At 45.6% G+C, this 66,052-nt stretch overlaps 1 protein-coding gene across 2 annotated transcripts; it reads left to right on the plus strand.

Moving 5' to 3' along the window:
• Window positions 1-19,981: 19,981 nt before the first annotated feature.
• On the plus strand, window positions 19,982-60,574 carry ZHX2 (zinc fingers and homeoboxes 2). 2 transcript variants are annotated; one of them, XM_077271164.1, is made up of 5 exons: window positions 19,982-20,273; window positions 24,532-24,629; window positions 48,854-48,933; window positions 55,871-58,411; window positions 59,513-60,574. In XM_077271164.1, exon 4 carries the CDS (start codon window positions 56,059-56,061, stop codon window positions 58,405-58,407), a length of 2,349 nt encoding a protein of 782 aa, XP_077127279.1. In that variant the 5' UTR covers window positions 19,982-20,273; window positions 24,532-24,629; window positions 48,854-48,933; window positions 55,871-56,058; the 3' UTR covers window positions 58,408-58,411; window positions 59,513-60,574. The 2 variants fall into 2 exon arrangements, with proteins under 2 accessions (XP_077127279.1, XP_077127278.1); XM_077271163.1 differs by lacking the exon at window positions 24,532-24,629.
• Window positions 60,575-66,052: the final 5,478 nt, after the last annotated feature.

Genomic DNA, 66,052 nt, shown 5'->3' on the forward strand with positions numbered 1-66,052 from the left:
ATAAAGACAACCTAGCGGGGGGTGTCCCTTGGGTAATATCACCATCCCACACGATAACTACGGACGCTAGTCCCCACGGGTGGGGCGCACACATGGGAGATAGATTCTGCCAGGGAACCTGGGATAAGAATGAGGATTTATATTCATCAAACCTAAAAGAATTGAATGCGGTAAACTATGCACTGCGTCAATTTCTCCCACAGCTACGAGGAAGCCACGTCCGAATCTGTTCAGACAACACTACGACAGTGGCGTATTTAAACAAACAAGGCGGCACAAGATCAGACGCTCTAATGTCTTCCGCAAACAGTACCTTAATCCTGGCCGAAAAGCATCTGTTGTCCCTCTCGGCAGTCCACATCAAAGGAGAGGACAATCAACAAGCGGACTTCCTAAGTCGACACACTCTTCATCAAGGAGAATGGTGTCTCAATCCTCACATTTTCCACAAGATAACATTGTTATGGGGCAAACCCCAAATAGACCTGTTCGCTACAAAACAAAACAAACAAGTCCACAAATTCGCATCTCGGTCCCGTGCAGATCACCCGGACATTCTAGATGCTCTTCAAACACCCTGGCAATTCAAGCTGGCGTATGCTTTCCCTCCGATAATTCTGCTTCCACAAGTAATACGGAAAATCAGGGAAGAGCAGGCCAGGATAATACTAATAGCGCCATTCTGGCCCAAGAGACCATGGTTCTCGTGCCTGCGGTCGATGTCGGTGACGGATCCTTGGGTCCTTCCCTCAATCCCAAACCTTCTCTCCCAGGGACCTTTCTTCCACCCTCAGGTGGACAGCCTCCACCTGACGGCCTGGAATTTGAAAGGCAGATATTAAATTCCAGGGGGTTTTCAAAAGGCCTAATTGATACACTCCTGCTTAGCAGGAAACCATCTACAACAAAAATTTACACCAAAGTATGGAAGAAGTTTCTTCAGTTCCATACTAGTTCAAACCCCTCTGAAGTCCCAATAAAATCTATACTAGAATTTCTACAGAAAGGGAAAGAGTTAGGTCTGTCAGTTAACACACTAAAGGTCCAGGTGTCCGCTCTGGGTGCCCTCTATGGCCATAATATTGCTGGTAATAAATGGGTATCCCGCTTCATCACGGCCTGTGAACGAGTTACTCCTGTCCACATACCTAGAGTAGCTCCGTGGGATCTAAATCTAGTCTTAGACTCTCTAACAGAATCTCCGTTTGAGCCTATAGACACAGCATCGTTAAAACACTTGTCGTTAAAAACAGCCTTCTTAGTAGCCTTAACATCGGCTAGAAGAGTCAGCGACATTCAGGCCTTGTCGATAGATCAACCTTACCTTCTCACATTTCATGACAGACTAATCTTAAAACCGGACCCCCTATACCTTCCTAAGGTAGCAGGGAAGTTCCACAGGTCACAGGAGATACATCTTCCTACTTTCTTTAAAGACCCCTCTACTCCTGAAGAACAAAAATTCCATACTTTAGACGTCAGGAGAGTAGTTTTGCAATATATTGAGAAAACTAGTAGTTGGAGGCAGAGTAGGGCTCTGTTCATATCCTTCCAGGGCAAAAAGAAAGGATATGGAGTCACAAGAGCAACATTATCCAGGTGGATAAGAGACGCTATCCGGTTGGCCTATTCCATGAAAAATGAAGAACCTCCGGAGGGCATCAAAGCACATTCCACCAGAGCCATGGCTTCTTCCTGGGCCGAAAAAGGGAACGTGCCAATCGAAGATATATGTAAGGCTGCAACTTGGTTGGCTCCTTCCACTTTCTATAATCACTACAGGCTTGACCTGTCTTCTGACTCTGACCTACACTTTGGCAGGACTATCCTCAGCACGGTGGTCCCCCCCTAGGTGTTGGTCTCTGGAAATCTCTCCAGTGGGTGCTGTCATGGCGAAGGGTAAATAGCCGGATTACTTACGGTAATGCTCTTTTAATGAGTCCATGACAGCACCCAGTCACATCCCTCCCTAATAAAAGCCAATGTAATTACTTCTATGAAGTTTATATTCTGATGATACATTGTGATGATTGACTAACACTGGCGGTCCTCCGGGTACTCTGAAATTAAACTGAGGAGGAGAGGGGGACCGCCCCCTTTTATGTCTCTGTAGGTTTCCTGTTCCTTGGGGCGGATCCCTATCTCTCCAGTGGGTGCTGTCATGGACTCATTAAAAGAGCATTACCGTAAGTAATCCGGCTATTTGTTGCCATAAAAGGAGGGGGCCCAGACACATTTCTTGCACAGGGGCCCCAAGCTGTCATTGTCTGCCCTTGGTGTGTATTATCCCTGTACTGTGACATTACTGTTATCCCTGTACTGTGACATCACTGTGTGCATTATTCCTGCATTGTGACATCACTGTGCGTATTATCCCTGTACTGTGATATCACTGTGTGCATTATCCCTGTACTGTGACATCACTGTGTGTATTATTAATAGGAAACAATGGTGGACACTCCAGCTCCGAAAAATGGTAAAAGGTCTTTATTTCTCCAAAGTTAAAAGGATATTCCAACACTCATCATGGACATGTAGATGAAGAGAAATTATGGCTACGCGTTTCGATCCATACGGATCTTACTCATGCCTATACCAGTGTGTATTATTCCTGCATTGTGACATCACTGCGTATATTATCCCTGTACTGTGACATCACTGTGTGTATTATCCCTGTACTGTGACATCACTGTGTGTATTATCCCTGTACTTTGACATCACTGTGTGTATTATCCCTGTACTGTGACATCACTGTGTGTATATTGTACCTGTACTGTGACATCACTGTGGGTATTACTTGAACTGTTCTCATATGTTATATGTATATATTTATTACGTATATTTCCATTGGATTGTGCCTTATCAATAAGAGATATTGAGGTTTTTTTACATCCTTCTATTTTGTGCACTCCCGGCCACTTGGCATCTGAAATATTCTACACTCATTTGTACAATTAATATTCCCATACATACGGTCGCTTAGGATCAGGTCCTATGTGAATTTGGATGTATATTAACTGCCAATGTCTATTTTCTCCAGTGAGTGTTGTTTCTCTGCATTTGTTTCCCTTCTTTTTTTTTAAATAGTTTTGATGTATCGTTTTTGCATATTAATAAAGATGTGTTTGATTTTTAGTGGCTTCAGCTTCCTTTCCTTTTAGGTTTACTATAATTTGTGAAAGGACCAATAATATTTGAGCTAGGAATAGGTTTGTGGAATATAACTGTGTTTATTATCCCTGTACCGTGACATCACTGAATTATCCCTGTACCGTGACATCACTGCGTATATTATCTCTGTACTGTGACATCACTGTGTGCATTATCTCTGTACTGTGACATCACTGTGTGCATTATCTCTGTACTGTGACATCACTGTGTGTATTATCCCTGTACCGTGACATCACTGTGTGCATTATCTCTGTACTGTGACATCACTGTGTGTATTATCCCTGTACTGTGACATCACTGTGTATTATCTCTGTACTGTGACATCACTGTATTACCCCTGTACCGTGACATCACTGAATTATCCCTGTACCGTGACATCACTGTGTGTATTATCTCTGTACTGTGACATCACTGTATTATCCCTGTACCGTGACATCACTCTGTGTATTATCCCTGTACTGTGACACCACTGTGTTTATTATCCCTGTACTGTGACACCACTGTGTTTATTATCCCTGTACTGTGACATCACTGTGTATTATCTCTGTACTGTGACCTCACTGTGTGCATTATCCCAGTACTGTTACATCACTGTGTGTATTATCTCTGTACTGTGACATCACTGTGTGTATTATCTCTGTACTGTGACATCACTGTATTATCCCTGTACCGTGACATCACTCTGTGTATTATCCCTGTACTGTGACACCACTGTGTTTATTATCCCTGTACTGTGACACCACTGTGTTTATTATCCCTGTACTGTGACATCACTGTGTATTATCTCTGTACTGTGACCTCACTGTGTGCATTATCCCAGTACTGTTACATCACTGTGTGTATTATCCCTGTACTGTGACATCACTGTGTGTATTATCCCTGTACTGTGACATCACTGTGTGTATTATCCCTGTACTGTGACATCACTGTGTGTATTATCCCTGTACTGTGACATCCCCGTGTTTATTATCTCTGTACTGTGACACCACTGTGTGTATTATCTCTGTACTGTGACATCATTGTGTGTATTATCCCTGTACTGTGACATCACTGTGTGTATTATCCCAGTACTGTGACATCACTGTGTGTATTATCCCTGTACTGTGACATCACTGTGTGTATTATCCCTGTACTGTGACATCACTTTGTTTATTATCCCTGTACTGTGACATCACTGTGTGTATTATCCCTGTACTGTGACATCACTTTGTTTATTATCCCTGTACTATGACATCACTGTGTTTATTATCCCTGTACTATGACATCACTGTGTGTATTATCCCTGTACTATGACATCACTGTGTGTATTATCCCTGTACTATGACATCACTGTGTTTATTATCCCTGTACTGTGACATCACTGTGTTTATTCTTTGTACTGTCAGCCTGTAAGGCTTCTTTCACACTTCCGTCGGTACAGGGCCATCACAAAGCGTCGGCGCGACGTACCGGCGGAAGCGTTTGCTTTCACATTTTCGTCTGCGTTGCCGGGCAGGAAAGATCGTGAGAGCGATATTTCCTGCTGGGCATGCGCAGTGTGAAACACTGGATGAGACGTACGGAAAAACGTTCCCTTGAACGTTTTTCCGAGACGACGGTCCGCCAAAACCCGACGCATCCAGTGCACGACGGACGCGATGTATGGCCATATGTCACGATCCGTCGGCAATACAAGTCTATGGGAAAAAAAGCATCCTGAGTGCAAATTTGCAGGATGCGTTTTTTTACCAAAACGACGCATTGTGACGGATCCAAATAAACAGAAATGTGAAAGTAGCCTTAGTTGGACATTTCCTAATTTTGTCTCGCCCATATACCCCTTCAATGATAATTTACATAGAGCTCAAAGCATTTTAAACAGTGATTTTTGTAGTGTGGCTGCATCAGATTAAGCACAATATTGCCTTGCACAGGCGTGTACTCTGGAGGACAGAGAAGGAACTTCAATCCAATATTGCGGCCAGCATGCAGCCAGCAGGTAAGGAAAGGGTGAATCAAACACCCGAAAACCCCACCCATATGACCCAAAACTGGTCCCGCCAAATTCAGGTGACAGGTTCCCTTTAAGGTCTAAAATTGAATTGACAAATTCCTTTGTTAGGGTATGTTCACACGTGCCAGTTTTGCTGCGTATTTTATGTAGTGTATTTGGTGCAGGATTTTACAGTACCAGCAAAATCCATGAGATTTCTGAAATGTTTATGGGGCAGTCTTCAGCACTGTTCATGGGGAGTAGCCTGCTGGCAATGTTTATGGGGCAGTCTTCTGGCACTGTTCATGGGGAGTAGCCCGTTGGCAATGTTTATGGGGCAGTCTTCTGGCAATGTTCATGGGGAAGTCTTCTGGCACTGTTCATGGGGAGTAGCCTGCTGGCAATGTTTATGGGGCAGTCTTCTGGCACTGTTCATGGGGAGTAGCCCGTTGGCAATGTTTATGGGGCAGTCTTCTGGCAATGTTCATGGGGAAGTCTTCTGGCACTGTTCATGGGGAGTAGCCTGCTGGCAATGTTTATGGGGCAGTCTTCTGGCACTGTTCATGGGGAGTAGCCCGTTGGCAATGTTTATGCGGCAGTCTTCTGGCAATGTTCATGGGGAAGTCTTCTGGCACTGTTCATAGGGAGTAGTAGCCTGCTGGCAATGTTTATGGGGCAGTCTCCTGGCACTGTTCATGGGGAGTAGCCCGTTGGCAATGTTTATGCGGCAGTCTTCTGGCAATGTTCATGGGGAAGTCTTCTGGCACTGTTCATAGGGAGTAGTAGCCTGCTGGCAATGTTTATGGGGCAGTCTTCTGGCACTGTTCATGGGGAGTAGCCCGCTGGCAATGTTTATGGGGCAGTCTTCTGGCACTGTTCATGGGGAGTAGCCTGCTGGCAATGTTTATGGGGCAGTCTTCTGGCACTGTTCATGGGGAGTAGCCCGCTGGCAATGTTTATGGGGCAGTCTTCTGCACTGTTCATGGGGAAGTCTTCTGCCACTGTTCATGGGGAGTAGCCCATTGGCAATGTTTATGCGGCAGTCTTCTGGCAATGTTCATGGGGAAGTCTTCTGGCACTGTTCATAGGGAGTAGTAGCCTGCTGGCAATGTTTATGGGGCAGTCTTCTGGCACTGTTCATGGGGAGTAGCCCGTTGGCAATGTTTATGCGGCAGTCTTCTGGCAATGTTCATGGGGAAGTCTTCTGGCACTGTTCATAGGGAGTAGTAGCCTGCTGGCAATGTTTATGGGGCAGTCTTCTGGCACTGTTCATGGGGAGTAGCCCGCTGGCAATGTTTATGGGGCAGTCTTCTGGCACTGTTCATGGGGAGTAGCCCGCTGGCAATGTTTATGGGGCAGTCTTCTGGCACTGTTCATGGGGAGTAGCCCGCTGGCAATGTTTATGGGGCAGTCTTCTGGCACTGTTCATGGGGAGTAGCCCGCTGGCAATGTTTATGGGGCAGTCTTCTAGCAATGTTTATGGGGAAGTCTTCTGGCACTGTTCATGGGGAGTAGTAGCCTGCTGGCAATGTTTATGGGGCAGTCTTCTGGCACTGTTCATGGGGAGTAGCCCGCTGGCAATGTTTATGGGGCAGTCTTCTGGCACTGTTCATGGGGAGTAGCCCGCTGGCAGTGTTTATGGGGCAGTCTTCTGCACTGATCATGAGGAGTAGCCCGCTGGCAGTGTTTATGGGGCAGTCTTCTGGCACTGTTCATGGGGAGTAGCCTGCTGGCAGTGTTTATGGGGCAGTCTTCTGGCAATGTTTATGGCGGCAGTCTGCTGGAAATAGCTATTTGTAGCAGTCTTCTGGCAGTGTCTATGTGGGATAGTGTTCTGGAAATGCTTCTGGGGACAGTTTGCCAGCAGTGTCTATGTTGGGTAGTGCTCTGGCAATGGCTATAGGGCAGTCTGCTGGCAGTGTCTATGTGGGGCAGTGTACTGGCAATGTTTATGTGCATCAGTCTCCTGGCAGTCTTTATGTTGGCGGTCTTCTCGTACTGTGTATGCAGTTTACAGGAAGAACTCGCAGTACTATTGTATATTAGGGGCTTGATTAGGCTACAGTCTAGCAATGTTTATGGGGTCACTCTGCTAACAACACAAGCAGTTTAGCTGCAGCTATGTCGGTGTGAACAGTATTTATTAAAAGAACTTACATAAAATAAAAAAATCACAGTGATGGGCTCCACATCGCAATTCTCCTCGAAGTTAACCCTTTAGCGTAGGGAGATTGACCTTAGGGAGTTGCCATTTCTGCAGTTCCCTCATGTATTATTTAAAGTGGCAGGGAAGGTAAGATCTTGACTTTAATTAATTGGACAAGTGTAAGTTACTTTGGGACGGAATGATAATCCACCGCGAGGATCACCTGGCTCCTGCCTGCATCTTAATGAGGGACATCCCACGGATTGGTGACTGCGTTGATTAATGAGTTCAGCCATTTTCCAGGTCACTCTGCTACAAGAATATTAAAAATAGTTTCCCCGGCATTTTATTCCAGCCTCTCCATATGTTGCATTTGCTTAGTTCACTGGTTCTCCTTGGACACCTTATATCTGATTCTATCTTATCCAGGGCAGATCACGGAGGAGACATAGTATGCGATTTTGCTAGACTCTAGTATTGACCCAAAAATCGGGGGATCCATTTCCCTTCTTCCACATTCATTTATAAATCGGATGTATCCCCGAAACGGAGTAAAAGTTGTTTAAAGGCTTATGGATCAGTCTGATCGTAGAGCAGAAAATCAACACAGGTACTAAAACAATGTTGCAGTCATATGTCAGCATTATTTTTGCACAGGCGGCAAATTACATCATGTCTTCATCTTCATGACTGGTGGCGCCAGGCCCAGGTGTTTCTGATGGAGCTGTAGATAAGAGGTTGTATCAAAATCATGGGATTACATATATCCACAGGATAGACTATACCTTGCTGATTACTGGGGGGTTCGAGCACAAGAACAGGAATTAAGACCCCCTCCCCTGTTTGAATGAAGCAACAGTCGAGCATGAGCATTGCCACTCTAATCAAAGTCTATAAAACTGACAAAAGTCTCATAGTCTCGACCGAAGGAGCTTAAAGGGGTACTCCACTGCTGAACAATCCATTCTGAATGAAAAAAATTATACCTTCGGAAAAGGTTCTTCTCCTCTGCCCTGGGCGCTTTGTTCGCCGGTGGTCTTAAGACTAGTCCATCTGATGGCCATGTGAAGGCTGCAGCCGTGACATAATGTCACAATGTTTGTGGGGGGACACAGCACTCGCAGTAGAGCCGCACCAGTCCGGGTCGAATTTATGCTTTTTTTCTTATGTCATTCAGCATTCTGGGGGGATTCAGAAAGGGGTTGTCCAGTATGGTTGTCGTAATTGTTAGATGTCCCAGTGATTGAACCCCAAGAGATCACCAAGTTATTTCCTATGTTGTGGATAGATGATAACTTGTCATGATGATATACCCCTTTAAGCTGTCTATACACTTTAGATGGCTCTCGGTCAAACACTATTCCTTCTGCCCCCATCATACACATGCACGCTCGGATCGGCCGAGGAGAGTCACACATTAGATGGCTGACCAATTCCTCCAAAATCAGTGGGTTTGGCCAACATTAATCTAATCACCATTCAGTCAACCAGTGTCTCCGAGGGTTTTATAATACAGTAACCCCCAAGAAGAGTCGGACTGGCCATCTGGCAATTCTGGCAAATACCAGATGGGCCCGTCTAGTCGTGAGCCGCTTTGTCTGCTACGCTGTTAACCATCTTGAGGACGTCGATACTGTTAACAGTTGTGACATACATAAAGCTGCTGGTTCCATCACTTACCCCAGCAAGTCCGTTCTTCCTTTCTGTTTGTGTCCTGCCGGAGGGTGGCACCAAGCAGGAGACATCGGCGGTACGATGACGTCACTGCATCGAGCCGTCAGCCTCAACTACGAGAATAGATAGAAGAGGAGACAAATGCTGCAGAGGATGAGGAGACTGGATTAGGTGAGTATAAGGATTTCTTTATTTTTCGGGGGCTGTGGGGGACCATCATACTATATAGTGTGCTCTTGGGGGGACCATCATACTGCATAGGGGACTGTGGGGTGGACTGTCATACTATATAGAGGACTATGAGGGTGAACATTATACTATATGATGAGTTGTGGGGGGTACCATCATTCTACATTGGTGGCTGTGAGGTGGACTGTCATAACATATAAGAAGTTCTGAGGTGGACCATCATACTTTATAGGTGGCTGTTGGGGTGACTATCCTACTATATAGGGGTCTGTAGCGGGGACCATCATACTATATAGGTGGCTGTGATGTGGACCTTCATGCTATATAGAGGACTGTGGGGGGACCATCTTACAGTATTGTAGTTTTGGGGGATCTTCATAGTGTATGGGGATCTATCATACTGTTTGGGGTGGTTGTGGTGGATATTATACTGCGTGGGGTGGCCGTGGTGGACATTAAAATGTGTGGAGGTCTATGGGGTACATTATACTGTGGTGGGGGCAGTGATGACCATCATAACATGGGGTGGTTATGGGGGAAATCACACTGTATGAAGGCATTATACTGTATGGGGGGCTTTGTTGGACTTGTGGTGGACATCATACTGTCTGGCGCTCTGTTGTGCCCCTCATACTGTATATTGGGGGTTGTGGTGGATACCATACTGTATGGGAGGCTGTGCTGACAATCTTACTGTGTGGGGTGTTATGGAGCATTAGTCTTTGTGCAGGATTTGTGGGATAATCATACTGTGTGGTGTCATCATACTATTAGGGGCAGAATACTCTACAGGGATCATGAAAGTGGTATTATGGTGAGTGAGACCACTTAGGGGCTTCAGTAGGGGCAATTAATATAAGTTGGCACAATGGGGGATCGTTATCATTTTAAGGGAAGCAAGGAGTCACTATTATTAATAATATAAGAAAACACAGTGGATATATTTATTTCTATGAGGAGGTACAGGGTCATTATTATAAGAGGTCACGGGGGAGCAGTATTAAAGTTCACCGCGGAATTATTATAAGGTATCACAAGTTGCGGTTTGTGTAGAATGTGAGGAGGGTGCTGGAAAATCAGTAACGTGAAGATGTCTGTGTGTTACATTTTGCAGGGATGAGTTATGGATGGAACAAGAGGTCATGGAGCTCTGGACCAAGTGCAAAGGAAAAAGGAAAACGAACGACAACAATCAGCGAGACGTCACTGGTGAGAACCGGCACAATGTGCTCATATCTGGTCTGCAGAGCCCTGGTGTAAAACTGATATCACCATTATATGGTCACGGTATGGCGGTAATATCAGTCTTAGTACAAGGGTTTTGGTTACAGTAGTCATCCAAGCTTGAAGTTAAAGTGTGCAGTGACTCTATGTGACTGCGGACTATGAAGATTCTCCGGTGCCGGCGCTGGGAGTTGGTGATCATAAGCAGTGGCGTAACCTGAACATCATGGGCCCCGATACAAAAGTTCTAATGGGGCCCCCAATTATTGCAAGTCTTTAATAGCATTGGTCTTTTCATATAGGCCAAAAGGACTTTGGGCCCCCCTGGGCACCAGGGCCCGGGTGTAACTGTAACCCTTGCTCCCAAAGCCGGCACCAGAGAATCCTCACAGTTCGCTCACTAATGGTGAATCCTCACAGTTCGCTCACTAATGGTGAATCCTCACAGTTCCCTCACTAATGGTGATATTATCAATACTGTATATGCTGGTAATATTTGATTACAGTTTCTTGGTATTTGTCTGTAATATTGCAATATTATTTTATTCAGTATTATTATTTAATCTTATATAGCAAAATTATTGCAATAATTAGTTAGACTATTGGTCTTGTAGTAAATCTTGATTTCCTCCAGCCAGGGTAATATTAGTAATATATCCCCATCTTTGGGATGGGGACAGAATTGGCCTGTGCGCTTCCACATGCCAGGGCTAAATTTTAGTCCCAATCTGTCCCTGTCCCCATGGGACAATCCCTGCTTACATGATCTATTAGGTCTCATGATGGTGGTCACCCATGCCAACTTTCACTCCCAAGCCGAGTGGGCTAGTGCAAAAAGTAGCTCTGGCACGGGGTGCATGGCTCAAGAATGTAGGACAAGAATAATAATAATTTTTATTTCTATAGCTCCGACATATTTCCCAGCAATGTGTTTTTAAGGAACGATTGAAACTGTGGACACTGGGAATTAATCAGATTGTCAGGGGTAGTGCATTCAAGAAAACTGATGCAGCACAAGAGAAGTCCTGGAGAAAAGAGAGGTTCGGACTTTAGAGGATGTTAATCTTAGGTCATTAGCGGAACGGAGAGTACAGGTAGGGTGATAGAGACGAGCGAGAAGATGTAGGGTGGTGCAGAACTGTGGAGAGCTTTGTGGGTAACAGTATAGTGGACTCTGTAGCAGAGGGGTAACCAGTGTAATGACTGGCACAGGGTGGGGGCACCGGTGTAATGGCTGGAGAGGAATATGACTCTGGATGCTGCATTCAGGATGGATTGGAGAGGGGAGAGTTTAGTATATTTGCAATAGTCCAGTCGAGAATGAATCAGATGAACAAGTGATCAGACGTAGGGAGTAAAGGAAAGATCTGAGTCAACTATAACCCCAAGACAGAGAGACAGAGGGAGTGCTGCTGGGGAATTATGGCAGAACCACACACTGAAATTGCATTATCGGGTGTAAGTAGGTTTGGAGAAGGAGGAAACACAAGGAGTTCAGTTTTTGACAGATTCAGATTTTAGATAGAAGGAGGACTTGATGTTAGAGACAGCGGAAATACAATCCATAATATTTTGTTTTGAGTTGGGGGTGATGTCAGGAGACAAGATGTATAATTGGGTGTCATCGGCATAGAGATGATACTGGAAACCAAATCTGCTGATGGTCTGTCCAATTGGGGCAGTGTATAAGGGATAGAGGAGGGGGCTTAGGACTGACCCCTGAGGATCCCCGACAATAAAGGGAAGAAGACCAGAATATCTCGGTGGTTGCAGTGCATCAATTTGCATTGCTGGATGGAAAGTGTGGACCGGCTTATGTATTGGGCGCCACAGCAACTTCTGGTCAGGCGATGGATATGATAGAATGGCGGATATTGACATTTCCACAGGTGAAGCAGAAGCTCCTGTGTCACATTTAGGAGGGATCCCTCATTGTGATGGATCTAAAAAGAATCCCCCATAAATCCTTCTTTATCGCTGTGTAAGTTAAACGTCTGACTGCAGCCATTACCAGAGACACAGAGATGTGATTACGCAGTTTCAAGGACATCTTCACCTTTCTTGGCGCTGTGGTCATGGAATAATTCCCCTCCCCCAATGAGCGTCTCTTCCTGGAAACCCCTCAGTGCCATTACATGATGGAAAGTATCAGTGTAGGGTGAGCAGCCCCGAGATGCCCATATTACATACATAATACATGTGCAGCACTCAGCCGGGGAAGTGATGAACAATACGGGTGTATGTGCGTCATCAGTACAGGAACATAAGAATATGAGGGACGGGGCCAGTGCTCCCTACAGTCACCGCTACCCTGACCCCGAATATCACAGTCAGTGCTCAGGGGTCTGTTAGCGAGAGTGTGACTGGCACTGTCATGGGTTTAGGAGGCATGAGGCTGGAAATGTTAGGTTACATGGGGCTGACACTATTAGGGTATACAGTGGGGGAAATAAGTATTTGATCCCTTGCTGATTTTGTAAGTTTTCCCACTGACAGAGACATGAACAGTTTATAATTTTAAGGGTTGGTTAATTTTAACTTTGAGAGATAGAATATCACTTATAAAATCCAGAAAATCACATTGTATAAATTATATTAATTTATTTGCATTTTGCAGTGAGAAATAAGTATTTGATCCCTCTGGCAAACAAGACTTAAAGGGACAATATTGCCTTGCGCAGGCATGTACTCCAGAGGACAGAGAATGAACTTCAATCCAATATTGCGGCCAGCATGCAGCCAGCGGGTAAGGAAAGGGTGAATCCAACACCCGAAAACCCCGCCCATATGACCCAAAACTGGTCCCGCCAAATTCAGGTGACAGGTTCCCTTTAATACTTGGTGGTAAAACCCTTGTTGGCAAGCACAGCAGTCAGACTTTTTTGTAGTTGATGATGACGTTTGCGCACATGTCAGGAGGAATTTTGGTCCGCTCCTCTTTGCAGATCATCTCTAATAAATCATTAAGATTATGAGGCTGTCGCTTGGCAACTCAGAGCTTCAACTCCCTCCATAAGTTTTCTATGGGATTAAGGTCTGGAGACTGTCTAGGCCACTCCATGACCTAAATGTGCTTCTTTATGAGCCACTCCTTTGTTGCCTTGGCTGTATGTTTTGGGTCATTGTCTTGCTTGAAGACCCAGCCATTAGTGATGTGTCATTTGCGAATGAGCCGACACAAAGAGCCGGCTCCCTGCTGTGAACGATGGGAGCCTGCATGCCAGTGAGAGCCACTAAAATTCCTGAATGGCTCTCACTGGGCATAAAATCCCGGGCTTCGGCATGTGTAACTCCGCCCACCTGATCAAAACCCTGCCCACTCTTCAATTTAATTGGCTCTAAGAAGTGGGCAGAGTTTCTGCAGTAGGTGGGCGGAGTTTCGGACGGCTGAATAGATATTTAATAGGGATCCATTTAGGATCCAAAAAGAGCCGTTTTGTGAGCCGAAAGAGCCGGCTCTTTTTGGTGAGCGGAGCCATGAGAGCCGGATCACCAAAAAGAGCTGGACTGCCCATCACTACCAGCCATGACTCATTTTTAATGTCCTGGTGGAGGGAAGGAGGTTGTCACTCAGGATTTTACGGTACATGGCTCCATTCATTCTCCCATTGATGCGGTGAAGTAGTCCTGTGCCCTTAGCAGAGAAACACCCCCAAAACATAATGTTTCCACCTCCATGCTTGACAGTGGGGATGGTGTTCTTTGGGTCATCGAAGCATTTCTCTTCCTCCAAGCACGGCGAGTTGAGTTAATGCCTAAGACCTCAATTTTTGTCTCATCTGACCCCAGCACCTTCTCCCAATCACTCACACAATCATCCAGGGGTTCATTGGCAAAGTTCAGAAGGGCCTGCACATGTGCCTTCTTGAGCAGGGGGACCTTGTGGGCAATGCAGGATTTTAAACCTTTACGGCGTAAGGTGCTACCAATGGTTTTCTTGGTGACTGTGGTCCCAGCTGTCTTGAGATCATTAACAAGTTTTAGGCTGATCTCTCAACTTCCTCAAGGTCAAGGATACCCCACGAGGTGAGATTTTGCATGGTGCCCCAGATTGATGTCGATTGACAGTCATTTTGTGTTTCTTCCATTTTCTTACTATTGCACCAACAGTTGTCTCCTTCTCACCCAGCGTCTTCCTTATGATTTTGTAGCACATTCCAGCTTTGTGCAGGTCTATGATTTTGTCCCTGACATCCTTATAAAGCTCTTTGGTCTTGCCCATGTTGTAGAGGTTAGAGTCTGACTGATTAATTCAGTCTGTGGACAGGAGTCTTTTATAAAGGTGACTATGTAAGACAGCTGTCTTTAATGCAGGTGTTGAGTTGATTAGGAACGTCTAACTGGTCTGTAGGAGCCAGAACTCTTAATGGTTGGTAGGGGATCAAATACTTATTTCTCACTGCAAAATGCAAATAAATTTATATAACTTATACAATGTGATTTTCTGGATTTTACTTTTGATCTTCTATCTCTCAATGTTAAAATTAAGCTACCCTTAAAATTATAGACTGTTCATGCACAAGGGCACTGCGGGCACATGTCGCTATGGGCACATTGTCGCTACGGGCACATTGTCGCTACGGGCACTTTGTCGCTACGGGCACATCGTCGCTGCGGGCACACTGTCGCTACGGGCACATCGTTGCTGTGGGCACAACGTCACTTCGGGAGAAGAATCTTGATATCATTTTTCCATATTTTGCAGGCTGGCGCTGAGTTCTTTGTATTCGCCATGAAGTCGGTGGCATGAACCGTGCCGTTAGCGCTTCTGCGATGTTGTGGCAGGAACGGGCACCGTGACTGAGCACTGACTTATTTATCAAGCGATCCTTTGAAATGCCACCGATGAGTGACAGCTCAGAGCCGCCGTACGTAGTCACCATCCACCTAGGAGGTAAAAAATTGATGCCGCCCTGGCACCTACTTCACAGCGCGGTGTCACTTGGGGGCAGTCGCAGTAATTAACGACGATATTCGCGCTGACATCTGCTGCGTCTAAATTAGTCCATGCGCCTCATCGTCTATACAAAGGGAGTGCCAGGTAGGACTGCATATCCCCAGCAATGCCAGGGGTCAGCATCTCCTCTGTGCCCACCGCCCGCCATGATTCACTCCCCTGAAGTTGTGATGACGTCATCACACCGTACCAGCGGCTGACCCCCTCCTCCGCCTCCGAAGAAAATGATCATGTGATCCCTCTGCATGCCCCAAATCCAGTTAACCCCTTCACCACCAAGTGTGCCAGGCATCCTTTTTTTTTTTAAGCCTTTCTGAATTTTCCATCCTCCCCGCATTGTAACCTAGAAGATTATTTAACCCCCGGCTGACCATGGCACTCTGGCTGCGGCTTGCTCCGTCAGATTGCTTAACCCTGTAACAAGGGAGCGCAAAGCAAAATTGGTCGAGCGGAAACGGAGAGTCGCAAATACGATTAACCTCCTAAGCGCCGAATATTAAAATCCTGACAGTCTCCTAAGGTTACAATTTATACATACGGCGCTTAGGGGGTTAATCGTAATTATGGGTTAAAGTGGACATCGCTTGTGATTACGGGGATCCAATCAACTCCTTAGGGGTTAAATAATCCAAGACGCAGAGAGGGATCATGAATAATAAATGCTGGCGGTGTCCTAAGGTTACGTTTTACACATTCATCATCTTGGATCATTTAACTCCTAAGGAGATTACTGGATCCCCATGATCACAAAATCTGTCTATTTTAACCCCTAAAAGACCAGAAGCCAACCAGAATCTGGATGCTGAACAACCTTTAAGTGAGGATTTTAACCCTCCGATGACCAAGAAGAAGCTGATGATCCGACATCACTGATGCAGCGCACGTGATTAAACAAGCTGGGCCCACGGTCACAATCTGGACGGATGGACCCCGATGTCCAGACCACCCGGGGGTCTCCTGACCCAAACTCAACAGCATAGTATGAGCCAACGAGCCGAGGTTAAGAGATCCCTGGCCAGTCCGGACATCGCGGATTGTGAATGTCAGACGTGTGAAGCTTGGAAAACAACAGTATTATTGTGTGTAAATTATCGCCACAAAGCCCCCAGGTCTGGCCGAATGTAGAAGCCATGAACCCCCAGGTCTGACTGAACGTAGACCCCATGAACCCTCAGGTCTGGCCGAATGTAGGCGCCATGAACCCCCAGGTGTGACCGAACGTAGACGCCATGAACCCCCCGGTGTGGCTGAACGTAGACACCATGAACCCCCAGGTCTGACTGAACGTAGACGCCATGAACCCCCCAGTCTGGCCGAATGTAGACGCCATGAACCCCCAGGTCTGGCCGAACGTAGACGCCATGAACCCCCAGGTCTGACTGAACGTAGACGCCATGAACCCCCCAGTCTGGCCGAATGTAGACGCCATGAACCCCCAGGTCTGGCCGAACGTAGACGCCATGAACCCCCAGGTCTGGCCGAACGTAGATGCCAATAACCCCCAGGTCTGGCTGAACGTAGACGCCATGAACCCCTAGGTTTGTCCTAACGTAGATGCCATGAACCCCCCAGTCTGGCCGAATGTAGACGCCATGAACTCTCAGGTCTGGCCAAACGTAGATGCCATGAACCCCCAGGTCTGGCCGAACGTAGACACCATGAACCCCCAAGGTCTGGCCGAATGTAGACACCATGAACCCCCAGGTGTGACCGAACGTAGACGCCATGAACCTCCCGGTGTGGCCGAACGTAGACACCATGAACCCCCAGGTCTGACTGAACGTAGACGCCATGAACCCCTAGGTTTGGCCGAACGTAGACGCCATGAACCCCCCAGTCTGGCCGAATGTAGACGCCATGAACCCCCAGGTCTGGCCGAACGTAGACGCCTTGAACCCCCTGGTCTGGCCGAACGTAGATGCCATGAACCCCCAGGTCTGGCCGAACGTAGACACCATGAACCCTCAGGTCTGGCCGAACATATACACCATGAACCCCCCCAGGTCTGGCCAAACGTACACACCATGAACCCCCAGGTCTGGCCAAACGTAGCGCCATGAACCCCCAGGTCTGACTGAACGTAGACGCCATGAACCCACAGGCCTGGCCAAATATAGACGCCATGAACCCTCAGGTCTGGCCGAACGTACACACCATGAACCCCCTGGACTGGCCGAACGTAGCGCCATGAACCCCCAGGTCTGACTGAACGTAGACGCCATGAACCCACAGGCCTTGCCGAATATAGACGCCATGAACCCTCAGGTCAGGCCGAACGTACACACCATGAACCCCCAGGTCTGGCCGAATGTAGACGCCATGAATCCCCAGGTCTGACTGAACGTAGACGCCATGAACCCCCAGGTCTGGCCGAACGTAGACGCCTTGAACCCCCTGGTCTGGCCGAACGTAGATGCCATGAACCCCCAGGTCTGGCCGAACGTAGACACCATGAACCCTCAGGTCTGGCCGAACATATACACCATGAACCCCCCCAGGTCTGGCCAAACGTACACACCATGAACCCCCAGGTCTGGCCAAACGTAGCGCCATGAACCCCCAGGTCTGACTGAACGTAGACGCCATGAACCCACAGGCCTGGCCAAATATAGACGCCATGAACCCTCAGGTCTGGCCGAACGTACACACCATGAACCCCCTGGACTGGCCGAACGTAGCGCCATGAACCCCCAGGTCTGACTGAACGTAGACGCCATGAACCCACAGGCCTTGCCGAATATAGACGCCATGAACCCTCAGGTCAGGCCGAACGTACACACCATGAACCCCCAGGTCTGGCCGAATGTAGACGCCATGAATCCCCAGGTCTGACTGAACGTAGACGCCATGAACCCCCAGGTCTGGCCGAACGTAGACGCCTTGAACCCCCTGGTCTGGCCGAACGTAGATGCCATGAACCCCCAGGTCTGGCCGAACGTAGACACCATGAACCCTCAGGTCTGGCCGAACGTAGATGCCATGAACCCCCAGGTCTGGCCGAACGTAGACGCCATGAACCCACAGGCCTGATTGAATATAGACGCCATGAACCCTCAGGTCTGGCCAAACGTACACACCATGAACCCCCAGGTCTGGCCGAATATAGACGCCATGAACCCCCCCGTGATCTGCCATCATACCGTGACTCACTGACCCCCGAGGAGCCTGCAGCCTCAAAATTTAGATTTAACATGGCCGCATCTTTCATTGAAAACTTGTTAACCCCCTGATGGCCACAAAGTCCTATCAATAAAAAAAGACCATGAGATCCAGTCTGGGCCTCAAATTAATTTAACACTTTAGCCACCAGCTGCCTCCAGAAGACAATCCCACATCCTCCCCCCATCTTGAAGACTCCTTGATATTAAGGAAGTCGTAAAGTGGCGTCAATAAACAAGAAGGTGTGAAGTGCAGGAGGGGGATCTGTCCTGACCCCAAGAGCCCAGGAAGCCTCCACAATGCTGAAATAGCCATAGACTCGGTAAAGAGAAGAACCAGAGAATACCGCTGCCGTAATCACTTTATTTTGCAGTTTGATATCATTAAACACTTGGCCCTTTTGCCTTCCGGAGCCGCTGTGTTCTCACACGGTCTAACGCTGGTGCGGAGTGAGCTGACTGGGGATCTGTCAGTGAGCTCCTCCTGACCGCAGAGGTTGTAGCTCTTCTCTGAGCTCCTCCGAGCTGGTTAGGCCGGATTCACAGATTTGTATTTCTGGGGGCAGGAGCCTATTTTCGATCTGAGTGCGATCTGACAAAACATCATCAATGTTACTCTAGGGGGGGCGGTACACAGAGCCGGTCCGAGGAAAAAAAAATCGCTGCATGCCCACGTTTCATGTGATATTTGGATCACACTCGGCCGTGTGTATCAGCGAGTGCGTAGAAATCATCGGACTGCACTTGGATGACAGCTGAGTGCAGTCTGATCTTCGCACACTGACAGAACGGAGAAGACGGAGGCATTTTTTTTTTACTCCTCGTCTCAGAGAATGGGATTCCACTATGTCTGATCACATAATCAGTCTGACGAGAAAATACTCGGTAGAGGACCACCTGCGGGTCTTCTCCCCTAAACCCGCCCTGCGTTATACCTCGCTATAGCGCAATTTTTGCCCCTGTGAGCAATTGGGGTGACATTTTTAACAAAACCCAATGGCAAAACGGATTTTTTGCCCCAAATATACATGAATTTAACTAAAAGGGGGGGAAAAAAGCTCCTCAAAAATGGACAACCCCTTTAAACACCTCCGATTTCAGGCGTTAACCCATTAGCTGCCTCAGAATTCTTTTTTTTTTTTTTAACCCCCTAACAATCGGCTCGGGAGACTTTCGGTAAACACGCCGGGCGGGTCACGTGGTGCCCCGGAGCACGCTGCGCCCCTCGCTGCCATGTGAGTTGCCGTTAACCCCTCGTCCCCCGGGGCTCCGCCGAGCAGATGGGCAGCATTGTGTGCAGTGTGCTGCCCCCACCCTCCCCTGCCGCGCACACGTGCTCGGGATCAACAGTTTGTTGCTCTCCTTCTTGACACCTTGAACTTTGTATCCCATGTTTATTATTATGATTATTATTATGTGTGTCCCCTCCCAGCACAGCGCCGGGCAGCCCCGGGGCCCCGCAGCGCTCCGCCGGCACCGAGCTCCGGGGGGATGCTGCCGCCGGGTGTTCCGCCCCCTCCCCTCCTTTTCCGTCCCCTCCTCACAATGGGAGCTCAATGCAAATCACCAGTGCGCAACTTTGCGCAAGAAGCGAGCGGCGATCCGGGCTGAAGTGCGGAGGCATCGTATGCAAATCCGCTGCTGACGTTACAGATCATGTGGGGTTCGGCGTAGAGTCCCCGCTGATCGCCGATTTCTTTTTTTTTGCTCCGCTCCCGTGCAGTGTCGGGGGGACCCGGAGAACGTTGTGTGTCGCGGCCGGCGCTCCGTCCTCCGCCGCAGGTAAGAAACTTCCGTGTGTGCACGGTGCCCGACACGTGAGCGATCCGATCCGCGGGGCAACTTCTGCCGCTCCCGCGAGTGGGTCCCGGCCGGAGGGGGCAGCGCCGGGTGGGGGAGGGGTGTCGTACCGACAGGCGGGACCCGGGAGCACGCTGCCCCCGGTCCGAGCACTCCTGAGCGGCGGTGAGAGCCGAGCTGCGCTGCTCTGTGCCGCCATAAGCGCCAGAAAATATGGCGTCCGCTTTCGATAGGGCGTTACGTAGAGGCTGCCGAGAGCTCAGCGCCGCCGCCGCCACCGGAAAGTTTACACTTGGCGGCTCGGGAGGGAGGGGGGTGACGGTGGTGAGACCCCCAAATGTCCGGAGTGTGGTGCAGGAGGCATGACGCGGTGCGGGCCCCCTCCTCCACCCCAGCGGCGGCGGCAGGGAGGAGACGAGCACACACCGCCATGGCGGCGGAGGAGACGCACAAGTGCTGGGGGAAACCGCGGCCTCCGAAACTTCACAGCCCGCAACTAGTCCGCAGGGGACCGCGGCCCTGGGCGCAACTCTTATTAACCCCTTCACGGCTTGTTTATCTCTTCTTCCCAGAGCCATAACTTTTTTAAAAAATTTTCCATCAACATAGGGGTTTTTTTTTGGGGGGGGGGGTATTTTCATTTTTATAGCAACCTTAGCTTTTTCATATGATTAACGAAGAAAAAAAAAATGCAAATCTGCCTTGCCCTGAAATAATAATATTTATTTATTTAGCACCAACATATTCTGCAGCGCTGTACCATTCAGCGTCGGGGTTAGATTCTCACACTGCTCGTCGCAATTTTGTAGTAAAGAGACTTTTTTTTGTTTTCTCAGGCCTGAAGGAGTGTAGTGTTTGGGTCAATGGAGCGGTGTGAGGTTAGGAGGCGAGCTGTAGTTCTGATCACTGACATTTAGGGTACACATGACGTCGCGATCCCCTTTTTTTGGGGGGGAGGGGGGTGCAGCAAACAAAAAGATGTCAAGTTTGACTTTTTACTTGTTATTTAACCTATACAATAAAAAAAAGTTAACATTTTTAGAGATCAGACCTTTATGGTTGTGGCAATCCCAAATGTTTTTAATTTTTAATGTGTGGTCGCTTGTTTGCAAATGCCGGCTGTACACACAGCCGGGTCCTGCCCTGTAGGGATCCATCATGGCCCTTCAGCCGGCTCCACACTCCCCGACCTGCCCCATAACGGATTCATAAGTCATGGATTATATAGGTGCATATTACACAGCAGGTGGGGGGGGGTGTAAACTTTAGAAACCCTGCGGCTTCACAGTCCAATTTTGATGCTATGGATGCAGAGGTCTTATGCGTAAAGTCAGTGATCATCAATGGTGCAAACATGTCTCAGTATTATATATATATATATATATATTTATTATAATATAGTTTTTGGCAAAGCCAGCTTACCGCTTTGAAGAAACCGGAATACATCCAACCTGTGTGTGTGTGTGTGTGTGTATATATATATATATTTTATTATTATTTTTTTATTTATGTTGTCAAGTGGCATATCCACCATAAGTCTGAGACCTCTCGGAAACGTTCCATATAAGTTGTAGACTTGCGCCGAATATATGGCGGCCATTTTTTTGCGAAATTGCATGCTCCTTAGTCATGGTCGGTCCCAATAATAACCCACACTACTATAATACCAGTACTTGCTGAAAATTCGGAGCATCTTGTTCTGCCTGAGCCCCTTCCATATTCCTGCCATGGCTATCTCTTCCTCCCTCCGGCCCCCCAGCTCAGTGCCTCCCTATTGTTACCCCTCCTGGCCTGTCTGATCAGCAGTTGGACCCCCGCTGCGAGCACTGGGGGGTGATATATTTTAGTTTACCCTCTCTCCAGTAATGAATGAGATGAGTGTAGGAAGTGCAGGAGTGATTTTCTGTGATGCTGCTCCACCTGATTACATTGCTTCAAAGTTGTTAGGGGGGCACTGTGGTAGTCAAGTGCTTCCTGGGGGCTTTTGTCTGCCGAGTGCTGAGCGGTGGGAATCCGGGGCTTGGATTTGTCACAGTTTTAAATCAGTTAACTGGATATAATAGGATAATGCAAATGTATAATGCGTCGATCCTGTCTCTTTAAATGTATATCCTTGCATCCCGATTAGAATCTAAAGGCCCCCGTCCATCAAAAATGGCGCCATGTCATCAAAGCCTGGCTGTACTCCAATCACGCCTTAGTTAAATGTTGCACCGTAATGGTAAATTTGCAGCAAGTTACACCAGTGCCACTTTATACACTTCCCGATGTCCCATAAAAGCCGGAGGTCGGAGTGTTAAATGTCTCACGTCACCGCCGAATCTTCGCTCGAATTGCCTTTTTATGCCTGTTAATTAGTAAACGTCCCAATATTAGAGAGCGATACCTGTGTGCCAAATGTCACACGTTAATGTAGAATTCTGCACAAATTGCGACTTTTTCTGCATGTAAAATATTAACAACGTCGATGTATTCCTAATGCCGCCGAGACCTCTATAGAATCTGCAACTTTTGTTCGACTTTGTTAGCGATGCATATGTATACGTCACACCAATCCAATATTCTAATTCCCTTGCTATTTTTATGTTATGGCGTAAAATCCTCCTAAATATGGCGCAGGCATTTAGCAGGAAACCGCACATTTTTGTGCGTAAACACAATGATGGTGTATCAGTAAGGTCATTTATTTGCCTACGATTCCTATTCGCATGTCTTGCAAATCTGCGTCCGCAGAAAAAAAAAATTGATAACTCGTTTGCTCACCATCCATAAAACATGCCATGTCCAACTATCATTTTCATAGTCACATTCACTCGCATGAACGGGACTGGGCCAGAGTAGGACAATCCTCTGATTTTTTTCTTTTAATCTTTTTTTTTTTTAAATATTTTTTTTAATTTTGTGAACCATTGGTTCAAGCGAAAAGACTTCTGACTAGGGCTTTAGACTATAAAAGTTACTCAAGCTTTCAACAGAACCGCACATGGAAGTATGAATAAGGTTGTGTTGACACTTTCGAGATGCGCAGTCCGAGTGCGGCCCATTATGTCCTGACCAACATTGGCTCTTTTGACCCGAATTTAACATCTTCATCTACCTATGAGCCTGCTGAGTTGGGGTGACAGGAAAGATCTGCAGCAGGACCGGACGTTGTGGTCTGTACTTGGCTGTGCCTGTCGACAGTATGAAACAGGCCTAAGGCCTAGAAATAATTTGGCCGCCTAGCTATCCCAGACTTGTAAGAGGTAAATCTCTGTAGTTACACCGTGGTCAGGAAAAGAAGGCTGTATTGTAGGTAGACGTAGCACTCAGGGCCCAGAAAAGCTGGGTGACACTTGTGGACACACTAGTTGTCACCTAGTTTCCCTAGAAACACATGGACAAAATGAGGAAACATGTAGGCCGAGACCAGATTTGACAAATATTCTGCTGCGATTTGTGTCCCGGGATGAATTCTCCCATTATATACTGAGGTGAAAATCTGTGACATTTTCAACAGACTTGCTTCTTGAAGAATTAATTTGTGTTCTTCGGATTGTGTTTTTAGTCGTGGTGCCTAATTTGGAATTTACAGTGGATTAATGGGGTTGTCCAGGTTTGAGGAGACAGTTTCTGAATCCTTACAGTGTGCGCTTCGCACTCTGTCGGGGTTCTCTGGTGGCGAGAGCGGACGGTCTAGTGACCGCATTAATGCGATTTTTAATTTTTTATTTTTTTTTAAACTTGCTTCCGGCACATGCTAACTAGATGTGCGCAGCCTTGCCGAGCACATCTAGTCAGTACGTGACCGCATGTATGCAAATCGGAGAATACTGACTGTGCACGCTGTAAAGATTCAGACTTTAATATGGACAACCCCTTTAAGTCTCTATGTAGAAGGCAGAGGTGGGAGAAAAGAACTGAAAAAAATATATACTTCTGTCAAAACTTTAGCCCTTCCTTGTGTTGACCAGGCAGCAGTGCCTGTAATAATATGTATGTATGTATGTATGTATGTATGTATGTATGTATGTATGTATGTATGTATGTATGTATGTATGTATGTATGTATGTATGTATGTATGTATGTATGTATGTATGTATGTATGTATGTATGTATGTATGTATGTATGTATGTCTAACTCCAAGTTGTCTAACTCCAAGTAAATCAAACTTCTGTGGAATCAAACTGTCCACTTAGGAAACATCACAGAACACCAGTATTGGCAAATTTGCCACTGACGCCCTGTTCTCTTCACAGATGATAGCAGGTTCACACTGAGAACATGTGAGACGTGACAGAGTCTGGAGATGTCGTGGAGAGCGATCTGCTGCCTGCAGCATCCTTCAGAATGACAGGTTTGGCAGTGGGTCAGTAATGGTGTGGGGTGGCATTTCTTTGGAGGGCCGCACAGCCCTCCATGTGCTCACCAGAGGTAGCCTGACTGCCATTAGGTACCGAGATGAGATCCTCAGACCTCTTGTAATACCATATGCTGGTGCGATTGGCCCTGGGTTCCTCCTAATGCAGGACAATGCCAGACCTCATGTGGCTGGAGTGTGTCAGCAGTTCCTGCAAGATGAAGGCATTGAAGCTATGGACTGGCCCGCCCGTTCCCCAGACCTGAATCAGATTGAGCACATCTGGGACATCATGTCTCGCTCCATCCACCAACGTCCTGTTGCACCACAGACAGTCCAGGAGTTGGCAGAAGCTTTAGTCCAGGTCTGGGAGGAGAGACCATCCGTTGCCTCATCAGGAGCATGCCCAGGCATTGTATAGTAGAGGGGGTCATACAGGCACGTGGAGGCCACGCACACTACTGAGCATCTTTTTCTGGTCATGAGGCATTTCCACTGAAGTTGGATCAGCCTTGATTTTCCACTTTGATTTTGAGTATCATTCCAAATCCAGACCTCCATGGGATATTCATTTGCCAATCCTGGTGTTCTGTAGCAAATGCCAAGCATCCTGCACGGTGTTGGGCTGTAAACACAACCCCCATCTGTGGACGTCGAGCCATCAGACCATCCTCATGGAGTCGGTTTCTAACCGTTTGTGCAGACACATGCACATTTGTGGCCTGCTGGAGGTCATTTTGCAGTGCTCTGGCAGTTCTCCTGTTCCTCCTTGCACAAAGGCATAGATGGTGGTCCTGCTGCTGGGTTGTTGCCCTCCTACGGCCCCCTCCACGTCTCCTGGTGTACTGGCCTGTCTCCTGGTAGCTCTTCCAGCCTCTGGACACTACGCTGACAGACACTGCAAACCTTGCCGCAGCTCGCAATGATGTGCCATCCTGGATGAGCTGCACTACCTGAGCCACTTGTGTGGGCTGTAGAGTCCGTCTCGTGCTACCACGAGTGTGAAAGCACAACCAACATTCAAGTGACCAAAATATGAACCAGAAACCATTGTACTGAGATTTGGTCTGTGGTCCCCACCTGCAGAACCACTCCTTTATTGAGGGTGTCTTGATAATTGCCAATAATTTCCATCTGTTGTCTATTCCATTTGCACAACAGCATGTGAAATTGATTCTCAAACAGTGTTGCTTCCTAAGTGGACAGTTTGATTTCACAGAGGTTTGATTTATTTGGAGTTATATTCTGCTTAAGTGTTCCCTTTATTGTTTTGATATATAACTTCATAGTAATTTATGGCAGTGAAAAATTGCAAATTGTCTCAAATTTGGGGCTCAGATGCAATGATAAATGGTTTTTCATAAAGTCTGGTGACCAACTTCTCCTATGGAATGTTGAATCACTGCAGAACAGATTTTGTGGAGGAAAAAAAAAGCACACAAAGATGGACGCTAATCATGGATTTCACTGTGAATAGCGAAACAAGTAGGGCTGTTGGCTTTACAATGGCAGCCATAGTGTACACATGGTTAATGGAGGCTCCAGTCTGTCCAGCCTTGGGCCCTACTGTAGATGTCTGATAAAACCACACTCAGACCTTTGTAGAACATCCTGTCCATGATGCAGGATGTGGTCAGTTTATGTATAAACCGTTCGTACCTTCTCGCCGTACAACGATGGACCCTAAATAGACCATATACATAGTGTAGGTCCCGGCCACACAAAGCTGACCGCTATGGAGGTGCTGCTTTACATGCCTGGATCCGTTCTGTTATCGCAGACTCGTAGACCAGGTTAGACTCAAGATATTTGCTGTGATAAGTCAGTCGTTAACTCATCGCAAAACTATTTTTGTGGTTAGTAAAGTTTTAGTTCCCAGTATAGAGAATCTGGCAGACAGATCTAACCTCACGTGAAAGTCTTCCTGCTCGCGTCTTGGCCTGCCTGGCATGGGGTGAAGAAAGAAATAAAGCAAATTTTCACTAGATCGGTGGAAATTATATTGCTGTTGGAACAGTTCAGATTTTGGGTGGTTTGCCGCCTTAGCTTGACTGAGTTATGGAAAGCTATAGTACGAAGGTCCTTTTATAGAGTGGAAAATCTGTACTATGAAGCGGTATCTCAAGGTGGAGTGTCACTACCAGTTTGGTAAAATATTATCGCGAGGGGTTGTAGAATCCAAATGTCCATTAGAAGTAGTTTCTTCATCGAAAGGCTGGAAAAAATAAAAACTCTTCCAAAACGTTGGGAAACAAAAAGCTCCCCAAAGGATGAGCGTTTCCTAAAACCGTTTCTATTAGAAAAATTGTCGTTTTTTTACCACCACAAAACCTATACACAGTTTTATTTTTCTCTCTGGGTTCCAATGACGTGAGTAGGAAATACATGGATTGAAAATGAGGCCTCATTCACACATCGGTGTTTGTATGCCAAAACCAAGATTGAAACTTAGAGAAAAATTATAATTGAATGATTGACACCTGTTCTGTTTCTTGGAGACACTCTTGGTTTTGTCATAGAAATACTGATGTATGAGTAAAGCCTAAGATCCCCTTTGAATGACAGACTTGTATTGGTCCAGCTTCTTCTCAGATGAGCCTGTGCTGTTGGAAGTCCATGGACATGGTTGGCCTTCAACACTTTGGACTTTTTCAGGTTTTATCCAGATAGGCTATTCTTGAACATTAAAGCTGTCCGTGTAGACTAAAGGCCCTCAAACACATCTGACTAATGTTGGCTGAACACGCTGATAGAAGGATTTGGCCTACTGACGGTTGGGGGAGAAAACTATCTTACACTTGTCCAATTTCAGACTGCTGATCACATTGTCTTCCTTAAGATAAGCCATTGGCCGACCTGTCAGTGGTTTTATCATAAAGGAGCACTCAAACGGCCAAAATATAATTCGGCAGTCAGCTATATGATGTGTATGGCCGGCCCAAGAACAGAAAGACCTTTCACTCTCCTAAAAATAAAATCCGAAAATTTTGGTCTTCTATACCTTTTGACTTGTTCTCGTCTGTTTTTATTTATTTTTTTTGTCTTGTGAGCATTGTTTGGAATGCTTAAAAAAAAAAAAAAATCACTTGATTTATACCAAGTCATCCAACCCACAAGGTACAGATGGATGTAGTCAACAAGTCCTTGGCTAGTTGTTGATGAAACGGGTTTTGATTTATGGTGGAAAGTTCAGGAAGTTGTAGAAGGTAGCCCATTTTGGACTAAAGGAGTCTTTTAGGGCCTGGTCAAGAGCTGCCTTTTGTGGAAGCCCTTATGAAAAAGTCATCAGCCACAAAAAGTCCAAGTTGGTGCCAACAATAGCGGGTCAATTTTAATCTTTCACCATCACAAATTTAGATGCTTCCGGTGGTTGACGATCCATTGTGGAGTATTCCTGAAGAAGAGGTCAAGAAGGTTAAAGTATTTTGAACTCAAGGGTCAAATCCTTCTGGTTGGTTTGTGGTAATTTTTGGAAATTGTCCAGTGTTTGTTTTTAATGTCCCTCCCTTTGGATTTCGTGTAGATTCTTTTAAGGGCCTTTAACCAACCAAAGTCTCTATGGATTGTGCTTAACTTCTGTAGTCCTGAGTTTGGGACCAATAATAACTCTCTCAGTTGCGTTCTCCTCAGGCTTTTTCTGACGTTAAATTACGAGGCTCCGGCACTGCAGTGACTTATTAGATTCTGGGCACATAGCACAGTTGGAGCTGTGGGAAGTTGATGCTGCAGTGTTTGTCAGCGAATAGACATGATGGGCAACAGAGAGGCTGGGAGTTTAAAGTGATATTAAAAAGTACGGTAACCTGTTTGAAGCATTTTATGCTCCCTGTAAGACCGATATTATATGATTAAATCAAGATCCTGTTTTAACTACTTTTTGGCCAACCATATGTTTATATCTTGCAAAATTATTGGCTTTTTCTCGTTGGGCATGTCCATACAGATTGACAAGCTGGTTGCCCGTATTGCTGTAATTACTAAAGGCAGAAGAAAGCTTGTCAACGAGATCACTGATCCGGGCACACACCAAAACAATGTATGGACAATGGCATCAGCTATTCATTGACAATACTCTTATGGACTTCAGCTGTCCGCTGAAGGGCTTGCCTGTCGCATGCCGACCCAGCTGCCCTCCAGAAGTTACGGGATCAGGTTCATGTTGGCTTTCGAGGTCCGTCTGGACCGGATCTGACTATTGCATGGTCAGCCATCGTAATTGACTATATTGAACCTTTTAGGATTTGATATTACGGGAACCAACTTCTTAAGATCAAGACGTGTTAGGTCAAACCATAGATTATAGTTTTTAAAAGGGGTTGTGTGATTGGAAAATTTGCAACCATATTTTCTCATCTATCATGGCTGCAATTCTTGGCTTGACTCTTCTTCTCGTGACCCAAACTGACAGCACTGACGCCTATTGATTCGGAGGTGAACCAACAACCGCAATACAGTCTTTGGTATCCAGGAGTAAGGGAAGGTTCACTTCTGAGTCCATTCATGCATTTTAAATATCAGGATGAATACTAGTTTGGTCCACTGTAGGGAAAGTTTACACACATTGTTAATTCTGGAGATTGTATGGGTTTGTGCATGAATTATCCTCAGTGGATTACATTTGGACAAATCTCATCCACGTGCTTCACTCTTCATGGAAAATGTTGTGTTGAATTTTTGGGGACTTGTCGCAAATCAATTTATGATACAGATCTCCACACCCCCCTGCCCCATTTCTGTGTAAAATCTCGACAGATATTCCGTCCTGTGTGAATTTACCTTAACCGTGCTCCAGGCCGAGCATGAGTATAATTTTTCAGTGTGGAAAGAGGAATAGGTTAGACTTTTAATTTCTCGTAGGAAGTGATGGGTCACGTTGAAATCCAATATGTCCGATACTGTCCTCCCAACATCTGCCCTGAAACAGACAAATACACTTCTCCAAAATCGATGAGCTCTGCGTCTACCTTTATCTATCATCTGAGGCTTAGCCAAAGGGAGATGGATCCATAGGCTGAAGGCTTGTGACTCACTGACCATGAAGGGCTCCAAAATGTCCCAACGATGCTTATAAGAGTGCAAACTCCTCACTAAAAAACATTATATACTGTCAAAGTTGAGAGAAGATGAACATTTTGAGTGCGTTTAGTTTTAATATTTGGCACAGAAGCTTTGCGTTAGTCTTGGAGTTTGAAAATAAAAAAAAACGAAAAATTTAAATTTTTCACGTTTTTTTTTTTTAACCCTTATTTATTTTGATTAAAGTGGAATTAAAATGTCTCAGTGCTGAAATGACTTGTGTATTACAGCCAGGATATTCATATAAATGAAATCTCGGAATTCCGCGCTATTGTAGTGAACGCGTCTGGAGTCCCTGACTGCTGAACCCGGTTTCGGCTATTATCTGCGGCCTCTGTTCTGTGGAAGGTGTGAATGGAAAGCAGCAGTTGTTATGATTGTTGATACGATGATTGTATCAGACGTCTCTATTTATTCTTATGTAAACTGGGTATTGCCGGAGACGCGATCCTGTAATCTGTTAAACAATTCCCCCCGTCGCTCGCTGTAAGTGGCTTTATGAAAAGCAATTTGCACCGTAACATTTTAGAGGGGATGCCGCGCGCGATGATGGGTCCTTACAGTGTTTTGTAAGGTGTTTATATCAAAGCGATGATTAGAGGGTAAAGTGGAGGGCCGGGACCACGTATTGTAAAATACACGTTATATTAACCCCTTCTCCGTCAGGGGTGAGGACAGACGCCACGTGCGAATATTCACCTGGAAACCACAAAAGTGACTCTTGTGCTACTGGTAGGATGACCTGCCCAGGTCCTGAAGGTGGTGGAGGTCCTGATAATTACTGGCAAACCAGTTTGTAATGATTAAAAGGCACACACCCCTTAAAGGGGTAAAGAATTAGAAACACTTGGCTGATTTTATTTATTTTTTTTTCTCCCAATTTTTCTCAACCCCCTTTAAATTTCAGTCTGCGGCATCTTGTCTATTTTTGTATTTGGGACCAAAATAAGCTGTAATACCTGGAAAAGCTAATGGCGAAGTGATGCTGTTTTAGGATAAATGCAGATCCTTTTTGGACTTCCCCTTTAAATCGTGACACTTGCCTTTAAAATATGTAGGTTTTTAAAATCTGGTGTTCTCCTGAATCCGGCGATGTTTTTCTTTTGTTCCTGCGCCTCTCCGTTCCTTAGAGACGGCCCACCTCATCCTTTATATAAATGTTACCAAGTGGGTGTGGCTCTCTTCTGTGGGCATTTTTTGGGTGCACGCCCAGTTGGCTAATACAATTAGTTTTATGTACAGGGAAGAGGAGGCCGTATCTTGGGAACGGAGAGGAGCAGGAATAAAAGAAAAACATCGCTGGATTCTGGAGAATAGTGGTGTTTACACCAGGTAAATAAATTATATGGCAAATTACAGGTTTCTGCTTAAATGTTGCAATCTGTGAATCCATTGCCATCTGGGTCCCATATCCACTCCCTCCAGAGTCTGCCGAGCCACAGGTGATTGTGGATCTGTGATGACCGTCTGCTAGGCCTCATCTGCCACTGCACCATTTGGAGAAATAATTTTAATATTCTGTAGCTTAGAAACAAGTCTGAGCAAAATTATACCAATCGGTCTGCCGTGATTGGTACTACAAGGTGCTTCGTTATGAAATATGGCGGACGTTCATGTTTCTGTATGTAGATGCTCAGTCCAGTATGGTGGGCCCTATTATGGGTTAGGTACAGAATGGAGATTGTTGTTTTAAAAGGATTCTGGTGTTACTGATCTGATAATTCAGGATTGAAAAGACTAACGGGACATTCAGACCATTGGATATCGGGTTAATGGAGGAGGTGCACGGTTTATAGGAAATAATTGCAGAAACGCACAGATGTGTAGGAAGCTGCTGGCAATGAGAATACCTATGGAGCGTAGACAACCTTTCCCCTAGGTGGGAGGACTTCCTGTCTTGGAAGAGGCTCGGTTGAGCGCTCCTTCGAGCTCTGCTCAGTCTTGCATGTCTCTGCAGCGCCATTAGGGAAAGGCTGGCCTGGAGCAAGGAAAGGCCTTGGGAGACGTCGCTGTAAAGTAGAGCAGTCGTGATAATTCTGGCCGTCGTGTTTATTCTTCTTACGGCAGAAGAGGAGCGACGGAGAAATGACGATAATGTACATGGGTGCTATATAGAGCCACCATGAGTCCGTATACGGCCACATGTATACATAAAATATACGCATGTGTACAGATATAGAAGTGAATGTTCATCTGCTAACTTTCGTGTCTGTATATATTATGTCGATATCGAATATATTTAATATGCTAGTGTATATAATAATTTTTTTCTGTGTGTGTATATATATATGTATGTGTGTGTGTGTGTGTGTGTGTGTGTATATATATATATATATATATATATATATATATATATATATATATATATATATATATGCTATTGAACCCGTTCTATGCCCAGGTGGTGAGCATTTATATTGGTATATGGTCACCATCCTGGTATGTGCTGCTCCATCCTGCGTCACCATCCTGTCATGTGCTCCCATCCTGCGCCCCCATCCTGTGATATGCTGCTCCATCCTACACCCCCATCCTGTCATGTGTGTGCGCCCCCATTCTGTCATGTGCTGCTCCCATCCTGTGCCCCCATTGTCATGTGCTGCTCCCATCCTGTGCCCCCATTCTGTCAGGTGCTGCTCCCATTGTCATGTGCTCCCATCCTGCACCCCCATCCTGTCATGTGTGCGCCCCCGTTCTGTCATGTGCTGCCATCGTGCGCAATCATTCTGTCATGTGCTGCTCCCATCCTGCGCCCCCATTCTGTCATGTGGTGCTCCCATCCTGTGCCCCCATTCTGTCATGTGCTGCTCCCATCCTGTGCCCCCATTCTGTTGTAATGTGCTGCACCCATTCTGCCTGTTCCTGTTTCCATTCTGCCATATGTTGCTCTCATCTTTCTCTCTCCGGCTCTACTGCCCGAGTGCGGCTGTGCTGAGTGCGGGCGGCTGTGCGTGGCTGTGCTGAGTGCGGGCGGCTGTGCGTGGCTGTGCTGAGTGCGGGCGGCTGTGCGTGGCTGTGCTGAGTGCGGGCGGCTGTGCGTGGCTGTGCTGAGTGCGGGCGGCTGTGCTGAGTGCCGAGTGCTGGGGGCCTGAGCAAGCGGGGACACCGGCGCGCTGTGGGGGTCAGGTGCTGGAGTCGCCGCTAGCTCAGGCCCCCGGCACTTGCTATATTTACCTGTCCCCCGTTCCACTGCTGCGCGCCTCTCTGTCTTCCGGGGTCCTCTGCCTGTGACTATTCAGTCAGAGGGCGGCGCGCATTAAGCGCGTCATCGCGCCCTCTGAACTGAACGTCGCAGGCAGAGGAGGAGGTGGAGGACGGAGTAGCACTCATCGGTGGAACGGAGGACAGGTAAATATTGCATACTCACCCTCCTGGCTCGTCCCTGCTTCTCCGTTGGAGATCGCGGTGTGCGTTCAGTGCTTACGCACACCACGATCTCCTGGGAGCGTCACTCTGTGGGGTCCAGACTGCGCCGGCGCTTGCGCAGTCTATAAAGGCTTCGGACAGAGTGACGCTCCCAGCGTTATATTATAGATTATATATATATATATATATATATATATATATATATATATATATATATATATATATATATATATATATATATATATATATATATATATATATATATATATATATATATATATATTTTAGTACAGACCAAAAGTTTGGACACACCTTCTCATTTAAAGATTTTTCTGTATTTTCATGACTATGAAAATTGTACATTCACACTGAAGGCATCAAAACTATGAATTAACACATGTGGAATTATATACTTAACAAAAAAGTGTGAAACAACTGAAAATATGTCTTATATTCTAGGTTCTTCAAAGTAGCCACCTTTTGCTTTGATGACTGCTTTACACACTCTTGGCATTCTCTTGATGAGCTTCAAGAGGTAGTCACTGGGAATGGTCTTCCAACAATCTTGAAGGAGTTCCCAGAGATGCTTAGCACTTGTTGGCCCTTTTGCCTTCACTCTGCGGTCCAGCTCACCCCAAACCATCTCGATTGGGTTCAGGTCTGGTGACTGTGGAGGCCAGGTCATCTGGCGTAGCACCCCATCACTCTCCTTCTTGGTCAAATAGCCCTTACACAGCCTGGAGGTGTGTTTGGAGTCATTGTCCTGCTGAAAAAATAAATGCTGGTCCAACTAAACGCAAACCGGATGGAATAGCATGCCGCTGCAAGATGCTGTGGTAGCCATGCTGGTTCAGTATGCCTTCAATTTTGAATAAATCCCCAACAGTGTCACCAGCAAAGCACCCCCACACCATCACACCTCCTCCTCCATGCTTCACGGTGGGAACCAGGCATGTAGAGTCCATCCGTTCACCTTTTCTGCGTCGCACAAAGACACAGTGGTGGGAACCAAAGATCTCAAATTTGGACTCATCAGACCAAAGCACAGATTTCCACCGGTATAATGTCCATTCCTTGTGTTCTTTAGCCCAAACAAGTCTCTTCTGCTTGTTGCCTGTCCTTAGCAGTGGTTTCCTAGCAGCTATTTTACCATGAAGGCCTGTTGCACAAAGTCTCCTCTTAAGGGTATGTGCACACGTATTTCTGAGGTCTGCGGATTTTTCCGCAGCCGATTTGTGAAAACCGCAGGTAAAAGGCACTGCTTTTTCCCTGCGGATTTACCGTGGTTTTTGTGCGGATTCCACTGCGGTTTTCTATTATGGAGCAGGTGTAAAACCGATGTGGATTCCGCACAAAGAATTGACATGCTGCGGAATGTAAACCGCTGCGTTTCCGCGCGTTTCTTTTTCTGCAGCATATGCACTGAGGATTGCGTTTCCCATAGTGCGGCCGCACGCTCCGCTCTGGAGTGCCGGTGCCAGAGCTTGGTTTTAACCTGCGAGACTCTGCCGTATCTCGCTGTGTGTGATCCCGGCCTAATACAAATTCTAACAGTCTATCCAGTAGGACTATCAGCTGTGTATCCACCAGACTTCTGCACAACACAACTGATGGTCTCAACCCCATTTAGGGTATGTGTCCATGTTCAGGATTGCATCAGGATTTGGTCAGGATTTTACGCAGGTAAAATCCTGACCAAATCTGCATCTGAGGTCCCTGGCAGGTCACCTGCGTTGTTCTTGCATTGTTTCAGCATTGTAAGGACATGCTGCGTTCTGAAAAGACGCACCGCATGCCCGTTTCCACGGGTTTGCCGCATGCGTCTTTTAATGCATAGTGAAGACGGGATTTCATGAAATCCCTTCCACTATGCTGTAATATCTGGACGCTGCGTGTTTGACGCTGCGTGTTCGACACTGCGGCTCTACGCAGCGTTTCCTGAACGTGGAAACATACCCTTATGAGGAAGAAATTCCACTTACGGTATTAAACCTGACAGGGCACACCTGTGAAGTGAAAACCATTCCCGGTGATTACCTCTTGAAGCTCATCAAGAGAATGCCAAGAGTGTGCAAAGCAGTCATCAAAGCAAAAGGTGGCTACTTTGAAGAAAATAGAATATAAGACATAATGTCAGTTGTTTCACACTTTTTTGTTAAAGGGAACCTATCACCCCGTTTTTTTCGGTATGAGATAAAAATACTGTTAAATAGGGCCTGAGCTGTGCATTACAATAGTGTAGTTTGTGGACCCCGATTCCCCACCTATGCTGCCGAAATACGTTACCAAAGTAGTCATTTTCGCCTGTCAATCAGGCTGGTCAGGTCAGATGGGCGTGGTGTCTTCCCCCAGATCTTGCGTAGTTTTCCGTTGGTGGCGTAGTGGTGTGCGCATGTCCAAGGTCCCCAATCCTGCACGGGGTGTGAAAATAGCAGCGATGTCCGTTATTCCATTGGTGGTCGGTGGGCGCGGCCATCTTCCTTTGGCCGCGCGTGCGCAGAAGCGGCGCTCTGCTGGCCGCGGCTTCAGGAAAATGGCCGCGGGATGCCGCGCGTGCGCAGATGGAGATCGCGGCGGCCATTTTCCTGAAGCCGCGGCCAGCAGAGCGCCGCTTCTGCGCACGCGCGGCCAAAGGAAGATGGCCGCGCCCACCGACCACCAATGGAATAACGGACATCGCTGCTATTTTCACCCCCCCCGTGCAGGATTGGGGACCTTGGACATGCGCACACCACTACGCCACCAACGGAAAACTACGCAATATCTGGGGGAAGAAGCCACGCCCATCCGACCTGACCAGCCTGATTGACAGGCGAAAATGACTACTTTGGTAACGTATTTCGGCAGCATAGGTGGGGAATCGGGGTCCTCAAACTACACTATTGTAATGCACAGCTCAGGCCCTATTTAACAGTATTTTTATCTCATACCGAAAAAAACGGGGTGATAGGTTCCCTTTAAGTATATAATTCCACATGTGTTAACTCATAGTTTTGATGCCTTCAGTGTGAATTTACAATTTTCATAGTCCTGAAAATACAGAATGATCTTTAAATGAGAAGATGTGTCCAAACTTTTGGTCTGTACTGTGTGTGTGTGTATGTGTATATATATATATATATATATATATTCACGCATGCACAATCATTCATTGGCGTTGGGCCCTAAGCACATTCATCAGGCAGTGTTGAATTTTTGTTTTCACTCAATAATGGTGCCGGTGCAGATCATATACTGCAAAATCCTAATCCGCCCGACTGTTTCTAAACCAATATGAACATTCGTTACTCGGTCGCCTTTGTTCAAAATAAATGATCGTTCTTTTCACCAATCCAGGCAACGATCGATCATTATGGTAAAAAGCAGCCATTTTATACGACTTTTGGTATTGGGCTTCTTTTACACTTGCGGTGTTTTTTGTGGGTTGTACTGCCGTAATTTTCACGGTCTGCCGCAAAAATCTTGCGGATCGACGTTTTTCTGGTTTTGAATAGTAGGGGGGGGGGGGAAAAGGCCTTCCGTTAAATACCTTCTTTATGGTGCACCGCAAAGACAAGCTTCCGTTGTTTTTGATTTTCAATGGGGGCCGTGTCCATAAGCCTTGAAAAATATCGATCAAGCTCGATATTTTTTCACGGCCGTAAATACGGCGTAGCAACGAATTTTTGGGGCCCCATAAAAATCTATTGGGGCCACAAAACACGGCAAGTATAAAAGAAGCCTGATATGTATAACCTCCTTATGACTTGGTGCTCACAATTTAAGGCATTCAGTGGGGCCCAGCATGTCGCTGTTATGGGCCGTAGTGCGCCACCCCTGTCATTCCTATATGGGCCCCATATACAGCCATCTGCATGAGGCCTAACATGATGCTTCTAGACAGGCAGACCCTTCGGTAATGTCCCTTTATGATGTGTCCTAAATTGTTCAGAGCCCTTTGTGATCCTATTTCTATGAAGCATGCGGCGGGGCTGGCCGGGCGTTGCGCTGGGAGCGCTGCCGCTGGTTACATGGTACATTTCTTTACTGGAATTCTTGGCCTCATCTGTGCTGAGGATGATTTTTTTTTTTGCTCAATATAGAACAAGCCTGGCTTTGCTCATCTTTGTGGGATGTTGCTTCTCCCCTGCCAGCACTGACGTCACGAGATCTTCATGAGTCATTACCTCATTTTTACATGCTGTCTCCGTTCTATATGTGTCTAAGCTGGAGACCAACAAATATGGCTGCCATCACTGCCTTCTCATGGATTGAAATTCCGCTTTCCCATAATCCAGAATGACACGTTTTTTTCTGCAGAAATACAGGAGAGGATGGGGGGGTCTTAATAATGATGTTGTCTGAGGAGATAGTAGGAGATAAAAACCATTACATAAAAAATATACATCTTGTCTTGACTTGTGCCCACAGGAGACACGCCAAATAATTGCCTGATTTATTTTTTTTGCATTTCCCCACTCAAGTGAATGGGAAACTTGTTGCAGGTGGGTTTGGAGCATTTTTCAACATGGGCCTTCCCTCATATGATGTGGCTGTTCGAGAGCCCATAATCTTGGTCCATTTTCTACATCTCAGATCCATGTAAGATCTGTGTTTAAGGGTCTTAAAATAATCTTTTTTTTTTTTTTTTTTTTTTTTTTTTTAACGTGGTAAAAATGCCGCTGTTCTCCTGAACCTGGCTATGTTTTTCTTTTGTTCCTGCGCCTCTTCGTTCCTTAGCGATGTCCTCCTCTTCCTGGCATATGAATCTAGAGCCGAGTGGGTTTGCTTGATAAACCTTTGTGGGTGTATTAATGAAGACCACACCCGCTTGGCTAGAGACTAAAATTATACACAGAAAAGATGGGGCTGTATCTCAGGACTGAAGAAGCACAGGAACAAAAGAAAAACCACATCGGACTCGGTAGAACAGCGGTTTTACACCAGATTAAACAATTACCTATTTATTGTTATTTATTTATATAGCACCATTAATTCCATGGTGCTGTACATGTGAAAAGGGGTTACATCCAGGGTTATAGATATCGTTATCAGTAAACAAATTTACAATGACAGACTGGTACAGAGGGGAGAGGACCCTCTCCTGGAAGAGACAGGAGGTCGGTGTGCTGCAGCTCTGGCGGTGGCGACGCGGCAGCTCGGGTGGTTGGTGAGGTGGAAGAATGGTTATTGCAGGCTGTAGGCTTTCCTGAAGAGAAAGAGGGTTTTCAGGTTCCGTCTGAAGGATCCGAGGGTGGTGGATAACCGGACGTGTTGAGGCTTGGAATTCCAGAGGATGGGGGGTATTAGGGAGAAATCTTGGAGGCGGTTGTGTGAGGAAGGGTACCGTCACACAGTACCATTTACATCGCTACGACGGCACGATTCGTGACGTCGCAGCGTCGTATGATTATCGCTCCAGCGTCGTAGACTGCGGTCACACATTGCAATCACGGCGCTGGAGCGATGCCGAAGTCCCCAGGTAACCAGGGTAAACATCGGGTTACTAAGCGCAGGGCTGCACTTAGTAACCCGATGTTTACCGTGGTTACCAGCGTAAAAGTAAAAAAAACCAAACAGTACATACTCACCATCTGATGTCCGTCAGGTCCCTTGCCGTCTGCTTCCTGCTCTGACTGAGATCCGGCCGTACAGTGAGAGCAGAGCGCAGCGGCGACGTCACCGCTGTGATCTGCTCTCACTTTCCGGCCGGCAGACAGTCAGAGCGGAAAGCAGACTGCAAGGGACCTGACGGACATCAGATGGTGTGTATGTACTGTTTGTTTTTTTTTACTTTTACGCTGGTAACCACAGTAAACATCGGGTTACTAAGCGCGGCCCTGCGCTTAGTAACCCGATGTTTACCCTGGTTACCAGCGAACGCATCACTGGATCGCTGTCACACACAACGATCCAGCGATGACAGCGGGAGATCCAGCGACGAAAGAAAGTTTCAAACGATGTGCTACGACGTACGATTCTCAGCTGGGTGCCTGATCGCAGTAGCGTGTCAGACACTGCGAGATCGTAACGATATCGCTAGAACGTCACGAATCGTGCCGTCGTAGCGATAAAAATGCCACTGTGTGACGGTACCCGAACTAATAAGTGTGGAGGAGAGTAGGAGGTCTTGGGAGGATCAAAGATTACGTGAGGGAAGATAGTGGGAGATTAGTTCAGAGGTATAGGGAGGGGACAGGTTGTGGATGGCTTTGTAGATCAGTGTAAGGCCTCTTTCACATTTCCGTCTTTTGACATCCGTCGCAATCCGTCGTTATGGGCAAAAAACGGATCCTGCAAATGTGCTCGCAGGATGTGTTTTTTGCCAATAGACTTGTATTAGCGACGGATCACTACACGTCGCGTCCGTCGTGCGACGGACGCGACGCAGAAAAAAAGTTCAATGTAACTTTTTTTGTGCGTCGCGTCCGCCATTTTCGACCGCGCATGCGTGGCCGAAACTCCGCCCCCTCCTTTCCGGACTGCAGAATGGGCAGCGGATGCGTTGAAAAACTGCATCCGCTGCCCACGTCGTGCAGTAATTTCACAACGTCCATCGGTACGTCGGCCCGACGCATTGCGACGGGCCCATACCGACAGAAATGTGAAAGAGGCCTTAGTAGTTTGAACTGGATTCTTTGGGGAATTGGGAGCCAGTGGAGGGATTTGCAGAGGAGAGAGGTGGATTAGCCGAGCAGCAGAGTTGAGGACAGACTGGAGTGGAGCAAGAAAATTAGCGGTGCGTGATGGAGCCTCCTTTTTATATTGAAAAAAAAAAAAAGTTTTCCTGAACTGATAAAATGAGTTGAATCCTGTCCTGAACTTTACTTCTACATATGTAGCTGTGTACAGTGTCTAATTTCACTATATTAGATGGCCGTTGATAACTTCCCCTCCCCCGACTTTGGAAAGGTTGGATGTGACCACTAATGTTGGCGTCTCCATCACACGACCATGCTTTGCATCTGGCTATAGTGTCAGCAGGTGGCGGCACCAGGTCGTCTCCTCGTGCCTTCACTTAATTGACCATTTACGTGATGCTAATGACCAAGAATCGTTCCCCAGCCTCTCAGCCTTCAGTGGCCTCGCTTCCATGTTGGCAAAAAATTGTTAATCTTTAAAAAGGAAATAAAAATACCTTAAATTTTCACTTTATTAAAAGAAATGTCCTATTTGTCAGCAGAGCAAATGGCCAGAGATCCCTGATGGAATAATCTCTTCCGCCGCTGTGACTGACTAATTATAGTCTCTGGGAAATTTTTAGGCAACTGTTGGAAAAACAAAATGGCTGCTGTTTTCGTCGCGCATCGTGGTCAGAGCAGATGCAGCTGAAGTTCTTCTTAACCCCTTCAGACCAGAGCTTGACCCGATGAAAACAAAGCCAGCGTATTAAAATGGTTTATAGTTAGGCCCGAGATGGTGCAGCGATCAGGAGTTAATGAGCGTGCCGTCAATGAGGCCCTAAAAAGAAAAACTAAAAGCGTTTAATCAGTATTTTTCCACATCCTTAAATGAAACTGCAGCATATGGTCATGCTGTATTCTCTGGCAGAGAACGGATTTGTCATGTGGGACCTTGCTGGCATTCACTGCATGAAAGCGCAGTTCAATGGTCAAGTGATTTCCTGTGCAAAGCTCAGTTTCTCTTTGTCAAGTTTAGTGGGCCGGATCCTGTTTGTTAGACTTTCTGCTTGTCTTGTGTTTTTGGTTTTTGTATTTTTTTATCTTTTTTTAATTACTTTTAAAGCCTTTTTTTTTTTTTCTTTTTTTTTAAATTCAGTTGGTTATATTCATAAGCTATAGATTTTTAAAACCTTTTTTTTTTTTCTTTCGTACTATTTTTTTTTTTTTTTTTTGCGGCTAAAAATTTACAAAATTTATAAAACGGTTTAGATGCTTGCTTCTGTACACATTATTTCACAAAAAAAAAAAACTCTTTGGCATTAAAATGGCATCATCACCAAGAAGGAAAAGTGGTTTAGTTATGGAAATCACAGTATGGGCAGACATGATACTGATCTGTAAATAATGGAAATATTTTCAAAACCTCTCGATTTTATTTATTATGGAGTATAAGCACCACATGCAGAAATCTCCACACTTATCCTCACTGATGGCAGCCGAGGCTGTATTAATGGTCATCTGGGGAAGGTTCTGCCTCGCCGAATGCAGTTTGACACGAAAATCATCAAGATCCGTTGCTGGCAGCTCCTAATCACCGACTAATGACGTCCCAGATGTACTCGATGGGAGACAATATCGGAGACTCTGCAAGACCATTGCATCCAAGATAGCGGGAATCATCACTAATGAGGAAAGGCCTCCATTGATCCCAACTAGAGACCATGTGGGCAATGCCACGAATCGGCCTTCATGGGAAATGTCATACTGGTCCTACTTCTGGGATTATGGTGAGGGGTGGCATAATGTACAGCATTCGGACCCTCTAGCCTATATTCCAGGTGCACTAACAGCTTGACTCTACATTGACTTGGAGGTGGAACCAGTGGTGCGGCCATTTCTCCAAAGCATCCCAGGACCCGATCTTCAACACGATGGCTGGTCGCATGTTGCTAGTGCTACCGCTACCTGCAGAGTCTCTGGACTTGTCTCCTATCCTGTCACAAAACTGCATAGAGAGCTGACAGCAGCAGATTTTGATGATTTCCCCCAGTGCATTCAGCGTGGAAGAACCTTCCTCAGATGACCGTTAATAACCTCACTGATAGCAGCCGAGATGTTTTGAAAATGTTGTTTCCGTACTTTTGTGTGTATAGATCAGTAACAGCTCTACAAATCCTGTGATTTCCATAATTCCACAACATTTCGTTGACATTGCATTGTGTGTATAAGATATAATGGAAAAAATGTTAAAAAGTGGAGTTTTTGAGCCCTATCCCCTTATGTGCCATTTTTTTTACCGTAGTGTTTTTTTTCCTTCTTCGTGTATTTTTGGAGCTATGTGCCGTCTCCCAGACTTTTTCTAAGCTGTTTTTTTTGTTTGTTTTTGCATATAAAAATGATCATTTTTTTCAGCCTGCTGGAACAAATTTTTTATTTATTTTATTTTTACCACGTCCATTTTTAACTTAATGCAAGGAAAAAAAAATTGTGACCGGCTCCTACCCATAAAGTTTGAAGAAAAAAAACAACAAACACTCGGGTAACAAAGCGCCACTTGTATTTTGTTTTTTGTGTGGCCAATTGGTCATGTACATAGCAGACTATAATGGGTGCCTGTACTATCTTTGTATGTTTAAAAAAAAAAAAAAAAAAAAAAACCACCTAAAATACTAAAATACACATGGAGCATGGAGTTTAGGAAATATGTCTTGGAGATATGTCAGCCTAAAAAAAATATATATTTTTCACACTGGGTTGTTCTTTTCAGACTTTGTAAAATATCCATGACAAATAGCGCAGTTTTTATTAAAAAAAAAAAAAAAAAGATCCATATATTTTTTGGGGGGGTGAGGGAGGCGATTGGCCAGGGCCACAAATGCCAAAAATTACTGCATTTCAGATCTTCCTATTAAGTAAAGCTCTGGCTGCAACTTTTTTTTTTTTCTTAACTTGCGTAGAAAAAAAAAAATGGTGCAACACAAAACGTAACACAAGACACCGCCCTTACCGTAAGCTCTCATGCAGCATAAATTTTTGCAACTGACTTCTGAAATGGGGTTCTAACAGGAGTCGGATCCATCACAAGAAATGTTTTTAGTTGATAAATTTGCTATTTGTACAGCTTTTTTTTTTTTTTTTCACCCTGTGAATTTACTGGGGTGGGCTAGGGGGTGTCTGGTCTGTAAAATGGAGAGAACTAGTATACTCTTTCTTCCGAATGAGGCCTTAAGCAAATCCCTCTTGCGTTAATTTCACTGGAGAAAAATCTGAATATTTAGAAGTGTTCGATTTTTCTCAGCTGGATCTCGGGGCCACTTGTCAGTTGGGATTTGGTGTCTGTACAGATTGATGTAAGAGGAGATCTGAGGCCTTGTTCCCAGGCGGTGGAAAATGGCTGCTTCAGAGACGGCTTAGAATCCCCATGTGCTACAGACGAGTTTCTGCTTCAGACTTCGAAATCGCGCTGCTGAAGACACAGCAAAGGGCAAGAGAGGTAGAATAAAAAACATAACAAATCTGTAAAACTAGTCATGTTCATTAAGAAAGAAAACCAAGAAAAGCTTGGTTACTTACCGTAAATAAGAGATGACTAATGTGCTTCGGAGCCGGCCACCAGTTTAGGACATTTGGGCCTAGTATTTCTTTTCGAAGGCATTGACTTCTTGATTTGGGATGGGGTCTGTCTGTGAGGGACATTTTTATTAGGGCTTTTTTTTTTTTCTTTAGCTGATCTGAGGGTTTCTGAATGGATGCACACTTGACTTCAATGGGGATTTTCTTTCAGAACATAGGTCCTTCACCAGGCTTTATAGTGCTAAAAAAGTATGGCTAATTAACACATCAGAGACCAGACACATGGCTGAATGTGTTGGAGACGTGGGGGAGGGATGGCGCTGCCCCTATCTAAATCTGAAGCATTCCAATCACCGGAGAAAAGCAAAACAATCTCTGAAAAGTTGTTGCCTGTGTCAAATGGCAGTGCCTTGAAGGTAGATGTGAACAGGGCCTAAACGTTACACTCCATATTAAGTGTAAGGGTATGTGCACAGTTCAGGATTTCTTGCAGAAATTTCCTGAAGAAAACCGGAAATTTTCTTCAAGAAATCCGCATTTTTTTTTTTTTGCGTTTTTTCTTTTTTCCCTTTTTTTTTTTTTTTTTAGCATTTTGCAAGCGAAATTAGCTTGCAGAATGCTAAAGTTTTCCAAGCGATCTGTAGCATCGCTTGGAAAACTGACAGGTTGGTCACACTTGTCAAACATACTGTTTGACAAGTGTGACCAACTTCTTACTATAGATGCTGCCTATGCAGCATCAATAGTAAAAGATAGAATGTTTAAAAATAATTAAAAAAAATGGTTATACTCACCTGCAGACAACCGATCTCCTCAGCGGCGTCCGTTCCTATAGATGGTATGTGTGTGTGCAGGACCTTCGATGACGTCGCGGTCACGTGAGCAGTCACATGAGCGGTCACGCGACCAATCACAAGACCGCGATGTCATCGCAGGTCCTTCACACACACCAGCTATAGGAACCGAAGCGGTAGCATGCACCGATGAGAGGCGGGAAGACTCCGGGGGCCATCGAAGGTGAGTATATGACTATTTTTTATTTTAATTCTTTTTTTTTTTTTACCAATTATATGGTGCCCAGTCCGTGGAGGAGAGTCTCCTCTCCTCCACCCTACGTACCAACCGCACATAATCTGCTTACTTCCCGCATGGTGTGCACAGCCCCGTGCGGGAAGTAAGCAGATCAATGCATTCCTAGGTGTGCGGAATCTCCGCAATTCCGCAAATTTAATGAACATGTTGCTTTTTTTTCCGCGATGCGATTTTTTTCGCGGAAAAAAATTCAACATTTGCACAAGAAATGCGGAATACACTGTAAATAATAGGAGGCATATGTAAGCGGGTTTTTTTTCACGTTTGTATCGCGAAAAACGCAAAAAAAACCGCAAAAAATACTGAACGTGTGCACATGGCCTTAGGCTACTTTCACACATGCGTCTTTTTGTTTCAGGCTAAATCCGGCTCTTTAGAGAGAAAACGGAACCGGAAAAAATAAAAAACTGAACGGTATTTTCCCCCCATTGACTTGTATTAGCGTCGTATCGCGCCGCATGGCCCAGCGTTCCTTCCGTTTTTTTCCGGATTCTGCTAAAATTCCAATTCCAGCGTCTGAAAAAAACCCGTCTACTGCAACGTTTTTTGTCTCTGGCGAAAAAGCCTGAAGTGCCGGATCCAGCGCTTCCGGCTGTTTGCTACAATGAAAGCCTATGGGTGCCGGATCTGGAAAAAGGCGGATCCGGCGGCCTGATCCGGTTTTTTAAACTGAGCATGCTCCAAATTTTTTTTTTTTATCCAATAATCCAGATAGGCTAGCTGGATCCGTCCAAAAAACGGATCCGTCGCATCAGTTTTTCAAAATCTGCGCCGGATCCAGTTTTTCCAACATTCGCCGGATTTAGCCTGACACTGAAAACCTGATGTGTGAAAGTAGCCTAAGGATCTCCCTATTAAATGTAAGGGTCCCCATACACAATAGATAGAGCCCATGGTTCGGTCAGCAGTGATCTCTCCTAAATTGTCTCAAAACTCCAGTGACATCACTACTTATCGTTCTGGCTCGCGCGCCGTCCTAGTGTGACCTGGAGGCTGTGAACTGCGGTAACCTTACTGACGTCACCGCTCATCATTCTTGTTCTCGCGCTGCCCTAGTGTGACCTGGAGGCTGTGAACTGCGGTAACCTTACTGACGTCACCACTCATCATTCTTGTTCTCGCGCTGCCCTAGTGTGACCTGGAGGCTGTGAACTGCGGTAACCTTACTGACGTCACCACTCATCATTCTTGTTCTCGCGCTGTCCTAGTGTGACCTGGAGGCTGTGAAATGCGGTAACCTTACTGACGTCACCACTCATCATTCTTGTTCTCGCGCTGTCCTAGTGTGACCTGGAGGCTGTGAACTGCAGTAACCTTACTGACGTCACCGCTCGTCAGCCGGTTCTCTCTCTCTGAACAGGGCTCCATACCCTGGGCGACAAAGACGGGGATCGTCATGGGACGTCCATGTGGATAAATTTGTATTTTAATAAATGGGTGAAAGAAAGTAGTTGTCAGGGAGTGATTTTTACAAATAAAGGACTTGTGTGTTCTTTTGATCATGGGGTTAATAATGGGGGTGTATGATGGATTAATATTAGTGATGAGCGAGTATACTCGTTGCCCGGGTTTTCCCGAGCACGCTCGGGAGATCTCCGAGTATTTGTTAGTGCTCGGAGATTTAGTTTTTGTTGACAAAGCTGCATGATTTACGGCTGCTACAGAGCCTGAGTACATGTGAGGGTTGTCTGGTTGCTAGGGAATCCCCACATGTATTCAAGCTGTCCAATAGCTGTAAATCATGCAGCGATGAAAACTAAATCTCTGAGCACTAAAGGTACCGTCACACTAAGCGACTTTGCAGCTAGAACGACGACGATCCGTGATGTTGCAGCGTCCTGGATAGCGATCTCGTGTTTGACACGCAGCAGCTATCTGGATCCCGCTGTGATATCGCTGGTCGGAACTCGCTGGTCCAGAACTTTATTTCGTCGCTGATCACCCGCTGTCATCGCTGGATCCGTGTGTGACACTGATCCAGCGATGTGTTCACTTGTAACCAGGGTAAATATCAGGTTACTAAGCGCAGGGCCGCGCTTAGTAACCCGATATTTACCCTGGTTACCATTGTAAAAGTAAAAAAAAAAAAAACACAACATACTCCCCTTCTGATGTCTGTCACGTCCCCCGCCGGCAGCTTCCCTGCACTGAATGTGTCAGCGCCGGCCGGCCGTAAAGCAGAGCACAGCGGTGACGTCACCGCTGCTGTCAGCAGTGACGTCACCGCTGCTGCCGGCGCTGACACATTCAGTCAGTGCAGGAAGCTCTCGGCAGCAGCGCGTAACCCTGTGGACGCCGGCGGGGGACGTGACAGACATCAGAAGGTGAGTATGTAGTGTTTTTTTTTTTAACTTTTACAATGGTAACCAGGGTAAATATCGGGTTACTAAGCGCGGCCCTGCGCTTAGTAACCCGATGTTTACCCTGGTTACCCGGGTGCTGCAGGGGGACTTCGGCATCGTTGAAGACAGTTTCAACGATGCTGAAGTCGTTCCCCTGATCGTTGGTCGCTGGAGAGAGCGGTCTGTGTGACAGCTCCCCAGCGACCACACAACGACTTGCCAACGATCGCATCGCTGGTCGTGATCGTTGGTAAGTCGTTTCATGTAACGGTACCCTAACAAATACTTGGAAATCATCCGAGCGTGCTCGGGAAAACCGGAGCAAGGAGTATACTCGCCCATCACTAATTAATATCAGCCCCCAGCTGTCTGCTTTCCTTTAGCTGGTTATTAAAAATAGTGGATACCCCACGCCATTTTTTCCATCTATTTATTTTTTTAGCTAACTACACATACAGTTAACTACACAGGCCCAGCACTAATTGGGTTTCTCACCGACATCTTTCAATCTGGTCACACTGAATGGCCACAAATGGCAGCGGGACTGGTTTTTCCAGTCCTGGAAATATCAGGGCTTGTGAAGGCGGCTTCAAGAAGACAGCTGCTGATATTGGATTTACCAACTGAATGCGCATGTGTTATTGGGGGTTGGCTCCTTACATATATGAGGGGGCCGAATTATCTGGCATGTTGCATTATGCTGCTCGGTACTTTTTGTTTGACGAGCGCTAAGCTGAGCCCACCATGCATGTGTATGGATGGAACGGGAAACGTGACTGTTGGCTGAACCACTAAGTGATGGGTGTATGGGTAGCAAGAAGCCCTGTTCACACTTGCCCACTACTTTTCCATCAGACTTCATTTATTTTTTGCTGAGCATAAGAGAGCATGGTGGTCCACATTTTTTTCTTTTTTTCCTCTTAAAATGTTAGTGTAAAGCTTCATGCAAGCCACCAGGGCAGCACTGTGGTTAGCTTGGCGGCCCTGCAGCCGCGGAGCCCTGGGTTTGAATCTGACCACGGAAAGCATCTGCATAGGGTTTGTTAGTTCTATTTCAGTAAAGATATTTTTATTTATTTTTCTCAGTTCAGGCTGCAGAGCAGGAAAACATTCTAGATGAACAGGATGGATAGGAATAGACACCGTGCAGGTTAGCAAGGTGTGTCACTGGGGGAGAGCTAGAAATCTTGTGGGATTTCCTGTTTAATTTCGAATGTGTACACATAAAAAAACACAACCCCTTAAAAAAAAAAAAAAAAATCAGAGTTTTATTAAGAAAAACATATTTTAAATAAATGCCAGAAAAAAACTGTATGGCTAGCTTTGTGGCTAATGGCAAGTCTTGAGACTAATAAAACTTCCCAAATTGTTTTTTGGTACTCGTGTAATCTGTCAGGTTCTTGCCCTCAAAAAAAAAAAAAAAATGCTGTATTAAATTTTGTTATTTTACACTTTATTGAACTTCTTCTTTATATATTTTACGAGTTGTTTTTTATTTTTATTTTTTTCGATTTGTCTAAATACAGTTTTTGAGCATATCTGCAGAAAGTGGTGGACAGTACCCCCTAATATAAAAAGTTATCCCCTAGCATAAATCAAAATGAACATGGTAATTTTATGTGCATGTTGCGTTTGGACGATACCTGGTTCAGGAGCTGGTGATGGGCTGCTAGACTCCGCAGACGCTCCTGATCTTTTGGGATAAACTCTCTAGGATTGGGCAGATAAATTTCCCCCCCCCCCCCCCCCCCAAAAAAAAAAAACCGCCTAAGGCCCTGTTCGTTTTCACATTCAGTTTGTTCTGTTTTGGGTAGAAACGGAATAAGTGATCCGCTACATCACTTAAGAAAATAACCAGAGGGGCCTGTTCATGATTTAGGTCCACTTTTTTTATTTTTTTTCAAACCTGGATGGACCCCTTAATCGATGGGGCTCCTCGGCTTCAATTTGCATAACTGATGCAGCAGACTACTCATTCGGTTTGTCCGTGCCTAGAGCGAAACGGGCAAACTGAATGTGTCAACAGAGCCCAAGCATTAGAATGGATCTCCGCTTCCATAGATGTGATTGGTCAAGTAGGATCCACCTTTCTTTTAAACACCCAAATGTCTTTGATGTTTTCTTATATTGAACGTTTCAATTCATGTACTTCTTTTTTTTTTTTTTTCAGGTTGTGATCAGGCTGTAGAATGTGGCTGGACATGTCTGAGAAGAGGCGTCCCTTGTAACCTGGGTGTCCTGTGCATGGTGGTACGTGTCTCTTCTATGCAGAGGGAAACTTTTTGGAATTTTTCAAAATACTTGGAATTTTGAGAATTATTTTTATAACTTTCCCCATAAAAGGCTTTATAGTCTGGTTGATTATAACGAGATCCACCGTTCTCCATCAGGGAAGCAGTCTGATGTCATGGAGATTTCCCGACAGAGTGACTAAGAAGCTTTGACCAGCAGGATGCAGCGGTGACGTGTCATCCCTGCACCTGGCGACAGATCAAACTTTTCAGCATGAGAGCTTAGTTTGTTTTGTTTTTGTGTTTTTTTTTTTTATTTAGAGGTTTTTCTGACTAATCTCCTTTTAGATCGGTCAGACTGAATATTCTAATATTATACAGGATTAGGGTCCTCTGCTGGCTGGACACAATGAGGACGAAAAATGCTCATCTGAACATATCTTTTTTTTTTTTTTTTTTTTTTTTAATAAATTAGGGCTATTGTGATATTTTACTTAACTACTTCTAGGACGTTTTGACACCTCTTTTAACGCAGTGTTTAAATTTTTTTTATTTTTCACGGCATTCTACATATGTGTTTTTTGTTTTATGGCTTTTTTTGTAGCCTCTGCTATAAGGATTTAAGGTGTACAGAATGTTACGGAATGAAAAGCACAAATGCTATGAAAGACTCTTGAAACTTGCTATGCTTTTAAAAATTATGTATTTTAAAATGTTAGACTTTTTTTTTTTTTTTTTTTTTTTTTACAAAAAAATGTAATTTCAGGTGTTTTTTGTTGTTGTTTTTTTTTTTTACATGAGGGATAACACTTTGTGCCCATTTATGATCTGTCTCCTGCATTTTTCACCACTGTTTGTTTTTTGCACCAACCCCTCCCTTTTAGACTTTCTAGTTTTCAGTTGTTGCTGAGCTAGAGCGAGGAGACTAGCCACTGTTTTTTTTATTTATTTTTTTTTTATTTTTTTTTTTAAACAAACCACACACACCGACATTGAGGATTCCTGCTCCACTGTGTGGATGACATTATACAGCAGTACTGAGCAGTGTAGCTATGAATCCAGCATTGGGATGAGAGAAACTCTTACTAGAAAGCAGCACAATCTATATTCTATGCTCTTCCCCTCTCCATAGGTGACACAGGAACTGTAACCTGATTCCTCAGTGAGATGGCAATCAGTCTTGCTCCGTCTAAGGGTACCGTCACACAGTACCATTTTCATCGCTACGACGGCACAATCTGTGACGTCGCAGCGATCGTATGATTATCGCTCCAGCGTCGTAGACTGCGGTCACACGTTGCAATCACGGCGCTGGAGCGATGCCGAAGTCCCCGGGTAACCAGGGTAAACATCGGGTTACTAAGCGCAGGGCCGCGCTTAGTAACCCGATGTTTACCCTGGTTACCAGCGTAAACGTAAAAAAAACAAACAGTACATACTCACATTCCGGTGTCTGTCCTCCGGCGTCTCAGCTTCTCTCCACTGTGTAAGCGCCATAGCCGGCAGACGTCACCGCTGTGCTCGCTTTCCGGCTGGCAGACGCTCACACAGTGGAGAGAAGCTGAGACGCCGGAGGACAGACACCGGAATGTGAGTATGTACTGTTTGGTTTTTTTACGTTTACGCTGGTAACCAGGGTAAACATCGGGTTACTAAGCGCGGCCCTGTGCTTAGTTACCCGATGTTTACCCTGGTTACAAGCGAACACATCGCTGGATCGCTGTCACACACAACGATCCAGCGATGTCAGCGGGTGATCAAGCGACGAAAGAAAGTTCCAAACGATCTGCTACGACGTACGATTCTCAGCAGGATCCCTGATCGCTGCTGCGTGTCAGACACTGCGATATCGTAACGATATCGCTAGAACGTCACGAATCGTACCGTCGTACCCTAAGACCGCTTTGAGCAGCTTTCTAAAGTGGATCATACGATCGACTCTGGGGGGCGGAGGAAGAAGTAGCTGATAAGTGGAGAGAGAAGCTTCTTTCTCTGATAACCTATATGACAAAGCTTCTTGTACAATTGATTTATGCAAAGTTTGAAACAATGGTGACCATTTAGCCTAAATTGTGGTTTACTAAAATACACCAAATTTATAAGCGCAAGCTTTGAGTACTGTTCCGATCACCGGCTGTTGTTTGCCAAATAACAATCCGGAAACCCTGGCGCTACCCCCACGTCTTCAGGCCGTTATTGCAATTAAAAACATATTTGGATATTTGGTTTTGTCCAGCAACAGCGCCACACCTGTTAATGGGTCGTGTCTGGTATTGCAGCAAAGCTCCGTTAAAGTGGATGGGAGTGTGGTGCAATGGCGCACGGAGTCTGTGGCCTGTGAAAGGATCCAATCTCGAATCCCATTTTTATTCTGTTGGTTTCACTAATCTGAGAAACGAATGTAAATGTGTTGTTTTTTTGTTTGTTTTGTTTCTACTTTGCTCACTCGTCTCCTGGAGTAGTGTGGCCTCGATAATTGCTCTCCTGGTGTGCCAGCAAGGGTCTTCCTTGTTCCCTGGGCTCTGCGATGGCGGCAGTGCTGCGGGTGGTCTCCTTATACCAGTACAGGCGGATCACTGTTGTGCATATCTGACAGGAGTAGATGGGAACGTCCTCCAGACTGGACTGGAGGCAGATTATATCAGTCGCCGTACTCTGGACCTGTCAGGACCTATAAAACGCTCCTCAAGTCACTCGCTTAGGCCGTGGCCTACTTTCTCGGCTTAATTCTGCTTCATTAAATATTGCTGCTGCGGCAGAAGGCGGCGGTGCTGCAATTAACAATCGTTCACTGCCCTGGTAGACATAAGCACTTTGTTAGCACAGTGTGGTGTGGTGCTTTTTTTTTTTCTTTCCCGCCACACTATGTTGGGCTTTGGGCCCAGCTGACGTGTCACTCTTCACCCGCTCCGTGCCTTTACCATTGGTGCTTGCTGGTGACCAGACCTCAGCGGCTGGGTGACACCGTGCAGATTCATCCTTCTGGTTTCACCAGTCTGCAATATGACCTGCACGGAGTTCACTTTTCGTCTTTCTGTTGTAGTTTCACCGGTAATTCACTGAAAAAAGGACTAAAAATCAATAAAAACATCACTGAATGAGAGAGCCGCCATACTGGTAATACCATCCATGTCCAGACACAGATATACAAACAGGATGCGGCAGACCCCCATGAGGGGGCAGCACCCGTGCAAAATACTGAGAACAGCCACTTACTAACCCCCTCTGTGGGCCCGCGGCCTCCCCTCTGTGGGCCCGCGGCCTCCCCTCTGTGGGCCCGCGGCCTCCCCTCTGTGGGCCCGCGGCCTCCCCTCTGTGGGCCCGCGGCCTCCCCTCTGTGGGCCCGCGGCCTCCCCTCTGTGGGCCCGCGGCCTCCCCTCTGTGGGCCCGCGGCCTCCCCTCTGTGGGCCCGCGGCCTCCCCTCTGTGGGCCCGCGGCCTCCCCTCTGTGGGCCCGCGGCCTCCCCTCTGTGGGCCCGCGGCCTCCCCTCTGTGGGCCCGCGGCCTCCCCTCTGTGGGCCCGCGGCCTCCCCTCTGTGGGCCCGCGGCCTCCCCTCTGTGGGCCCGCGGCCTCCCCTCTGTGGGCCCGCGGCCTCCCCTCTGTGGGCCCGCGGCCTCCCCTCTGTGGGCCCGCGGCCTCCCCTCTGTGGGCCCGCGGCCTCCCCTCTGTGGGCCCGCGGCCTCCCCTCTGTGGGCCCGCGGCCTCCCCTCTGTGGGCCCGCGGCCTCCCCTCTGTGGGCCCGCGGCCTCCCCTCTGTGGGCCCGCGGCGCCCGCGGCCTCCCCTCTGTGGGCCCGCGGCCGCCCCTCTGTGGGCCCGCGGCCTCCCCTCTGTGGGCCCGCGGCCTCCCCTCTGCATCTCCCATCTACAGCCCCTTCCTTTTACCAGAAATCTCCCCAATATCCCTGGGGAATGGACTCACAATAGAGACGAGGAATCTATTACAAGGTGACTCCTTTTCTTGAGCCGGCAGTCTTCTCTTTCCCTCGTCTACCTGCCTGTGTAAGCTTTTGTCCTCTGGAAACGACTGCTGGGGCCGAGTCTCCATGAGAATTGCTGACCTGTTACAGGAATGTGCGCTGAAGAAAGTTCATTAGCTGCAGTAACTGATTAGCATTCACTCCACACAGATCGCCTCATTAGTGCGCCATCATTGAGCCCCCTCCATGGTGATCAGATTCCGCCCGGATGACAGCGCTGCAGTTACCATCGCTGCAGGGTTTTTTTTTTTGTCTCGTTGTGGCAGCAGAACCACCATATTCATAAAAAAAAATCAGGGTTTCTTTTCTTTTTCTTTTTTTTTTTCATTGTTTTATCTGTCCCTGGAAAAGCTGAGTGAGCTGCCCACTAGACGCCTCTGTGGTAGACCAGTCAGTTATAATTTCCTTTGTCTAGTATCTTTGCAGTGTGTGTTTAGGGGCCCAGGGAATGTGTGACAACCATTGTGAGTATTACGGTGGCAGCAAAGTTGTCATCACTTTTTTGTTGCCCATATTTGCCAAGTTTATGCCACAATACTATGGTCCAGGCTGCACAATGAGGATGTCTGTCCATTCAGGAGCATGGGAAAGCTGGGTGAGATCCCGTGGTCAGCATAAAGTGGTCGTTCAAGACCAAAATATTGAAGACCTACACTTTTTTTTTTTTTTTTTTTCCCCCAGCACCTCCGTCATCAGCTGTTTGCAGCTCCCATGGTGGGTAGATGTGCATGGAGTATGGAGATGGAACTGCACAGCTTCATACACCATGTAGTGGCTGTTCTTGGATACTGCAGCTCATTCTTTTTTTTTTTCCTTCACTTATTGAAAACACATGCAAGCTCCTATGAGACATGAAGGGGAACGGTTTTGTGTGGGAGAGTTCAGTAAATTGGGTTTGTGGGAAGAAGCGTGAAATATTCAAAGTAGCTCCCACCAGCCATCCCAGAGGCCGATGTATACATTGTACGGTCTCTGCTGGTTAGTCCGCTCTGCAGAGAGAGGTGTGCTGGGGCCAATCAGAGAGGTGATTGTTTGGTGAACACGTTTACTACAAGTGCGAGCTGCTGCTGGGCATTCCGAGGTTGGTGAAGCTGCTACATTGGTGTTTCATTCTGCCTGGAGTAAAGGACTGTGTGTCATCCATCGATACTGACGGAAGGTTGTTATAGTTTATGATGGATAACAAACTGCATGCTGTTTTGATATAACACCCCGGGCTACGTGTATCCAAGAGTGTAAACGCCTACGCATCTCGACAACTTGCTTTTCACAGCGACCATGACTTTTCTCCAAGAGTTATCAACTGGGAAAAAAATAAAAAGAATTTTAGACCAAAATCTAAAGATCTCATCTACAAAGCAGACTCCTGTCTATTGCTCCCTGTTATCAGCCATTCAGGCGTTCTTTTTGGCATCCCTTGTTTTTTACGTTTGGCGCCCCTTTAAGAATTTTCAGCTGTAATTTGACATCGCAGTCTGTGGAGCCGCAGCTGAAGATGTGTCTAGAAGCTCTGCGGCACGACGCCCAGGACTCCTCTGAATCATGATCTATATTAAAGCCTTGTGGTTTCATTGACTTTCAGAGAGTGTCTCTCAAGTGACGCATACATGGAGAGCTGCAGTATTCCGGGAGGGAGCTGCATACCAAATTCTGCGCTACGCCATGTACCAAGTGCATTGGGCTTTCTGCATGTAAGGTTTAGCTATGGGGAATACTACAAGAACACGGTTTACAGTAAATATCCCTTTAAGTAAAATACCAAAAGCTGCAGTATTACCGTAGTTATCTTCTGTTTCCTTGCACACTTGCAAAAGTCTTAGCGCCCCCTTCTACCACTCCACAAGGGGTAGGCTAAATCAGTATGTGCATGGCTGCTATATAGATCATTTATAGCAGGACCATTATTTCAAGCCTGTGGGCATTTGCGAAAATCTCGCTCAGTGATTTGTTTTTTTTGCACTTTTTTTTATTCTTCTGGGAGCCATAAAATACGTTACTTGTTGTTTTTTTTTTTTTCTTTTGTGCAATACTTTTTTTTAATTTTTACGGACATTCATTTTACAATATATTGTTCGTAAAAAAAACAGGGAAAAAATTGCAAATTTATGGGCTTGATTTTATTTATTTAAGGTATTCTTTATTTTATTTTTTATGGAGTAAATTTTGCGGTATAAATAACCTGTTTAACATGATTCTTCAGGTCAGTATGATTTTTTTGGCCGTACCAAGCTTAAGAAGTGATATAGACTGAATATATTTTTCACTTCTTTAAAATATTTGTCGTGATTTTCTGAGATTTGTAGCTTTATTTTTCAGTGGATGGCGTTTTTTTTTGTTTTTTTTTTTAATGACTTGTATTTATGGGAGAGAAGTGCAGCGACCCCCCCCCCCCCCCCCCAAAAAAAAAAAAAAACAGCCGTTCTAATTTTGAGTAAGAGCCTTAACCCTGCTTTAATTTGTGCACTTGTCCTATAAATTACGAGATTACCGTATTGCAGAGTGTGTGTGTGTATATAGCAGGTGCCAGCTGTGTTTTATAGTAAGCACCTACCATTATCAGCAACGACCAGAGCTACTGTGGACCATGCAAAGATGCCCTTAATATGCTGCTGTCAGATTGAAGGCAGCATTTAAATGGTTGAACAGCAGCGATCAGGGCTAGCTCTGGTTCCTGCTGTTAATGGTAGGTGCTTACTGTAAAACACAGCTGGAGTTAACTCCACTTCTGATTCCACTCCATGCATTAGTACGTCCTATGTGAGGAAAGGGGTAAATAGAATTGGTCTTCTCATATGGACCAAAGAGACCTTTTGGGTACTCCAAGCTGAGGTACCATTGTACCCCATATAGTTACTTCCCTGTATAAAAGTTGTAGACAGACGTATAGTTGAGATCCTACCAATGATAGAAATGGGACACAAAAGTCTTGGGCCTGATTGTAGACCTGATCCTTATTACTCCCATCTTTTGTTTTTCAGGTGTGTCAAACAGATCCTAACTCTATGCCGATTCAAGGAAATTACGAAAGTTCACGCTGGCTAGTGTGTGGAGTAGAAGACTCCACTGCTTGAGCGAAACCACGCCTAGACACCACCACAACCAATATTTTGGGTTTAATCCACTTTGAATTCATTTACATCCAATAGTTTTATAACCCAGCTTCAACATGGCCAGTAAAAGAAAGTCCACAACGCCTTGCATGGTACGGGCATCTGAGCTCGTAGATCAGGAAGACCAAGATGTTGATGTTTTGCGTAAAACTCCTGCTACCACTTTAGAGTCTAAAAATGACTGGCTAGCTGAGAGAGAATCTGAGGACCATGATGTGGCGGAAGAAAAGGCACCTGAGACTCAATCCAAAAAGTTGCAAGGTGGATATGAATGCAAATACTGTCCTTACGTAACACAGAATCTAAATGAGTTTACAGAACATGTTGACATGCAACACCCCAACGTCATTCTTAATCCTCTCTACGTTTGTGCTGAATGTAACTTTACCACCAAAAAATATGACTCTTTATCTGACCACAATTCCAAGCATCACCCGGGTGAGAGCAACTTCAAGTTAAAGTTGATGAAACGTAATAACCAGACCATTCTAGAGCAGTCCATCGAAGGTGGTGGTGATGTATCCAGCTCTCATGAAAACATGGATAACGATTACAATCTGTCTGGCAGTTCCCTAAATAAGCTGCCCGTCGGTAGACTGGGAAAAAGTAAAAAATTGCGAAAGGCTGAAGAGTTTCTGTATGATGGCCAGTACGGACTCTCGGAAACGAATGGTGTTTTGGGAGATGGTTCAACTCACGTGATGTCATCTGTTCAACTTCCACCCAACGTCCACCTTCTTCCAAAAATCCCTGTACCTCTAAATAGCAACAAGTACAATTCCGCTCTTGACACTAACGCAACATTAATCAGCTCCTTTAATAAATTTCCTTATCCAACGCAAGCGGAATTGTCTTGGCTGACTGCAGCCTCAAAACATCCAGAGGAGCAAATAAGAATTTGGTTTGCTACCCAGAGGTTGAAGCATGGTATAAGCTGGTCTCCAGAAGAGGTGGAAGAAGCTAGAAAGAAAATGTTCAATGGGACTATCCAGTCTGTTCCACAGACTTTTACTGTTGTGCCAGCTCCATTAACAACTACTGCTAAGATTGCTCAACCGATTATCCAGACAGCGGTGCCTTGTCAAATTTTTGGGCAAACTGGTCTAGTCTTAACGCAAGTGACAAATACCCCCTCTGTAACGGTTTCTTCATATTCTCGAAACGCATCTATAGCTCCAAATCCAAGCAGGAAACGTTCCTTACTAATCTCACAAACTTCAGAGCCCAAGAGGCCGCGTACAGTAAGAGCTTCATCTCCATCTACTCCCCGATTAAGAATGGTGTCCTCATCTCGGTACGAACGTAAAAAGACCAACGAGCAGATTGCCCTTTTGAAGGCCAGTTTTGTAACCTGTCAGTTTCCTGATGATGTGGAGATATACAAGTTAATAGATCTCACTGGGCTTTCTAGGAGTGAAATTAAGAAGTGGTTCAGTGACTATAGGTATAGGAGCCAGAGAGGCATTTGTAACATCACTAGTGAAACACTATTGAGGGACCGAATGTCCTCCAGGAATCGACGGCCCTATCACTACAGAGACATTACCCCCACAAAGATTGCTGAACTTTCGGAAGAACAGCTCAAGTGCCTCGAAAACAGCTTTCAGAAGAACTGCTATCCAACACATTCTGATTTGGATATACTACGCTCCGAGACAAAACTGTCAAGGCGGCAGATAGATTATTGGTTTACGGACAGGAGGAAAGTTAGAGATTGCATGGAACAAGCAGTTTTGGACTCTATGGGTTCGGACAGCAATGATGGACTTGTGAACGGAGTAGCTACACAATCTGGTAACTTCTCAAGCTCATGGTCTTCATCACCGTACAAATCTAAACCAGAGCAGCTCCATCTATTAAAAAGCACCTTTGCAAGAACCCAATGGCCAACTCCACATGAGTATGATCAACTGGCGACACAAACTGGACTCGTTAGGACTGAAATTGTAAAATGGTTCAAGGACAACAGATGTGTCCTCCGGAATGGAACTTTAAGGTGGATGGAGCAGTACCGGAAAATGTATGAGCGGTCTCTTGTAGAGCGTAAAAAGTTTATCAAGATTGCGTCGGCCACTAATGCTGGCAAAGACATTCTCGCCAAGTATTTTGAGGAATACGGACAGTTGCACGAGGAGGATGTTGATCTTCTGATGGTCAAGGCTAAAGTAAATGTTGATGAACTGAGAACATATTTTTCAGAAATGCGGGAACAAGCAGTTTTAGATCAGATGAGTTACGAACAAGATGATGATAAACTTGATTTGGAGAGCGAATCGAAATCGCATGGAGATGATGAAATCGTATCAGATGGTGGAGATAGCTGGAGTCAGACTGGACAAGACACCCAAGATGACGTGGGTGATTATGACTATGGAAGTACACCTAAAGATGATTCCTGTGTCTAACCAGGTAATAGAACTCGTTGGGTTTTTCTCTACTTTGCCTAGAAAATGTCCAATAGAGTATACCAAAACTCTGCTTTATTTATGGTTTAGTACAGAGATGGTCATCATGAGCATCATTATGTGTTGAAAGGTTTGTCAGTCTTTAACTTTTTGGTCTGATGAACCTAGTCTTGGGCCAATTAGTTTGGATCACAAATTGCCAAGTGTCCAGAAATTTCAGGACAGTCTGGGAAAAATAGGGCACTTTTTTGCTATGTCCTTAAAACAAATGTAAGGCTTCCACGATCTTTTTGACGCGGAAGAAACTTCTGCAGATTTTGTCTGTAATTGTCCTTATTTTACAGTGAATACAATGGATTAGTGATGAGCGAGCATGCTCGACACTCGATCAAAATCCATGGCCCCTTACAATCCTGAGAATTCCAACCCCAAGCTGTCTGCTTTATCCTAGCTGGTTGTCAAAAACTGGAGGAACTCCACGCCATTTTTTTAAATAAAAAATAGAGTGGGGACCCCTCTATTCTTGATAACCAGCCTTTGCTGAAGCTGACAGCTACGGGTTGCAGCCATCAGCTGTGAGTTTTGCCTGGCTGGTTATCAAGAATACAGGGGAACCCACGCCAGGTCTTTTTTTCTTTTTTTTTTAATTTATTTATGTACAATGCAGGCGCCGGCTGATGAATACTCCCATCAGCTACTCCTGCTCTCGCTGTTATTAGCGACAGCAGGCATAGGCTGATGGGGGCAGTAGTCCCATCAGCCAACGCCAATGACCGAAGGTGAACTTTATACCTCCGATCACAGCTGCACGCTCATGCTGTCTTTTGCCAGCGTGGGAACTGCGGCTCTCTGACCGGCGGTGATAATTTTAACGCTGATCAGAAGTGATGTTTGCCATCACCCGATGTTCGAGCAGCTGAACCCGAGCAGTAACACGGACTTCCTGGTGAAGTCCGTGTTCGGTGTCCATGCCCGAACAGTAGGTGTTTAGTACAGACGCTGAACTTTACCGTTTGGGTTCACCCATCTCTAGTAGTCATTATTTTAGTTGCTGAATAAATATTTACGAGCTACTACAATATTCTTCCTTTTTTTTTTCTTTCAGGTGTAAAGACTTTGGGAGTGTGCGGACTTGTTTTACTTTTGAAGATAATATAGAGATATATTTTCCTACTGTTGATATGAAAACATGCTGGTTTCTGCTCAGCCTGGATTGTGTCCATAGCCTTCTCGCCAATTGTAAAACTAAAAAGTTCTTTCCTTGCCAAAGAACGAAATTTCAAAGACTTTGTACATTTCCTGCCCATTTATTCTGTACTGGAACCATGTAGAGTGCATGAAAGATGTTGGTTTATTTTTTTTTTCCCCCCCAATTTTGGCAAAAAAAGATGCAATTCATATATATATTTTTTTTTAATTAAACTTTGCATTGTTTAGTATTAGTAACCACTAAGTTGAATTATTTTTTTTAATGTATATAGAAAATCATATTTCTTAGTTCCTAGTGGTAGAGCCATTTAAATATTGGGAACACTGGGGTCGAAGAGTGAGGGAATGGAAACAAAAATTCAGAACAAATTCAACATGAAAGAAAGAAATGACTGATTCATTCCACCAGAATGGACCGCGTTGTCAAAATTTGGGTGTTTTTTTTTTTTGTGTTTATTTTTTTTAGATCCCATCTCAAAAATGGACATTATTATGGTGGATATTAAACTTTAAGGGCTTCCTGGTGTGTTTTAGGTTTACGCGAGTGTTTCACTATACTGAAAAAAAAAATTGCTAATGATATATATGTGTGCGCAAGAAATAGGTTTGTTTGTTTTTTTGTTTTTTCCCACAATATTTAGACTTTTTTTTTTTTTTTTAAATATATGTATAAAGTTATTTGAAAGCCGCAAACACAACTATTTTTCAGTTTTTAGGTGTAGTCAAGCCTACCCAGTGAGCGCACTTTTTGGGGAAAATTTTGACTTTTTTTGTTTTATTTCTGCTTTATATATTGTATATGAGAAAAGAATAGTTGTGTTTTGGAGATCTAATAATGGAGATAATTCCATGTCACTGCACTGCACAAATATACTAGGAAGTTTGATGAAAACATTTTTTTTTTTTATAAGAAAAAGTGAAAAAAACTTAAATAAAAGCATTTTTATTGCTTGAATGAGAGCTACTTTTTCTCTTCTATTTTGATTCACTTCAAAAATTGCTTAAATATCAGAACTGGACTAAAAAAAAAATGTTATTCCTGTTATTTCCAAGGCTTTATTTAGATGGTGGTTTGTTTTATTTTCACTGACACCTTCCAAAAATCACTCGTGGTAAAATCAAAGGAAAAAAAAAACTCGTACCCAATACAATGTGGTAAAAAAGTGAGAGCACGTGGATCACCAGTACATGTCTGCAGGGGTACATGGTGATTTTTACGGATCCATAGACCTGAGATTTCCAAGTGTTTTAGGAGGGCGATTTCGAACCAGATCTCCTGAATAAAATCCTTACGAACATAGCCGAAATAGTTCAAGGGGGATGTCCACGACTCTGACAACCCCTTCTCAATTACTATATTCTTCTATGTAGTGACGGAATACAGTAATCTGTAAAGGAGTTATCCTTAGTGTGTACATTTAATGCCCTCCATCTTGGTATATACAGTCATGGCCGAACATGTTGGCATCCTTGACGTATTTCCTTTGTGTGTATTAGAACAACACAGAAGAGAAAAAAGACAAATGAGCACCCTCAACTTAAAATTTGGTTGCACCCCCTTTGGAATAAATAACTGCAATCAGTCGCTTCCTATAACCATTAAACTTCTTACATCTTTCAACTGGAATTTTGGACCACTCTTCTTTTGCAAACTGCTCCAGGTCTCTCGGTCACCTTCTGCCAACAGCAAGATCTCTCCACAGGTGTTTAATTGGATTTAGATCCAGACTCATTGCTGCCACTTCAGAACTCTCCAGCACTTTGTTTCCATCCATTATTGGGGGCTTTTGTGAATTATGTTTGGGATCATTGTCCTACTGGAAGACCCATGACCTAGGATGCAAACCCAGCTTTCTGACACTGGGCACTACCCCAAATCCTTTGGTATTCTTCATATTCCATGATGCGTTGCACACAGTCTAGGCACACAGTGCTGCAGGCAGCAAAACCGCCCCAAAACCTTTTTGAACCTCCGCCATATTTGACTGTAGGTGCTGTGTTGTCTCTCTTTATAGACCATATCCTGTTTTTGTTAAACAGTAGAATGATGTGCTTCACCAAAAAGCTTTCTAACATGCCAAAAACGCAAGTAAGCTATGTGCACACGTTGCGGAATGGTGTGCGGATTTTTCCGCACTGTTTTTGCAAAATCCGCAGGTAAACCGCACTGCGGATTACCTGCGGTTTTTGTGCGGTTTTACACCTGCGGATTCCTATTGAGGAGCAGGTGTAAACCGCTGCAGAATCCGCTTTTTTCTTTTTTTTCCCGGAGGTTCCCAATGCAATAATATAGTGGGAAATCTGCAAAATTAATGAACATGCTGTGTGTTTTTTTTTCACGGAAAAAAATGCAACATATGCACAAAAATTGTGGAATGCATTATAAATGATGGGATGCATATGTATGCGTTTTTATAGCAAAAAAAATCCTGAACGTGTGCACACAGCCTTAAGTGGTGGGGTATCGAATGCATACTAGCACCAATCACCTTGTCTGTGATCACTGCGCTATGGCAGCCGGGAACTACTGAAGGTCCCAGTTGCTGCCATCATGTTCTTTGATGCGGTATTGCAGTCTATCGAACAATTCAATTGGACCATTACAAGTTGAAGTTCCGTGTAGGGATTAAAAAAAAAGTAAAAATTAATAAATGTTTTGCTTAGAACATGACCACAACTTAAAAAAGTTTGGATCACTATAAAAGGAACATAAGTAAAATTCAACATATTTGGTATTATTGTGTCTATAATAAGATTAACCAAAATAAGTGTGTTGATCATTGCATGTTCCAAAAATTGCAATAAAAAGTCATCAAAACTTTGTACCCAAAAATTATACCAGTAGTGACCGCTTACCGTGCAAAATAAACAAACTACTATACACCTGTAAATGTAAAAATAAAAAAAAGTTAAAGGCCAAGGACAGTGGTGGCGAACCTATGGCCCGCAGAGCCCTCCCTGTGAGCACGCATGCCATGCCGTTTCGCATCAGTGGACAGGAGCCAGCGGGTGAGGAGCTGACGCCAACCCTTACTTCAGCTGGATCTGCGTTCCCGGACACAAATCCAGTAGAAGTGCAGGAACTTGCTGGGTCTGTGTGCTGCAATACTCATTGCTGGCCCATCAGAGGCCAGTTGCTGATGGCGTACATGCGACTGGGCGCATGACAGTGACATCATGTGCCTCTCGTCGCTTGGACGCTGCAATCAGCTGCTAGCTTCAGAAAATGCAGCGGGAGTCATATGATAATTTAAAGGGATTGTCCAGTATCTAGACTGCAATGTTTTCAAATAATTTGTCCTCTTTGTAGAATAAAAGAAAAAAAAAAAAACGAACTCGCCTCCAGCATTGGCGCCATTTCAAGTGATGTCAGTTCAGGAATATATGTTATTTTTTATTTTGCCGATAACACTTGTACCTGTGATACTTTGTGGGGCCATTCACATATCCCTGTAAATCATGTCTGATTTTGATCCGAGGGTCGGCTCAAAATCAGCAATGAAAGACAACGGATCCATGAAAAAAATCGAACTGCACTCTGATTACATCCAAGTGCGGTCTCTTTTCTGACAGTCAGTGAAAATCAGAAGATGGATTTTTTTTTTTTTTTTTAATTTCTCCACACACAAGAAAAACAGATGACACCCGGGTTAAGTCTGATCAGAATAATCATTCCGATTTTTCTCATGCATGGAAATACTGGACGTTTGAATGGGGGCTAAAGGTACCTTCACACGAAGCGACGCTGCAGCGATAGCGACAACGATGCTGATCGCGGCAGCGTCGCTGTTTGGTCGCTGGAGAGCTGTCACACAGACCGCTCTCCAACGACCAACGATGCCGAGGTCCCCGGGTAACCAGGGTAAACATCGGGTTGCTAAGCGCAGGGCCGCGCTTAGTAACCCGATGTTTACCCTGGTTACCAGCGTAAAAGTAAAAATAACAAACACTACATACTCACCTGCGCGTCCCCCGGCGTCCGCTTCCTGTACTGTGTGAGCGCCGGCCCTAACACCGGCCGTCACCGCTGTGCTTTTACTTTCACTTTAGGGCCGGCGCTCCGTCAGAGCAGGCAGGGGACGCGCAGGTGAGTATGTACTGTTTTTTTTTTTTTTTACTTTTATGCTGGTAACCAGGGTAAACATCGGGTTACTAAGCGCGGCCCTGCGCTTAGTAACCCGATATTTACCCTGGTTACCAGTGTAAAACATCGCTGGTATCGTTGCTTTTGGTGTCAAACCTGACGATAAACGCCGGTCTGATGACCAAAGAAAGTTCTGAACTTTGATCAACGACCAGCGACATCACAGCAGGATCCAGATCGCTGCTGCGTGTCAAACACAACGATATCGCTATCCAGGACGCTGCAACGTCACGGATCGTTGTCGTTCTCGTTGTAAAGTCGTTTCGTGTGAAGGTACCTTAAAGGTACCTTCACACTAAACGATATCGCTAGCGATCCGTGACGTTGCAGCGTCCTGGATAGCGATATCGTTTAGTTTGACACGCAGCAGCGATCAGGATCCTGCTGTGATATCGCTGGTCATTGAACAAAGTTCAGAACTTTATTTGGTCGTCAGACCGGCGTTTATCGTCATGTTTGACACCAAAAGCAACGATGCCAGCGATGTTTTACACTGGTAACCAGGGTAAATATCGGGTTACTAAGCGCAGGGCCGCGCTTAGTAACCTGATGTTTACCCTGGTTACCAGAGTAAAATGTAAAAAAAAAAAAACACTACATACTCACCTTCGCGTCCCCCGGCGTCTGCTTCCCACACTGACTGAGCGCCGTGAAAGTACAGCACAGCGGTGACGTCACCGCTCTGCTGTTAGGGCCGGCGCTCAGTCAGTGCAGGAAGCGGACGCCGGGGGACGCGAATGTAAGTATGTACTGTTTGGTTTTTTTTTACATTTTACGCTGGTAACCAGGGTAAACATCGGGTTACTAAGCGCGGCCCTGCGCTTAGTAACCCGATGTTTACCCTGGTTACCCGGGGACCTCGGCATCGTTGGTCGCTGGAGAGCGGTCTGTGTGACAGCTCTCCAGCGATCAAACAGCGACGCAGCGATCGGCATCGTTGTCGCTATCGCTGCAGCGTCGCTTCGTGTGAAGGTACCTTCACACGAAACGACTTTACAACGAGAACGACAACGATCCGTGACGTTGCAGCGTCCTGGCTAGCGATATCGTTTAGTTTGACACGCAGCAGCTATCTGGATCCTGCTGTGATATCGCTGGTCGTTGAATAAAGTTCAGAACTTTATTTGGTCGTCAGACCGGCGTGTATCGTCAGGTTTGACACCAAAAGCAACGATACCAGCGATGTTTTACGCTGGTAACCAGGGTAAATATCGGGTTACTAAGCGCAGGGCCGCGCTTAGTAACCCGATGTTTACCCTGGTTACCAGCGTAAAAGTAAAAAAAACAAACAGTACATACTCACCTGCGCGTCCCCCGGCGTCCGCTTCCTGCTCTGACTGAGCGCCGGCCCTAAAGTGAAAGTAAAAGCACAGCGGTGACGTCACCGCTCTGCTGTTAGGGCCGGCGCTCACACAGTACAGGAAGCGGACGCCGGGGGACGTGCAGGTGAGCATGTACTGTTTGTTATTTTTACTTTTACGCTGGTAACCAGGGTAAACATTGGGTTACTAAGCGCGGCCCTGCGCTTAGCAACCCGATGTTTACCCTGGTTACCCGGGGACCTCGGCATCGTTGGTCGCTGGAGAGCGGTCTGTGTGACAGCTCCCCAGCGACGCTGCAGCGATCGGCATCATTGTCGCTATCGCTGCAGCGTCGCTTCGTGTGAAGGTACCTTAAAGAGTCTGACACAAGACTTTGTAAGGCTTTTACCTTTTTTTTTTTTTTTTCTGAGCTCAGTTGATTTTTGATCACAGATCACCTCAATATCGAATGTGTTACAATACAAGTAAATGGGAATGATCACAAGTCAATCTGAAATGTTTTGGCAGCGTTTTTGTTTAAAAAAATGTTCTTTCTTGAATGAAATAATAATAATAATAGAAAAATAAATAGATAAGAGTCTGGAAGAAAAGACACCACAAAAAGCTGGGGAAAAAATAAAAAAAAATACTTGTGATCGAAACAGTTGAAAAAACGTTCAGGAAATGGGGGGAAAAATGTTAAAATAAAAAGACGTAAGGGAAAAGAATCACCAGCATTTCATGAGGCGTCTTGCTACTGAAAAACTAAGGGGGGGTTCACCTGCCTGAAAAAAAGTCACCTCCAACATGTGCAGTTTTGTTGCGTATTTTTCTGTTCAAATTTGTCACAAAACCTGGAAGTGAATGAGATTCCTGGAGTCTCACGCACCCGTCTCATTTCTTCCTTGCAGGTATGCAGCAGATTTAACTCTGCAGCACGTCAATTCTTTCAGTGTTTTTGCTGCAGATTTCACCGATACTAATATGTGCA

This window comes from Ranitomeya variabilis, chromosome 6 (assembly GCF_051348905.1).
Source record: "Ranitomeya variabilis isolate aRanVar5 chromosome 6, aRanVar5.hap1, whole genome shotgun sequence".
Lineage (NCBI taxonomy): Eukaryota > Metazoa > Chordata > Amphibia > Anura > Dendrobatidae > Ranitomeya > Ranitomeya variabilis.

Coding starts and splice junctions, on each gene's coding strand:
- ZHX2 (XM_077271164.1), top strand. CDS start 56,059: ATGGCCAGTAAAAGAAAGTCCACAACGCCTTGCATGGTACGGGCATCT.